A 72089-nucleotide genomic window follows, 5' to 3' on the forward strand; every position below is an offset into this window, starting at 1 on the left:
TGTTCACACAGCAGATGTATGAAAGGGAGGTAGCATGGCAAAGGCCAGTCCATGTTCCTAAAATAACAACTGCTACTGTGATTTGGTGAATTCTATCCAATTAAGAATGAAATCAAGTTTAGATATCTGCAGCTGTGGGTTTCTAAATGCATTGAAAACCATTCAAAAGAGTCTTACTTTTCTCTTCTTACTTTCTGTCTCTTCCCTTCCCATTCTCTACCCTCACTTTGTTCCAAAAACATTTTAGGTGGCTTACATTTTTTACACTTCTATTTTCTTGCAGTCCTTCTGAAAAAATAAAGCAACTTGTACAAGGTGACCTTGTTTGAGAGAATCAAGGTTCATGTTTTCTTTCCCTCTCCTCTTACATTCTTTTCCTCTTTTATTTATATTGTTTTTTGATCAAATGTATTATTCATATCTCAGAAAATAGAAAGTAAAAAATTTCCTCTCATTCTTTCCTTTTTCTTCCCAATTCCTACCTCCATGCCTCATAAGTTGCCTCTGGTCTTAGTTTTTTGTGTTTTTTTTTTAAATTTTTATTTATTTATTCATTTTACAGGAGAGAGAGAGAGAGATTGAGAGAGAGAGAGATTGAGAGAGAGAGAGAGAGAGAGAGAGAGAGAGAGAGAGAGAGAGAGAAGGGGGGAGGAGCAGGAAGCTTCAACTCCCATTATGTGCCTTGACCGGGCAAACCCAGGGTTTTGAACCGGCAACCTCAGCATTCCAGGTCAACGCTTTATCCACTGCGCCACCACAGGTCAGGCTGGTCTTAGTTTTTTATTTAATCTTCCAAAGTTTCCTTATGCGTGTATAAGTAAATATGCACATAAATTCCCTTTTACACAAAAGGAATCAATTTTACATTCTTCTTGATACTACTTTTCCCACTTAAATTATCTTGGATGCTGTCCTATGTCAGTACCTAAAGAACTTCCCAGGTCTTTATAGCAGTATAATATTCTCTTTTGGATGTACCAGTCACCCACTGATGGACAGCTAGCTGGCTTATTTCCAATCCCTGACACATATCACTTCATGTGTATGCAAGTAAGTCAACAGGATTCATTTCTGAGGATGCAGTTTCTAGGTTCAAGCGTACATGTATTTGTCATTTCAATGAGTATTTCCAAATGCTCAGTGTGGATGTACTTTGGTCCAACCACTATGAACTCTTTGCATTCTAGAATTCCACATGTGATACAGAGAGATACTATGAAACAATAAGTGAAGAGACAGTTGTAAATTGGAAGTAAGAGTAGGAAAAGGGCAGGAGTGGGGCTGAACAAATGAGACACCATTTGAGATCCACACACTCACCCCTGAGCATCTTTTTTTTTGTGGCCCTCAAAGAAGATACAGCAAGAGTTGCAAGATGCGAGTTGCTATCTAACAGCATAGCTCTCACTGCTTTCCAAGCCAGGGCAAACTTCCCCCACGGAAATGGTGACCTCTTACCACACTGACTCTCAACAGAAATACAGCGGAGCTGCCCGTGCTCTCTCTTCTGTCTGGAGTGTTGAGGACGTGGGGCCAGGAGCCCGAGGTATATGCCTCCCTGCCATAGCAAGGCAGAAGCCTCAGGCTGGCCCCTGCTGACAGCACACAGGTGATTGACTTTTACTCAAATCAGGAAGAAACCCGAGTCTCCAACATGGGTGAACAGTTGCTTCTCAGCTCCCTGAAGTGTGACAGATGAATGACTTTTGTTTTGTAGAGGCTGATGTTTTCCTGGCACCTCTCCTATCTCCCTCTGATCTGCTGGTGCCTTCCATTGGCCAAGCCAACTAGAAGCCAGAGAGCCAGGAGCCCCGGTGATGCAGTCCACAGGGATCAGCCTCCCCGGGCACAGAGCAGTGCAAAAAACGGGTGGAGGATGCCTTAGAGGGGCCAACTGAGACTACCCAGCACATCGAAGACACCCAGAGCTCCCCAGACACCCTTTCAGGACAATGCATCCCATCCCTACTCCTCAGGGCAAGGATGCTCAACTGTCCCTTGGGCACTTGAAACCTCCGCTGATGTGGGCAATTCAAACTCGGGTCCAGCAGAGTCAAACAACACCCTTAGAGCAGGCGTCCCCAAACTACGGCCCGCTGAGGCCATTTATCCGGCCCCCACCGCACTTCCGGAAGGGGCACCTCTTTCATTGGTGGTCAGTGAGAGGGCACTGTATGTGGCGGCCCTCTAATGGTCTGAGGGACAGTGAACTGGCTCCCTGTGTAAAAAGTTTGGGGACCTCTGCCTTAGAGCTTTCCAGAGCTCTCTGCAGTTTATAACTCCTCTCTCTCTCTCTCTCTCTCTCTGTTTCGCTGGACCCAAACACTAGCCACTCTGATTTCAAAGCATGATCCCCCTGCTTCCTCCCTTGTTACTATGGGCCAAAAGCCAAGGCCATTTAAAAGCTGAGGATTCTTGGCCTTCATTTATGCCTGGCAAGGGGGAGGTGTCTGTAACAAGGAAAAGCCACATGTCCTCTAAGTCTGCAGGCCATCCCAACCTGTCTTTGGGATGAGCCAGGAAATGCACCCTCCCTGCCTGACAGCAGCGTCAAGGTCACTGTCATGCATCTGCCTGTCGAACTTCCACTATTACACCAGAGGGGTGACTAGGGGTCCACATAGCTGTGTGACCTTGGGTAAGTGGCTTAACAACTCTAAGTTTCATTACAAATCATTGAATAAATATTGAGAGCCTACTATGTGCCAGGGAGTAGAAACACAGTAGAGAATCAAATAGATAGGCTCCTGTTCTCAGGGAGCTTACTTACTGATGAAGAAAATAGATAACAAATAAATTAACAAGATAATTTTAAGAGTACTAACTGGTATATAGAAAATAAGAAAATAAGACCAGCAAAAATAGGGAAGAACCTACTTTAAGTAGTCAGTAAAGATGTCATTGAAATGGTGACATTTAAACAAAGACCAAAACAGTAAGAGTCAGTCATGCAAGGACCCATGGATGGTGGAGTGTTCTAGTAGTGGAAACAGCAAGTGCAAAGGCCCTGAGGCTGGAACAGGATGTAGTGTGATGATCTCACATAGAAAAGAGTGGTGGCAGTGGTGGTAGAGAGAAGTTGGCAGATTCAGAATAAACTCTAGAACTGTTCCAGCTAAAAATATGAATTTTCTTAACCTGTATATTAAGGGAACTAATGACTATCTTTTTTTTTTTTTTGTATTTTTCCAAAGTGAGAAGCAGGGGGGAGGCAGGCAGACAGACTCCCGCATGCACCTAACCGGGATCCACCCAGCATGCCCACCAGGGGGCGATGCTCTGCCCCTCTGGGGCGTTGCTCTGCTGCAATCAGAGCCATTCTAGTGCCTGAGGTGGAGGCCATGGAGCCAATCTCAGCACCAATCTCAAGGCCAACTTTGCTCCAATGAAGCCTTAGCTGCGGGAAGGGAAGAGAGAAAGAAAGGAGAGGGGGAAGGGTGGAGAAGCAGATGTGTCCTGGTCGGGAATTGAACCCAGGACTTCCACACGCCAGGCCGATGCTCTACCACTGAGCCAACCAGCCAGGGCCACTAATGACTATCTTGCAGGATAGTTGTGTGGATTAAAGTTGTGCAAAGCCTGGTGACTCTTAGCAGGCTCACCGTTTCTTTCACTTGAGCACTTATTTAACAAGGCACTCAGCTATACCCAATGAATCTTGACAATAACGTTTCCAGGTTGGTGTTTTAATCCCCACTTTAGAAATGAAAAGACTGAAGTTTATAGAGTTTAATCAACTTACCCAGGGACACAAAACTAGTTAGTAGTTGGAACAGGACTTGAAACTAAATCTGATTCTTAACCACTACACTGCCCTACTTTGCCACTATTAACAGTTATTTTTGGAGCACCCACTATGTGCTAACAGTTTCCTATCAATTCATCAGAAACCATTTCCTCTTCTTTCTGTACCTCTCTTAGACTACGTTTCCCAACCTCCCTTGCATGCATGTGCCACAATACTTCTAGCCAATAGAATGTGAGTGCAAATATGAATGCAAATTATTAGCCAATGCTTTTAAGAAGCAGCCAAGGCTCCTTTACCCTCTTTAGTCCCCTTCTGTAAGCTCTTTGAATAAAACAGAGACCCAAGTGGAAAGCAAAGCCACAAAGAGAAAGTGCCTGGGTTCCTGAGTCACTGTGTGAAGGTGTACTCTGCCAAGCAGGAACACCCACATTGGTTGATTACATGACTGAAAAGAGAAATCAGTGAAAATTTATGGTATTGTTATAGAGTTTGCCTTCAAGAATGGCTAGAATATGAATGGGTGGAAATCTTTGGGAATACAATTGGGTTCACAGTCTGAGTTCAGACAGCACTAAACTCAGCTCTGTCTTTTGCTGTCTATGTGACTTTGAACAAGTGACTTCACCTCTCTGAGCCTCTTGAGAGGATAATGAAATTTACCTTGCAAAGCTGCTGAGAGGGTTAAATAGGAGGATATGCATAAAGTGTTTGGGGCCAGACACAGCGAGAATGCTTAATAAATGGACACTGTTGTCACAACTGTCAATCAGAATTGCTCAAGAATGGATGAGGCATTGTGGAAAAAAAAGAGCCTCCTGGCCCCGTCTGTCCTCATGGCATCGGGTTCCTAGATGGATCCTAAGAGACCTGTCTCATAACAGCTGAGACACCTAATAGAGAGATACCAAAACTGGTGATTCATGCTTGGACTATTATAAGAGCCTCTTAATTATCCTCTTTCCTCCCAGTCCATCTTCACACCTCCAATAGACTTGTCATCTAAAAATGGTGATTATCCTATCATTTCCTGATGACAGCTATTCAGTGCCTTTACATGGGCAAGTCCTGGTGCCCCAGCTTAATGTTCACATCATGTTCTGTGGACATATAGGACTCACTCGTGCATTGAAATGACTAAGATATGCTGAAAACACAGTCAGATTGCCTGGCTTCAAATTCTGGCTCTGTCTTGGGGTTGACATTTACTGGGCACTTATTATGGGCTCAAAAATTTGGAGCAAATAACATCTTGAGCCTCTGTTCCCTCATCCCTAAAATAGGAATTTATCCATTCGACTGGGATGGAGTGAGCCCCTCCCATGTGGCAGGTACCGTTCTAGGCTGGAGATGACAATGCAGTAACTATATCATAAAGTTTGTGGTAGTGTTCAATGGTTTAACACAGAAGAGACCTGGCACTCACAAAGCTTTCAATTAATGCTATTTATTAAGAATTATTTAACGTTACTCTTAAATTTGGAAAAGACTTACCAACATATTGCCCAGTAAGGTCACCAGGTTCAAATCCTGCTGGCTGTATGTAGGCCTGCCTCTACAGCTGTTTTTGTAGATAAAGTTTTATTGGAACACAGTCATTGTAATTTGTTTACATACTATTTTTGGCTACTTTCTTGCTACAACGGTAGGGTTGAGTAGTTGTGACAGAGACTATCAGGCCCTCAAAGCATAAAATATTTACTACCTGGTCATCTGCAGAAAAAAACTGCAGACCCCTCAACTGATTCATTGAAGATATGGAGTGAGTTACTTACGTTCTTTCTGCTTATTGCTGCATTTGGTTTTTAACTTTTCTCCCGTCCTCCTCAAATATTGTGGATAGCAATAATATTTCCATGCAGGAATAATTTTAAGCTCTTTTCTATAGGAATAGTTGATGTACAGTGTGAATCCTACATGGATTAAATTTCCCCCAAGTGAATATCAGAGGATTGAAGGGCTTATTGTAGGGAGAAAGACCATGGATCATAGGTTAATTCCTATAAAATGAGAAATCTCTACACAACAGATTCTTTGAATTCCCTATGTTGCTCTGATTACATGATGAAAAACCCAGCCCCATTCTTTATTAACTATGGAGCTAAATATTCTTTAAGTATTTTATAACAAAAGAGATTAAATTTCTTTTTTTTCCCCTGGTATGTTAACCAGAAATTTTGAATAGCTAGAACTTGATTGTATATGTTAGTAGAGTATTTAAAATTAGATTTCGGAGTCAGGTTTCCAAGTTCAAACCCTGCCTCGGCAACTTGCTGGCTGTGTGCCCTTGGTCAAGTGACTTAACATCTCTGGGCCTTTGTTAGCTATAAAGTGGAGATGCTAAGCATCTACCTCATGAAGTTATTGTGAGAATTAAATGGATTAATGTGCATAAAACATTTAGCCCAGTGCCTGAGCCTTGGCAATAACTCAGAAATGTTTGCCACTATTTATGGATTTATTATTATTATTACTGGCAGAAATCCTGTATTCTGCGAACTAGTACCCAGCCTGTTGCTGTTAGTTGATGCCATCCCAAATATCAGACAGACCCAGCCAGAGGGTGGAGGTTCTCTATCAATGAGCTGTTTGTTGTTATGCCCTCAGGGCAGAGTCTGGGTTTCACAGAACTTTGTGTGCCTGATCCAGTGCCGGGCACTTAGTAAGACTCACTGACTGGCCTGACCCAACCGGGGCACGAGATCGGTCAGACAAATGGGACATGATCAGGCTGGAGTTAGAAACGTCTCCCCATCCCTGGCTTCTCCCTGTTAGAACAGAAGTTCCAGCTTTTGTAAATAGATGCTCCCTGCTGAGCCTCCAGCTGCATTACCCCAGTCCCTTCCTGCCACTGCCCATACCCCAATACCTCCTGTTCGGGGAACATCTGCTTCAGGTCCCCCAGGAGCCTGCTCCTTGCTGAGACTCAGTGAATCTGCATGTTTGTAGCCTGAAAAATATTGATTTCAGGCCTCCGTCAAACCACCAACCCCTCCCTATCTCCTCCCTCTGTCATCCCCCTCATCATGATGCACTGAGCACTTTCTAGAAGGTTCTGACGCAGACTTTTAACTTGGGCAGGAGCTGGGGCTCAGAGTAGTGGGGGGATGGGTATATGGGCAAAGAGGTGGTGGAAGAAAATAAATTCCTCTTCACAGAACAATCAGAGGAAGACAGTCCCAAACAATGGCCAGACCATCCTCGCGGGCCATGATGACAGCCATTTCGAACTTATCACACCCCAGCACTATATTAAGGCTCTGAGATTACAGTGTGGCTCATTAGAGGAACATCTGTTGGAAATCAGCACGGAGCAGCCAGATATGATTGCTAAAAAAGCAACCAGGGGGAGGCAGGGTGAGACCACGGCTCTGCTGCAGAAAACGTCTAAGAGACAACATGTTTTTGGCTTTTGTGGGGCCTACTTCACCCCTGCCATAAACCCAAGGATCCTATTTAAGCAGGGTCAGGAGCAGAGATCAAGAAGCAGGAGGTATTTTTAAGACTCAAAAGTCAAAGTCGTGGGAATAGTAAGAACTATACTAGGTGCTAACTTCCATGGCAAGTATTGAACACGTCCTATCTCATTTAATCTTCACAGTGCCTCCAGGAGGTACATATTATTGTTATTCCATCTATAACTGAGGGACATGAAGCTCAGAGAGGTCAAGGGACTCGCACAATGTCATGCATCTAATGATTAATGACAGGATGATCAACTGTCCTGTTTCATCCAAACTGAGGATTTTCCTGGGAGGCAGGATTTTCGGGTTTTCTGTTTCAGCCAAACCTAGGATGGTCTTGGGAAAACCAGGATGGAGCTGGAGTTGCGATCTCCCTCTGTCTGATGTAAAAACTGCTGTTCTTATTCATTCTGCTACACTGTTCCCTTCATGCTCTGTTCGTTCATTGTCATGCATTGATTGTCATTGCAAAAGTGTTTCCTGAGCACCTACTGTGTGCCAGGCACTGTTCTAAGCACCAGGGACACAAATATGAAGGAGGCAGGCCAAAACCCCTGCCATCAAGGAGCTGACATTGGAGTTGCTCCCTTGTTCTAAGTATTGTGGATCCAGCAAGGCTTTATGTCTTTCCAAGACTGGTTGAATTTGTTAATTATTAACAATAAGAGCAACAGAATGATCGCTCCTATGATTTTCTGCCCTGCACCCTTCCGAAAAGGACCTAGAACAACCTCAAGAAAGGGTACACACACACAGAAGGCTCATTAACTATATCACGTCGCCTCTTCAGTCTAGAAATAGGATGGCCAAAGGGGTGTTGTGATCAAAGAGTGCACAATCAAGAGAGTTATAAATAGGGGAAAGTTGGGCTTCGGCAAATTCCTGTGTGCCGGAACTGGGAGATGCCCTTGCACTTGAGAGTTTCAAGTTAAGTATGAACAAAATCGCATGCCTGGTAGTGGCATTTGAAAGAGTTACAGAATTTGGACCCAGTGAGACCCAAGTTCAAACCCAAACCTGTCACTTTCCTATTAGGTGATCTTGTGCACACCCCTGCACCCCTAAATTTTTATTTTCTGTAAAGTGGGATGTAGGTAATGGCAATTTCTCCAAAGTGTATACTGGAAGTGAGTTAAAGCATGGAATATGCCAGCTCATGGATGAATCTTAAATAGCAGTTCAGGTTCTCTTCTACGTCTCTTATTTTTAACCAACACTTCTATAGCACTTATTACATACCACATACTGTCCTGAAGACTTATAGATATTAACTCATTTAATACACGTAACATCCCTAGGTTTTGAGGATTATCCCCATTTTCAGATGGGTAAACTGAGGCAAGGAGAATTAAGAGGGAGGCTGGTTTGTTAGGGACGATTCTTGCCAGGCGTGGCAAAGCCAATTTCACAGCCGTGGCTTGTTCACAGGAGTTGGAGCAACCCCCAAATGCTCTCCTAACACCTCCTTCTCCACCTGCAAATGGATTTGTCCTTGATGCTGACCTCCTGGTGGGAGAGACTTTTTGCCAGGCTCAGATTAGGTATAGAAGGACACACGTCTTATTTGCCAAAATGAGAACACATGTGACAGTGGACGAGGGCACTGTTAATAATTATACCAAGATAGCAGGTCTACACTAGGAGCTTATGGTCACTCTTCTGATAAGCAGCACCTGGAATTAAATACTTCCAGGAGCTGCTCCCTGGGCCCAGGTGAAAGGCATTTGGGTGGAAAGCCGCCAGCTAACGGGTAGCGAGGGCGACACCAAGGGCAGAGTCAAAAGGACCCCCCTTGGCCCCTGCTCTGTTCTTTTCTTTTAAGTCTGCTGTCCTTTCCAGGGAGGGGGTCGGAAGATTACTTCTTTATTCTAAACTGACTACCTTCTGCTTCTGGGGGCTGGTTTCTCCCAAACTGTTCTAGGTTTTAGGCAAACCAAGAAGGGGCCTCAATGTTTTCTGACCTGGGGAAGGAAGAGAGACAAAGCAGTAAGGTTGCTTAGAGAGTCAAACAAGAGGGATATTTGGAAGCCGGGGGGCCCAGAGCCACTGTGGGGAGACCTGTCTTCCTAGAGGGAAGCCTCCGGAGGCTCTGGCCCCTTGCAAGCCTTGCCTCCCTGCTGGGCACTGCAGGCAGGAATCAAGAGGAAAGAGAGCCTGCCTGTCAGTCCAGGAACTCACTCGGCGACCCCAGTTTTCTTACTTTCTTAAAACTTTAAAGAAGCAAAAACTACTTTTCTGCCTTAGCTCTCGAAGTTCCTACTCATGGGCAGTACTCCAAGCCCTGATCTGCCTGTGGGCTCCCCACAGGGCATGTCAACTCCAACAGGGAGGGGGCCAGGTGACAAAAACGCGGTTTCTGTTAGCTGGGCTGTCTGGCAAAAGGTGGCATGCTGTGGCCCTGCAGACACCCCCAACTCTTGTGAGCCAGCTTTTCCAGTGGGGTGGGGCTTCCCTACTTTCAGCTGAACAGTGGCTGCCCTATAACCTCTCCAGAACGTGGCACTTTGCAAATCGACCTCCTGCAGAGTGGAAGGAGGTGGGTAAGAAGGCTAACTGCAATGCAGTGTCTGACAGCTGCGAGCAGACCCTGGCATGGGTTAAAAGCTATCTAGAAGCCCTGGCCAGTTAGCTCTCAGTCAATTTAAGAGTGTCGTCCTGCAACAAGGTTGTAGGTTTGATCCCTGGCCAGGGCACACATGGGAAGCAACCAAGGATTGCACAACTGAGTGGAACAACAAATGAATGCTTCCCTTACCCATCCCCTCTCTTACATCCTCTGTCTCTCTAAAAATCAATAAAAATCAAGCCCTAGCCAGATAGCTCAGTTAGTTGAGGCGTTATCCCAGGGCATGAAGGTTGCAGGTTCAATTCTCTTGTCAGGTCACATACAGGAACAGCTCAAATGTTCCTGTCTCTAAAAAAAAGTTATCTAGGTTTCTTCCTTTGATGGAAGGAAAGGTTTTAGTAGCCACTGCAACCACACTCTCATCAGTTCTCAATTCATGCTCTGCTTCACGGGTTCTCGATTCCTTCTCCCAAGTTCTACAACTAAAGCAAGTTAACTATGACGTAGGAAGCACAGCAGGGAGGGGGGGGGAGTTCAGAGTGGGGCTGCAATCCCCCTGAATTCTGAGCCCGGGCAATGCAGGGTGGGGTCAGGTGCCTGCACTCAGAGCCCGGGCTGCCATCTACTGTCGACCTTGGCTGTGCTACTTAACCTCTCTGTACTCCCATTTCCCTGCTGTTTGAGGATATGGCATGTCATCATGGGGTTAAGCCAATTAAATGGGTACACAGTTCAAGTGATCAAGTCTTTGTACTGGAACAAAGCAAGGGTTAGAAAGTGCTGATAGTGCTGTGGCCGGCTAGCCCAGCTGGTTAGAGCACTGACCCGAAGCACAGAGGTTGTCGGTTCGATCCCCGGGCACATACAGGAACAGCCTGATGTTCCTTTCTTTCACTCTCTCCCTTCCTCTCTAGCTGAAGTCAATTAAAAAACAAAAACAGTTAACTAGAGGGAAACTAACACTCTGAAAAACTTGAGCCTCAAGTCTGAAGGCAACTGTCTTACTCCTTCCTAGGCAGTTGCAAGCGGAGAAAGCTCAACCTAGCAGGCCCAGGCTACCCACCCACACTGCCTCTCCCCTTCGGAACCCAGTCTCTTGTGCAATAAGGGAGGAGGGGCACCTGGCTGCTCAGGCCTCCTTAGAGGCAGCAAGTGTTTGCCAAGACCCCTGCAGACCTTGTGGAGATCAAGAAAGCCTGGTGGGAGCTCACTCGTTCCGAAAATCACCCTCGTCCTGAGCAACACCCCTGGGTTACCCTCTGCACAGCTCTGCTTTAGCGTCTGTGCTGTGGGTAGCTAAGCCACGGCGCCTGGGCGAGAGGGTGCCCCTGGCCTTGCCTGGGGCTTCTCCGGCTTGGTTAACATCAAGCAGGAGGCTTACCCCAGTCAAGGTCCCAGCTGCTCTTGGGGAGTCTCATTTGCATTACAATAAGAGCGTCACAAATTGAGGCTTGATGACTTAACTAACTCTACCTGCAGTCAGGTTCTCTTAACCTTACTCAAGTATCATCAGGACCCTCTCAGGTTTTTCCTCTTCCGTCCGTCTGCCTGCCTTACTTTCTCTACCCATCCCCCATCACCAAACCTTCTAATACAGGGGTCCCCAAACTGCGGCCCCCTGAGGCCATTTATCCGGCCTCTGCCACACTTCCGGAAGGGGCACCTCTTTCATTGGTGGTCAGTGAGGGGAGCATAGTTCCCATTGAATACTGGTCAGTTTGTTGATTTAAATTTACTTGTTCTTTATTTTAAATATTGTATTTGTTCCCGTTTTGCTTTTTTACTTTAAAATAAGATATGTGCAGTGTGCATGGGGATTTGTTCATAGTTTTTTTTTATAGTCCGGCCCTCCGATGGTCTGAGGGACAGTGAACTGGCCCCCTATGTAAAAAGTTTGGGGACCCCTGCTCTAATACATCCTTTGAACTGGCCCCTTCCAAAAATCAATGCAGTGGCAGCACGTGGCACATGCTATGAAATACAGATGTGGTATATATACTGCTGCAGCCTCCACGTGGGTTCCACCCAGGGCTTGGCTGTGTTGCCGGGTGTTTGCCAGTCCATTGCTTTTACCTGCTGGGTGTGCCTAGTGAGTGTCTACCACATCTTACCTGTCCATTTCTCAGTGATGGACACCTAATTTGTCTCTAACTGTGCCCAGTTAGAGGGCGTGGAGCTTCTAATGCTGCACTGCTGGAATGTGAGATGGAAGAAGAGAGGGGCGGCCAGGGTGGTCAAGCTTTGAAGGACATGTGGGGCCAGGCTGGCTCCAGAATGCTTGACCAGGTTTGGGCTGATGAGAAAGAAGGCACACCTCCCTCACCTGCGCTGCCACTGGCTGGGAGGTGCCCGTGGGACTCCGACCTTGTGCCTCATAGGTTTGTCTTTGTACTGCAAAGCCGTGTTTTACCTTGGTGTAAAGCCAGTGGCCAAGGCCACTATCAAAGCAGCCTGGCCCATGCAGGTTCGCATTGGATTCGGACAGTCGGCAAAGAAACAACAGAGCCAAAAACTGGTGGGCCATAGTCTTTAATCCTAGCTTGCACCCGGCGGGCAAGCAAAAACACACACTGGGCTCCAAAACCCACTCACATTCAGTGCTCACAAAGCTACTGACTTATCTGAGTTTCCTAGAATCAAAGGTTTCTAGCTCACCAGACTTATTCACCTCTGTTCCCCATCTCCTTCCTTCGCCAGCGTCAAACTGCACAAACTGGCCTTTCACTCACTACTCCGCCATCTTGGCTGCTTCTCCTGGCCACATGGCCTCTTTCTGCTCTCTTCTCTCTGCTCTCTCCTCTAATGATAATCTCAGGAACCAAGAGCGCAAGCTCCTGTTCTGCCCCCATTTTATAGTATAGAAATCCAAACCTTTAATCCAATATACAAAATAGGGAAGTCTCTAATACAAAGTCACTTCTCTGAGGCATGATGGGATTGTACCGCCCCACATCAAAAAGGGTGGGAAAGGCTTAATCCCAAAACCAAGCCCAAGGCTACAACGATCCTGCCTGCCCCCAACACACATTAATATCACCTGGGCAACGGCCTCCACGTGGGCAGCGTCATCTTTTACAAAGTGAGCATAATACATTTTATCTGCCCAACACTTGGGCTCCCTGAAAAGTAGAGGCTGAGACAAGGTATCAGGACAGGCAGGTAGCATGTCAAGGAGGTAATCTTGGGAAGGGGCGGCTAGAATAAGAAAGGAAAAGGGAAACAAGAGTGTATGGGGGGAGACCTTGGCTGGATAGCTCAGCTGGCTGGAGCACTGCCCCAGCGTGGAGGTTGCCAGTTTGATTCCCCGGTCAGGGCACACGCAGGAGCAGCTCTATGTTCCTATCTCTCTCTCTCTCTCTGCTTCCACCCTCAAAAAAAAAAAAAAAAAGTATATTGAGGTGGCTTCTGGGAGTCACTGGGACCACCTGAGAGAAGCGTACAAATGCCTTACGAACTGCCCACCCAAGGTGTGGGAAGTAGGGAAGCCTCCTTCGGCTCTCCCCCCACCTCCATTGGTTTTACTTACTCAGTGGTTTCTGTCTTCCATCAGGCAAGGGTTGAATCTGGGCTTGAACTCGGCTACACTCATAAGCTGCACGTGTGCATCTGTGGTGAAAGATACATCTTTGGGCAGAAAGCAACGCTGTACTTGAAGCAAGACACCATCTCCGCCTAGAACGGCCCATCTTGGCCCCAGCTGAAACTGGGAAAGGCTAAAGGCAAACATCGGGATCCCATGTGTCTGCTACACGTGCTGACTTGGCTTCTGTCTCTGACACCCTTCCTTCTCCCCCTCCAGACTGAGTTCCTTAAAAGCAGGGATGATCCTATTGGGGTAAACGGCACATGATGGCTGGTACTTGGCCTGCGACAGGACTTCTTCCAACTGGCAGCCCTGAGGATGTTAAGCTTGGCTCAAGACCAGAGGTCACTGACCCATAAACTGGGGTGAAAGTCAAGACCACAAACCTTGCTGCCTAGTCACCTTGGTTCTTCCCACAACGAGAATGGACTATAAAGCAGATCCAAGCCTTTGTTCTTCCCGCATGGCCCTTAAGGAGCGTTTCTGTTCTTAATACTGTTTCTACTTATGGTGCCTCAAATGGTACTCATCTGAGTGCTCCTTAGAGCACCAATTCTCACTGAGCTGGGCCCTATGTAGGTTGGGCCCGGTGGTAGTTCTAGCTGTACAAACTAGTGCCCAGCCCTAACTTAAGGACTAGGCTGGGCACCCAGGGGGTGTCACGACTCTAGCTACAGCGGGACAGGGTGGACACATGACCAGGCAAAGAGGAGGCCATGCCAGACGGCACAGCTCAATATGACTGAGTAACCAGGCTAAGGTGGTGGGCAGTCTCTCTATAATCCTAAACTGCAGGTTACTTACAATGAATTTGAGAGCACTTAGTTGAAGCTGAAAGATGTACATGAAAGACAAGCAGTGAAACTTGTGTGGGTGACTGGGTGGCAGTTATGGGGAACTTTCCACTTTGGATAGGACAAGGACATGTAGGAAACCAGATGGTACCTAGGGACATGACCCCTAGAACTGCATCGATTCTTAGACTGAACTGTAGGCCACAAATAGCCCTTTAATTCTAGCTTCCTCTTTAAAGGGACTCAGAACTGCTGGGCTTAGAGTGAGCAAAAAACAGATGTGAGGACACATGAGTAGTCTGGGCTCGCTTCGCCAACTGTTCCCTACGTTCCTTCTGACCTATGATCCACATGGCTATAAACTGGAGGATACATTGATACATTCATAGGATACACTGGATGTTAACCCCAAAACCTGTGCTTATCAATGGTAACACAGCAGTCCCTTCATGGCTCTGGAATAATTTTCCCTCTCCTGACTCGACTGCTGATAGCTGCCACATGATGAGTGTTGCGCATGTGCTAAGTAGTGATCTGCCTCTGAATTGGCAGACTTCCTGTGAAATTGAAGGTTAAACTTGGCTTTGTATTCCTAATCTTGTACCTTAGACTTCAAAGTTCATTCAGGCTCCCCAAAACCTCGATCTTGCCTCATTAGGACTGCATTCTCAGTGGATACTTAGGATAACCTGACTGACTCGAAAACCTTCATCACCTTTGTTACATGAGAAAGCCTGCGGATGAAACCACTTGCCCTCGGTCCAATGACCTACAGCTAAGTCCAAACTTAGTTTAGCTCAGCTTGTTGGGGGTTATCAAAACTATCTCCTTGGCATCCTTTCAAATCCTGCATGCCCTTTACTCCTGAGACAGGTGGTAACTGACTACCAACATTGTAGGCCTGGCATTCATCACGCCTTTAACCACCTTTTGTATGTGGAACAATGGCTTCTCGTGAGCTACTAATGGTGCACCTAGAGATGCTGATGTGAGGATCTGGCTACCTCTTCTACACATTCTCACCTCCATTTCCTCCTCTCCTAAGCCCCAATGCCCTGGTCTTCCTCCAAACAACCTCTGGTGACGTCAGTCCTACATCTTAGTTTCACCCAGTTCCCACGGCTGTGACCTCTGTGCCAAACACCTTACAACCAGTACAACTTCAGGTTGTTGGGGCTCCCAGCAGCTAATGGCTTTGACCCTCCATAGCCTTGCATAAATCAAAGCAGGTGGATCAGAGGCAGGCCAGCTTTGTGATGTGGCCACAGCTTTTGCCCATCACTACTTTGTGTGGTAGCTGGAGGCTCTGGGGAAAAGGTCTCAACTTATGCATGAGAGAAACTTGTGGGAAGTTGGACCATTTGATATTCAGGAATCAAAACATTCACTGGCCTCACAGTATGGGCATCTAGGAAAGATAGAACACTATGAATCCCTACTAGAGCCAAGACTGAGCTGGAGGGACAGTGGGCCCGTCCCAGGAGCTGGTTTCTAAACCCAATTGGTCTTGCTTTGATTTAGGTCTTAAAGTGCTTGGCTTCTGAACACATCTCCCCAAGCCAATTTAAAAAAATAATAAATGGCATGTAGGGCTTAAATAAGGGGATAGAAAGCTATTCAAATTCTAAGTACCTGCTATATATCAGGCACGAAACCAAAAGCCAAGAGTTAAGGAATAATCAAGCTTTTCTGTAAAAGAAACTTCCAAGTCCGGGCTCAGACTGACCTCTGCCATCTGACTTATGTGCCATATCATATGAGAATCAGAACTCATTTGGCGAAGGGGGGGGGGGAGGTCAGCTCCTTTTTGTGTAACTAATTTCAGCATAAACGAAATTAAATGTCTAAAGAAAATGATTCTATTAGGAAAAGTGTCTAAGTGTTCCGAAATGTGCTGTCTGCCTAGTTTATTTTGAAAGATTTCCAAAAGGATCCCTCCCTGCTGCAAGGCTAGTCACATTCCTGAGGCTTTTCTAATCCTTCTGGATAAACCACTAAAAAAACAAATTTGGAGAATTCCCTATCCCAGTGTGACAATAATCCAACCATCCAGTATAACTCATGCCCCTGTGCCTGAATCCAGTATATGGGATTCACTGCAACTCTAGTCTCGGTAGTCAAGGCTTTTGAGAAATAACATCTGAGCAGGTGCCTGAATTAATGGAGCCAAGGCAAAAATCCCAAATCCACAAAGAAAGGAATAGCTAGTGCAAAGATCTTGAAGTAGGAATGGGTTCGAGACAAAGAACTAAAGGACAATGACTAGAAGGGGTGGTGGTGGCAGTTTTTAAAGGCTGAGGACCCAGCGGGGCAGGAGCTTAATTCTGTGGGACCTCGTTAATAATACAATGGAATTCAAGCTCTATCCCAAGGATGATGTGATGGCATCAGCAATCAGAGATTGTGAGTGTGTGCTTGGTGTTAACTTCTGGCAGCTGTGTGTCAAGTTGATTGCAAGCTCCAAGAAGTAAAGGTATCAGTTAGGAAGCTATTACCCTCACCCAGATTGAGAGATGAGACTTGGATCCAAGTGGTGACAAGCGGAATGGTAAGATGAAAATGGACTGGGGATTTCTGAGAAGTGGGAGCAGAATTTTCAGAAGGCACATGGATGTTAAGTATAAAAAGGGGAGCAAGGAATCAAAGCTATAGCTCCCAGTTGTGGGCTAAGTAGAGGGAGCAGCATTAGCAAACGGAGAAGCCATCTGTACACAGTATTGAGAGCAAGCTGTGGGATGCTTAAGATGCTACCAGGGCTGAGCCCCTGCCTGTGCTCATCTAACCAGTTCTTGTACAAGTTGCGGACCTCACGTAGTGACATTTTGCCTGTAGAAGAAACGAGGAACTGGGCACGAGACTTCGATGGCACAGTGGTCCACAGGAGTGAATAAGGGCGTCACCAGGGAAGACTTGGGAAAAAAAAAGGCAATGCCAACAATCCAAACCTCACCCTCTGAGTATTTGAAGCATGTTATGAAGAAAGATTTGTAATGGCAAAACTAAAAACCCAAATGCCTGTTAGGCACATGTTCAAAACTGTCGTTCAACTTACAGAAGCAAGCCCTAGAACTCAATTCCAAACCAATCTAAGCCTGATGCAGAGGGGGGAAAGGTTAGAAAGACTTGGGCCTTCGGGTGATACACTTCCCCTACTCTTCCCTTTCCAAACCATCTCTGACGAGCAGAGACTGCTTTCTTATAAATGAGATCAATCTTGAACCCTGGGCAGAAATGTCTGAGGAGCCATGTTGATCATGGAAAGCAGGATCTGGGCTCGGTTGCCTCCGGGTATGTGACTCATCGTTTATGTTGTAAAAATAATGGCTTTTCCAAAACTCGACTTCAGAAGGCGCCTGAGCTAGTTAAACTAGCTAGTTTCAACTGCTTTGGCCATTTCTAGCTGTTCTTGGGAACAGTCCCTGGAAACTTCCTCTTCGAGTCTTTTTTTTTTTTTTAATAGTTAAAAAGATGAGTGCTGAGTCCTTGGATCACATTAGCCTGACGGCCCCTTTGTACACACAGGGGAAACCAAGGTCTTTGTGGGGGAAATACCGTAGGCCCCTCTTAGCCGTAGTTTCACTGTTCGTGGTTTGTTACCTGTGGTCCCACAGGGTCGGAAAATATTAAATGGAAAATTCCAGAAAGAATACATACCTTCTAAATCGCGCGCATCTCTGCAGCTCGAGCAGCCTGCTGAGACCTCGCGTTGTTTCCTCTGCGTCCCGCCCAGGACGTGACTCCTCCCTTCTGCCCTGCGTCGCCACGCTGCGCATGCTCCCCGCCCATCTGTCACTCCAGTAGCTCGCTGGTCATCATACCCACCGTGGAGGTAACCCAGTGCTTGTGGTCGAATCACCCTTATTTTACTCAATAATGGCCTCGAAGTGCAGGACTAGTGACCCTGGCAATTCGGGTAGGCCAAAGAGAAGCCGAAAAGTGCTTGCTTTTAAGTGACAAGGTAAAAGTTCTCGACTTGGGGGGAGGGGAGGGAATCATACGCTGAGAAAGGGGGGAAATACACACACACACACAAACACACACAAACCCAGGCATGCTGAGGTTGCTAAGATTAAGGTAAGAATGACTCTTCTATCCAAAAAGTTGTGAAGGAAACGTTTGTGTTAGTTCTGCTGAGCCACCTCAAACTGCGAAAGTTCCGGCTGCAGTGCGTAAGTGCTTGGTTAAGATGTGAGAGGCATTAAATTTGTGAGTGCAACACGTGAGTAGAAAATGTTTCAATTGACGGCAACGTGTTAAGCCAGAAAGCATGGAGCCTGTAGGAGGCAGTCAGCAAGGAATCCCCTGAAACACCAGTGACCACATTCACATAACCCTCATGGTATATTGTTATAATCATCCTAGTTTACGTTACTGTCAGTTTTTGTCGGGCACATTCAAGTTAAATATCATAGGTATGTATGTATGTATGAATTGGGGAGAGGAATATACAAAGGGTTCACAGCATCCTCTGTGAACAGGAGGTACTTACTATACGTGATTAAGGTGTGAGCTAAGACTACAGCCCAGATCTTGACTTGGGTCAGTATTGGTCACCCTGAGTCTTCAGTCCTCTCTTCTCCTCCATCCCTTTGTTTAATCTGCCCTCCACCTATTGACTGAGGACCCTGTGGAAACATCTGCCTTCATTGATTCATCGATGTGCTGAGTACCTGTACTCCCACTAGAGATGAATAATGCACACCCGACGCTGAGTTCTGGCATGGCATTGATTGAGAACCAGGAGGAGGATGGGGTAGCTGTCAGTACAATGTGCAGTGTGGTCTCAGAACGGGAATGATTCTCCCATAGACAGAACAAAAGCCTGTGCCACCTGGTTTCAGCAAAGGCGGTCTGCAGGGTCTAGTCAAGTCCAATCCAACTTCCTTTGAGCCCCAACCTCTGGCCCTTCACCCTAGTCTTTCTCTCACATCTTCTATAACTCAGTACCTGCTTTCATATCCTTCCAGAACTGAGCACAGGCCATGTGCCAGCTGCTGGGAAAGAGTCCCCAGCCTGATCTCACTGGAGTAGGGGGAGGTTAGAGGGACAAACACTGTTACCTTTTCATGCAACAAGTCTTTTCTAGGAGACCTTCCTAGGTAGTGTGTACTATGGGCTTTCTCATTATACCGAGTCCCAGAAAGTTCAGTGAGTTTGGCAAGCCTTCTAAACAGTGGGAAGGGTCTTTGCACAGACCTAGGGGCCAAATAGCAGAGCCTGAAGCAAGTCTAAGTGAACTGAACACTGAAGGGTGGCCCCTCTTGGTTTGTCTTCCCAGCATTTAACACAGAGGAGGAACACATTGATGGAAACAATGAGGTCAAGCATAAAATCCTGGAGTGTTCTAAAATGGAGGAGAGACGCACAGGTGGCTGAGCCTCCAAGTGAGGCAAGCACATGCTTCAGGTTCTCTGTAGAGTGGAAGGAATGTTGCCATGGTGCGGCCTCTTAAAGTCCTGTGCATCCACTCTGTTAGTTTTGGAGTCAAACTTTTGAATTAGACAAACCCAGTCTTTAGCAGGCTCAGCTGATCTTAGTTTAGGCTCAGGATAGCCCTAAAATTTCACAAAACCGGGAGCCCTTAGTTTACTCCCTGAATATGGTGTTAGTTGGTCTCTTTCTAGAAGGTATCTTTTGCCTCAGTGCTAGGCTTGTGTGGTTTATATGTCTTACTATATACACCCACAAGGGCCCTTCTTTCCAAGTCTAAGTAAGGAACACCAAAGATGAGGTGTGAAGTGAAGCTTAACTATACCAAACTCTTTCCTCCCTCAGTCTTTCCCCATCCTTAGAAGGGATACCCTTTCCTAAGGACAAACTAACTTAAAGCTCATGGCCTACTGTGGCCACTCGAACATATCCTTAAATATTACATTCTTTTCCCAGGTTAACTTATTGGACCATCCCTTCTCAGGAACAATTTTAAAGATAGACTGAGAGGCTCAGATTTGTTTTTAATGGGAGGAACTGGCATGGTGGGGGAGGGGGTGAGTTTGGCTCAGGCAGGGGAGTTGTCAACTATGCCTTTCCCAAAAAGCCCTGTTCACAACCCAATGACTTGGGCTTCGATTAACAGATGGATAATGGGATAACAGAGATGAATGTTCTGCTTGGATGTTGGTTAACTGAAGCCCTCCAAATGTATGCTCTGACCATTTCTGACCTTAGCTGAAATGGGTTGACCCAACTCATCCTTAGTCTGAGTGTCTTGTTAACCATCATTTTAAGCCTCTAGGGGTGGCTGGCTTTCCGTAACAGTGTGATAGAGATTGAACATGATGTAGCATCCCAAGAGTATTAACTTGAACGAGGCTGCCTTAAATCCCCACAGGCCACCTTTGGTTTCCTTGTAATGCTGTGTATCTGTGTTCTTTTTCCAAAGTATTTACTGTGGTTACACAAGAAATATATTAACTTTCTATTTATTGGTGCATAATGAATATGCACCAATGAACTTGGCAGTTTAAAATACATCTACCCAATCCTGGCTGGGTAACTCAGTTGGTTAGAGCATCATTCCAGTACACCAAGGTTACAGGTTCAATCCCCAGTCAGGGCATGTACAAGACTCACCTAATGGATGTATAATGTGGAACAATAAAATCTTTTTTCTCTCTTCCTCTCTAAAAATCAAATAAAAGATATATCTACCCTAACCGGAGGGTCAATTCATGCCATGCTTGGATTCCTGACCCATGAAGACTGTAAGATAATAAATGCATTTTCAGCTCAAGAAATACATCTACTAGTTCACTGTTCCACAGTTGCTGACCCAGGCACCTGGTGGCTGGATTCTCTCTTCTATCCCAAAGCTGAAGTTAGGGTCAGCTGGCCTGGGTTCTCATCTGGAGACTAGGGGCACACTGGCTTCCAAGCTCATTCTTGGTGTAATTCAGTTCCTTGCAGGGTGAGACTTAAGGTTTCTTCCTTTGATAGCTTTCAATTCTGCTCCAAGAGGCCTCCTGCCTCTCTTGCCACGTGGTTCCTCTCTATCTTCAGGCTGGTATGTTGTGAATCCTTTCTTGTGCTTGGAGTTTCTGACTTGGTATGTCTGCAATATCTAAAGAGACTCAGATGTCTGCGGGCTCCTGTGATTAGGTTAGGCCCACCCAGGACAGTCTCCCTTTTGCCAATAATCACAGGAGTAATATCGTACGTGCACGGGTTCACTCACACCCAGGGGCTGATGTGGGGCTTATATATGGCATGGAAGTCTTGGGAGAGGTAAAGGAAGGTGCTGCCTGTCATACCTGTAGCTTATGATACTTGCTCGACTCACTTGAGGACAGGGGTCTTATCTCCCTTACTGTTCTCAGAACCTATGATGAGAGTGGGACACAGGAGATGATGGTGCTTCTGGGACTGCAGAGTCTCCTAATTGGGAGCTAGGGATGTACTACTGGGTTGATCAAGCCTTTTTGTAGATGCAGCCTCCAAAGCCAAGGGACGGAAGTGACACAAACCAGACCTCCCCATTCACCAAGAGGGCTGCCTTCTGAGACTTTTTCTTTCTTTTTTTTTTAAATTTTACAAAGGCTGCATTTTCCCCTTCAGTTTAATGCTGTGCCAAGTATTTGTAAAACTCCCACTTCCATTGGTGTCCCTGTCATTACCCACAATTTATTCTACGGGCAGTAAGGGACCAACCTTTTCTGATGTCCATCCACTGACATCCGTCTACTTGGCAGATTGTGGCCATGAGAATAGTTCAACTTAAATGCCACTAATAAGGGAATGAGCAAAGGCTTTTTTCCCTCTTGGAATGGCTTTAGGGAATTTCACAAGAGAAAGTACTATGTTGGGTGAGTGCTGCCCCCTATGGGTCAGAAGAAGTAGTTCTTGACATATATCAATAAAACTGTAAAAAGTCAATAAAACAGTAAAAAAAAAGATCAAAGCCAAGTGCCAATACCTCCTTTCCTTCTTCCCTCATGAGGGGAGACACTGCTTGGTTGTTGCTGATCCTTTCCCCTTTGTGCTCTTAAAGGATTATTTTGGAGATGGGGGCAGAGCTATACCAAAGGTCAGGACATCAGCCCTAATTTCAGTCCTGAGCCCTGTTTGCCCGATGTGTAAAACAGACTGAGACAGTGCTGTCTGATGCACTCAGGAAACCTGCTTCTGTCCCTTGGGGAGGACAGCTATTGCAGACCCAACACAGTGCTTGTCCTCGGTGAGCTTTTGAATGAGAATCTGTCTCAACACCATGGTCTGGAGCAGCTTCAAGCGAAACTGCAAGGGTATTGCTCATAAGCCTCAGTCCTCAATTCTCCACCCAGGTGACATTTGCTGGCAGAGTGGCTCTGCTGGATTCGCCTGGGGAGGAGGGGGGCTTCATGGTTAGTCTCTTCTGAAAATCTCCAGCGTAGTGAACGGGAGCCAGGCTGTGTAACTTCCTATCCTTACCCAAGCTCAATGTGGACAAGAGGCTGGAGCGGAGGAAGCTGAGAACAAGGGCATGGTGGTCTCAGGTTCATAGATCAAAGTTTTGGGAAAGTCTAAGCTTCTGCATCTTCTGACGTGAAGTCAAGTTGTTCCTAGTCCTTTAGAGCAATTGTATTCTGGGAAGTAGACCTGGCCTGATCCTCCAACTGGAGCGCTGATTTCTGAGTTTTTTTGACAACTCTGTCTTAGCCTAAGTCAACCTCTCAGGACTTGCCTTCCAATAAAAGTAATAAATGTATGTATCTTCAGGTTTTTGAAAATTTTGCATCTTGGTGACAATGGTTAGCTGCCAGGTAGATCTAGTCTGAGTCAGGCAGATCTAACTTCTTTCCTGAAGGCTGTGAACAGCCTTAATTTCTTCCATGGGGCTTCAGTCTTCTTCCTTGTCATGTCTGCATGTACGGATGGATCTTCACTCAGCCCTCTGAGGACACTGCTCTCTGAAACTGAAAGTCACCGTGCTCCATGGGGTGGTGATAACTCTGGTGGGTGACTGTGTGGATGCTTGTGAGATAGAGCATCAAAGCACATACCACGGCCCTGGCCAGGATAGCTCAGTTGGTTAGAGCATTGTCCTGATGCACAGAGGTTGCCAGTTCGATCCCTGGTCAGGGCACAAACAGGAGAGATTGATGTTTGTCTCTCTCTCTCGCTCTCTCTCCTGTACTCTTTCTCTAAAATCAATAAAAAATAAAAAAAAACATACCACATTCTTAAGCCTCCAACAATCAGAAATTCATGAAAGCTGTTGCTGAGAGCAACAACTAAGCCTGGTCCTTAGGGCAGGCAGTGTTCTAGATGGGCACGCAGAATAAATCGTAATGATCCAGTCTCTGCAGGAAAAAGGGAACATAGAGGAATTCTGCGCTTGGTCTGGCCTGGGTCTGAAGCTGCCCTGGTTGTGGGTAAACTGCTTAACCATTCCTGTCCTGCCTTTTTTTTTTTTTTTTGAGTCAATATATACAATTTTTATTTTTTTATATAGAAATTAAATAATGGGGTGACACTGATCAATAACAGTACATAGGTTTCAGATGAACATCTCCATGGCATTTGAACTGTGTTGTGTGCCCATCACCTAAAGTCAGCTCATTTTCCATCACCATATATTTGTCCCCCTTGACTTCCCTGCCCCCCAGTCCCTTCCCCTGGTAATTGCTTTGGTTTTACCTTTGTCTATGAGTCTGTTTTCTATCTCACCTAGGTGTGAAATCATAGTTCTTAACTTTTTGATTTACTTATTTCACTTTAGTGTAATGTTCTCAAGGTCCATTCATGTTGTTGTAAATGGCAATGTGTCATCATTTCTTAAGGCTGAGTAGTACTCCATTGTATAAATGTATCACACCTTCTTTATCCAGTCCTCTGTTGAGGAAAACTTTGGTTGTTTCCACATCTTGGCCACTGTGAATAATGCTGCAGTGAACATGGGGGTGCATGTGTCTTTGTGTACCCATGTTTTCGAGTTTTGGGGGTAGATACCTAGTAAAGGGATTGCTGGGTCATATGGTAATTCTAGTCTTAGTTTTTTGAGGTACCACCACACTATCTTCTACAATGGCTGTACCAGTTTACACTGTCCTGGCTTTTTGATCTGCAAAACAATTGTTGATTTTCTCTTGTTCAGAGGAGTACACGGAGTCCTGGAACTGAGCTGCTCTGCAGCCTGAGAAAAGGTTTCAGATGCCAGGTGAGTTTGAGGAGATGCTGTACATCATATTCCTCTGAGGTTTATGTTCATGTTCGCATACTAAAGGTTCTGACGTGTCCTGCAAAGGAATGTTTTATGCTGTGTAAACCAGGGTTTTGGCAGCCAGAAACTACTTCTGGGTCAAGTGGAACCAGGGTCCTGGGGACAAATTTGTGACATGAGAAAAAGTTAAACCCCTGGGACAAGGTAGGCACGCAGAGTTAACTCGTGTTCCATTTGAGTCCTTGGCCAAGATCAGTCTTCTCCCAGTGAAATCTTTGAAGATGTGCCTGACTGCAGACTGTGTCGTAAGACGGTGGTTTTCAACCTTTTTACACTTGGGGACCGTGAAAATAGAATTATTCCAGGGACCACTGAGGCAGAAGTAAAAACCATTATTAGCATCTTGTGCGTTATCTTTTAATGATACTATAAAATCTTTAAAACAACAAGACAAACAACAACAAAAAAAGAATACAACTGAAATTTCTAGAGAGCAATATTTAATTCAGGTAAATAGTACAAAATCTGCCATTGCTTCTTTGCAAGAATACTTGATAACTAAGGTTGCAGTTTTGTATCAGAGAGACAAGTGCTGCATTGACATCCGTTCGGTTTCTGTTTGGTTTTTATTAGTGATGGGGCTGAAAAAGTCTCCTCACTCAAGTAGGTAGTAGAAAATACGATTAAAAATGTAATAGCTTTGTACCTAAGAGATAGATATTCTTCTAGTGATACCCAAAATTGTGACAATGATTGTATTTTATGTTTGGACACCAGAGTGACATCAGAAAATAAATCTGTTTTTCTCTGTGGATTCCCTGTCACTTTAAGGTGATCACTTCAGAATGAGAAACCCATCCCCTTTACTAAAAGAAACTCAGCTCTGGCTGGATAGCTTGGTTGGTTAGAGCATTGTCCCAATGTGCAGCAGTTGCCGGTTCGATCCCCGGTCAGGGCACATACAGGAAGAGGTAGATGTTCCTGTCTCTCTCTTTCCTCCTTCCTCTCTTGCTAAAATCAATAAAAAAAAAATTAAAAACCCTCAGACAGCAGAACCATGTGACTTACTCTCTGTGAAGGAATCATGGCATCTGAAAGGGCAACTTCAAACACTTCAAGTTCTCGCTTTTGTTGAGATTCAACTATACACTTGTTCTCAGATTCTGGGTAAAAATGTCCATATTTTCACACCCATGGAGACTTTGTTAGAAATCCTCATTGGACAGGAAGACATTAAATAGGGTGGTGAATAATTGGATTTAAGGGCAGTGGGGTCTTCTCTGTTCCTTTTGTCCCCACTTTGGGGACCTGCCAATCACAGTGAGTGAAGAAAATGTGAGATTTGATACTTTGGAGGGTTTTTTCTTTCCCTGGATATTCTGGTTGATACTGGAAGCACTCCCTGGTGGCACCCAGAGCCCTGCAGACCTTAGGTTCATCAAACGGAAAGGCAGTGCTTCTGAGGGGTCCTCGGAGGCAGACAGACCATGGCAACCGGGAGTCAAATACCGTTCACTTGATGGGTCTTTAAGGACTTCATTCACTTTCTTCTTCCCTTGCAGCTCCCGGGGAGGCGCGGTGTGATTCTCATTCTTCATTCTTCCTCCTCTTCGTTTTTATGACCTTCTGGTCCGAGCCTGTGGGCCAGGATTTCTCCCAGCCTGTGACCCTCAGCCAGTTGCTCTCCAAAGCACTGCCCATGGTAGTCATCAAGGTCACCGTGGGTGAGGTGGTCCTTGAAGTTGCTTATTAAATAGGACAGATACTATCTCTCCCTTCCTGTAACTTCTCACATCCCTGAGTCAGCTCTCATGTCTGAACTTTAATTAGAAAATTGAGTTCCCTGTCCTTTATCCATCACTGATCATTCATTCTGGACACTGATTCTTTTTCTTCTTTAGCCTCAAACATCTTCATGATTTCTTGCTTTGGAGGGGTTTTTTTTATTGTTTTTTGTTTTGTTTTTTAGCTTTTGGTGAGCCTCCTAGACTCATAGTGTGAAATATGCATGGTAGGCTTTGGGTTTCTAGACACAGGTTTGCAGAAATAGGAGCAAGGATTCCATATGGCCCCAGCAATGCTTGTTGGGTTAATGTTTGATTTAGCTCCTGACGCCGCTTGGTGTTTGGGGGGAAGAACTCTTTGCTCATTGGTGAAAGGGCTGGAGTGAGTACAGTAAAGTGTCCCGGGTCGTAACTTGGAGGCTAACAATCAGGACATAAAAGTACACAGACTATAAAAAAAAAAGAATCCAATATGGAATGTTCATATAGTCTGTGTATGTGGAAAAGATTAAAAACCCATAAACCTGTGCAAGTTAATGAGGACAGATGGTCTGCACAATGGATAGGAGAATAAATCAGGGCCTTCCCTTACCTGTCAGCCCCATCTTGGGCTCCAGGCTAACCTGAGTCTCTCCTCGCCCCCTCTCTGCCTCTCCCTCACTTCTGAGGCCAGCTGGAGAGGAAATGGAACAGTTCCCAAACTGAAAAGGAAGTTCACCTTGGAGTCCCAGCTCCCCCGGAGGGGGGTGGGGGGTGGGGGAAGATGGCACAGAAGGAACTTGGATAAAGATGTAGCTAATTGCAGAAATCACCTTGCTGTGAGTTTGAATTTTGCTGTAAAACCCAAACATACTGCTTAAGGGTTGACATGGGTGACTCCTCAAAGCTCAACTTGTTGCCATTTGTGTCTGGGATTAGCTTTAGGTGGAAGCCCTGGCGCTTAAATCAACAACTTCTTGCTCTTGGGGGAGCACTTTCTCCTCCGTGTGTACTTGCTTGGAGCACCTAGTGGTGCATGTGTGTCAATTCATAACCTAAGTAAGAAACAGTAAACTTAAAGACATATAATGAAGTTTTCTCATCTCAAAGACTGACACCCTTTGCCTCCCAGTTTCATCAGATGTGGGCGTAATGAGCAGGTATGTTTTCCAGCAGTTCTTCTACCCATCCTTGCAGCAGAGATGGTCTTTTCAGTGAGGGCTTGGGTGCTGCGTTATGAAATCACTGTCAACCTCTCCTTCCTTCCTGGAGGGGAGGTGGGGAGTGGCCAGCAAACAAGCCCACTGAGTCTTTTAACTGATGTCCCTGAGGCTTGGTCACCCTCGGAGATGGAGGATGCCTGTTTTCTTATTATTCTGCTACCCTGTATGTGACTGGAGCATTTAAACCATTTACATTAGAAGTGGTTATTGCCATTTTATTCTTTTAACTATGTGCCTCTGTTTTTTGTTTTGTTAGTCTGGGTTTTAAAGCAGGCCCCTTAACATTGCTTGTAGTACTGGTTTGGTGGTAACGAACTCCTTTAGCTTTTTCTTGTCTGGGAGGTTCTTTATTTCTCCTTCAATTTTAAATGATAGCCTTGCTGGCTAAGTCGTCTTAGTTGTTAGGTCCTTGCTTTTCATCCCTTTGAATATTTTATGCCAATGCCTTCTGGCCTGAAATGTTTGTTGGGAAATCTGTAGACTTTAAGTGGGTGGAAGACACATCCATATCCCATAGAAGCATATACTTTACTAGTATGTACTATGTACTGAGCACTTATATGCAGGGCACTGTAGTAGTCATGGGTGGGCATACTGGGACAGATAGGATGCTCTTTGCATATAGCGAGCTATATCCTGACATGGAACTGAATAAATGTGACCTTATAAATGACCCGAGGTCCTGTGGAAGCTTATATCATGAATATTTAAAGGTCTTTCTTGAACCACCACTGTTAGGTTCTTCATATGATCTGTCTCTGCATCTCATAATAACCCTAGGGTCTGTACTACATGCCCATTTTTAATGTGAAGGACTAAGGCTCAGAAGCTATATAATTCTGAGTTATAAATGACCACATACTAATTTTAAATCCAGTAATGATGCTTAGTTTGGAGAAGTGCTTGCGTTTCTTTCCAGCATGAACTTACAGGTCACTGCAGAAATGCAACTTATTTGCCCATCGATTGCATGTGAGCTTTATTTTCTGTACGAGTTCTTTTCCTTACAGTGCAGTCCAAGTCATGTTGGACTCTTCTGCCCTGCTCAGCAGGGTGGAAGGCAGTTATGTAGTCTGTGTTCCCATCATGCTGGCTTTCCATGAGCTGCCCCAGACCCCAGTCCTGGGTGGCTTATGTATAAGCTGCTAAGGGAAATGATTAATTTCTACTGATTTAAAAATGGCTGGAGGAGAACTGAGTCCAGACATCAACTGAGTGTAGGAGCACAGAAGTGGGCTAGTGTGCCCTTCCTGTCTAAGGGCCTCCCTCAAGGGATTCCAGATCAAAGGGTTATATGCTGAAAAGTTAGAGGGGGTGAGGTGACTGAGTTACAAAACAAATGGCTTTTGGAGGCTTGACTTCCTGGAACTTTCTAGGCTTTATCCAAGTCTATTCTGACCTTAGTTTGGTACCAAAACAATCTTTCAGCAACTGTCCTTATATCGGACTGGCTTGTTTCCTCTTATTTTCATATATACCTCCAACTTGGCCCAGCCTCTCCCTTTATACCAGGTTCTCAGGAGTCAGCAGCTAGCCCAGGCATGGCCACATACGGCCCGCAGGCTGGATTCGCCCGCACAATGAGTTTATGCAGCCCATGATTAAATTTTTAGTATTCTCTGCTACTTTAAAATCTCAGCTACTAAGAAGCGGAAGCATCTTTGATTATTGGAAATCGAGATATTTAAGAAGATAGATACCCGGAAAAGAATTCCGTGTGTGACTAATCTAGGGTTAACTTCCAATAATTGGTCAAATGAATTCACGATACTTCTTTATTTTTTAAAAAAAATTCCATTATAAAGATTTACAATGTTTGTACTCATCTGTACTCGATATGAACTGTTTGACGTTTAGCGGTGATGTGAAACCCACATTCTTTTAGGCGGAGTTTGCCAGTACTCATCCAAGGTCAAACAATTCGTTATTTTTTGGTCAAGTGTGCTGAATCAAGTGGCATTGTAGCATAGACAATAGCTGCAGTTGATAACTGAAAATGTGTCCAGGCTGTTTGTAAAACGAAATAATTGTTTTATTTGCGATATAACCTCTTCAAGCTCATTCTATTGTATTAATTAAACATTGTTTCGATTGATTACAATACAGTTAGGATATTTATACGGTATGTAATTACATTTTTATTAAAATATATTTTTATTAAAATAATGTATATTAAAATTTTTTTCACTCACATTTATTCATAAACAAATTACATAATAAAATTTTGTTTACTTAAACGAATCATTTTTGTATTTAACATTTTTTAATTTTAATATTTCATCTGGCCCGTGAAAAAAGTTTTTTTTCTAATCTGGCCCGGGGGCAAAAACTGTTGGCCACGCCTGAGCTAACCCATAGGCAGCCTGCTCCGAGATGGCAACCTAGGTCCAACCAGTTGAGCCCTAGATAGCAAAGTCACATGGAATGAAAACATGGCACCTTGACCCGTAGGAGCTGGGGTCTGGGTAGTTTTCAGTTCCCTGGGCTGTGAGTAGGCTAGGTGATTACTCTCTAGTACCTTATAAAAAGAATAGTGTGTGTGGTCTAGAACAGTGGTCCCCAAACTTTTTTGGGCCACGGACCGGTTTAATGTCAGAAAATATTTTCACGAACCGGCCTTTAGGGTGGGATGGATAAATGCACAAAATAAAATTATGCAACTGGCATAAAAACTGTGGTATTTTTAAATATAATTGTTGAACTTACAATATTTATTGGGCTAAGTTAAAGGAGGAACGAGCATGTCCTCATTATTCAGGCTGTATTTAAATTTGTTATTCTGACAACATTTCACGTCTGACATCAATATGTAATATGATAGGTTCAGGCTTGCTATCAATCATGAACCTACGACAATAAAAATAAACATGAATCCACTGTGTACTTGTATGCAACTTTATTAGAAGCGTCCTCTTAACATCGCACCAACAACATAACATGAGTAACATCCTCTCTGCCTCCAAACACTTTCCAGTTGCTATAGTAACATTTAAACATGCCTCAAAAATAAGATACAAGGCCCTGGCCAGTTGGCTCAGTGGTAGAGCATCGGCCTGGCATGCGGAAGTCCTGGGTTCGATCCCCGATCAGGGCACACAGGAGAAGCGCCCATCTGCTTCTCCACCCCTCCCTCTCTCCTTCCTCTCTGTCTTTCGCTTCCCCTCCGGCAGCCAAGGCTCCATTGGAGCAAAGATGGCTCGGGCACTGAGGATGGCTTTGTGGCCTCTGCCTCAGGTGCTAGAATGGCTCTAGTTACAACAGAGCAATGCCCCAGATGGGCAGAGCATCGCCCCCTGGTGGGCATGCCAGGTGGATCCTGGTCGGGCACATGCGGGAGTCTGTCTGACTGCCTCCCTGTTTCCAACTTCAGAAAAATACAAAAAAAAAAAAAAAAAGATACAACACAAAAACAAATATAAAGTACATGAAAAATACAACTCACCATTGTTATGAATATTGTAAGTTAAGGGTTATTTATTATAATGTTTATATAGAATGAGAGATAGTAGCCTATCTCTCAACAGCCATAACACTAAATCAGTGGGAGCCCTGAGCTTGTTTCTCTGCAACGAGACGGTCCCATCTAGGGGTAATGGAAGACAATGACACCCGAAGTGTGTTGCTTATGTCCAGTCTATTCCGTAACTTTGTTTTGGTTGCTGTCACTGCAGAAAATCCCACTTCACACAAATAGGATGTCGGAAATGGCAACAGGGTTTTTAGTGCTTTTGTGGCGATCCCGGGGTTATTCTGCCATGACTTTAATCCAGAACACCGGCAGAGTTGTAGTCTCAAACATATTTTTAAGGCCGCTGTCATTTGCAATCTCCAGTAGTTGATCCTCTTCTTGCATAGACACGCTGGATTCACCTGGTTTGTTGACAAATGGATCACGGATCTATTCCTTGGCAATTTGTGGGTCTTTTGTGTTTGGGAAGTAGCATTCAAACTCTTTTAAAAGCAAATACAGGTGATCATGCACCAGCTGGGACAATGAAGGCTTGGGCTCAGTCTCTTCCAAAATTCCCGCGAATGTTTGAAACATGTCAAATATACCCCTGTTCACATGTCGTCCCCACAAATCCAGTTTGGCTTTAAATGCAGCTACTTTATCTGCCAACTTGAAGACAGTTGTCATTTTCCCCTGAAGTGACCGATTGAGTTCATTGAGGTTAAATATGTCGCACAAGTAAGCGAGTTTTGTGACCCATTCCTTGTCACTGAAATGTGCTGCTAGTGGTGACTTTTTTCTGAAAGAAATCTCTGCAGCGGCTCTCATAATTCAAACACTCTGGCCAGGGACCTCCCTCGGGATAACCATCTTATTTCTGTGTATAAGAGAAGGTATCTGTGCTCCGCATTCATTTCCTCACAAAGCTGCTCGAACAGGCACGAGTGAAGGGCGTGTGCTTTGATGTGGTTAATAACTTTAACGACATCATTCAATACGCTGTTAAGTTCCGGTGGTATATTTCGGCTAGCCAGCATTTCCCTGTGAATGACACAATGCATAGACTCGCATTCAGGTGCAACCTCCTTAATCTGAGTAGTTAAACCAGACATCTTTCTGGTCATGGCAGCAGCTCCATCTGTGCATATGCCGACACAAAAAGACCATTTCAGTTTTCCTGATATATAGTCATCCAGTGATTTAAATAGTTTTGTGGCTGTGGTTTTGGTTGGCAATGATGGTGCACATAACATATCCTCATGCACACCCTCTTGATAAAGATAACGCACGTAAACAAGTAGCATTGCTTTGTTGTCAATATCTGTAAATTCGTCAACCTGGAGAGCATACCACGGTGATTTATTAATCCTTTCCAACAATTGTGATTCATTGTCCTCTGCTATTTCCTCAATGCGCCATGTGATGGTGGTAGCCGAAAGAGGCATCTGTGCTATCTTTTTAACCGCAGCCTCTCCTAGACGTTCACAACAGATGTCTTTAGTGGCTGGAAGGATCAATTCTTCACCAATGGTGAATGGCTTCTTAGCCTTAGCAATACGATTAGCCACCAAGTATGATGCTCTCAGTGCACTCGCATTTATTGATGTAGTGGCCACCAGTAATTGTTTCTGTACTTCTTGTTCATGCTTTTTTCTTTCAAAATACTCAGAAGGCTTGTCTTTTAAAGTAGGGTGCTTGGTCTCCAAGTGGCAAAGCAGTTTTGAAGGCTTCATTGCCTCATTACTTAGCCGGTCACCACATATTATGCAGAGCGGCCTTGGTGCGCGAGGATCACCAGTTACGATAAATCCATACTTCAAGTAGATCTCCTGGTATTGTCTGTTAAATGAAGCCTTCTTTTTCTTCAGGTCGTAGGTTGTTCTTCTGTCTCCTCACTGGCCCTTTTCCACTTCGCAAAAAAACTTTCGATGGAATTTTGTTTTTCACTCATTTTGCTAGTTTATGGGTTTAATTTTAGCGGCAATGTATCACGTGACCAAGACAAGCATCAAGAGTGAGTCTTAGACGGATGTAACAGAGGCCATTTTTTAAAAATAAAACATCGTTCAGACTTAAATATAAATAAAACGGAAATAATGTAAGTTATTTATTCTTTCTCTGCAGACTGGTACCAAATGGCCCACAGACCGGTACTGGTCCATGGCCCACGGGTTGGGGACCACTGGTCTAGAAAACTCCTTAAGGCTACTTTGTCATTCTAGTACCTGATGAAAGAGCAAAACTCCAACCCTGTAACTGATCCTCGTTCCTCCAACTCGGGAGGCAATGGCTTAGCCTTGTCCTCATCTCTCAGACCTCTGACTTAGGTCTTTATATGCATGGGGAACCCAACAGTGGACCTCTAAGATGTTCCACATGGACATATAATCTTGTCTCTTTTTATCTACCTGCCCCTAGGATACACCTTCAAACTTCTTTGCATGTTCATAATATATGCAACCAAATACATGCCTCCATAATCTTGGAAAAGAGAGCCTGTCACCTTTTCTGGGTCTGGCTCTCTGTGACCTATAATGTGGCCAATCTTGGTCAACATTACACGTGAGCTCAAATGTGTATTATGGTGTCGAGTGACATACTCTACAAATGCTCATTAGATTTACTTGATTGGTCCTGCTTAGTTTAAGAATCTCTACCAAACTTCCTCTCTGCCAGGCCTGTCAATCACTGAGAGAGGGGGTGTTGAAGTCTCCAACTGTAATGGAACTGTGAGGTGAAAGGCATAGATGGTTACCAGTTTTTGCCTCATCTGACACTGTTACACGCATATGCAGTAAGGATTATGTTCTTAGAGTTGACCCTTTCATTTTGTAATGCTCCTCTTCACCCCTGATAACTCTCTCTGAATTGTATCTGAAATGTACCTACTGCTGCTTCTAATCAGTGTCAGCATAATGTTTTTCTCCATCCCATTACTTCTAATCTACCTGTCTTTAATTAAAGTGGGTTTCTTGTTGCCAACAAAAAGTTGGGTGGCTCTTTTAACTTAGTAAGAACTTGTGAAAAAAACCCAAACTTATGACTTGGTCACTTCAGTGATGTGTAATACTCCATAAGTAACTCACCCATTGGCCACTAAACAATGCCGAGTAAAAACTGGTGCATATGTGTCTTTGTGAACCCGTGCTGTTACTACTGCGGAAGAGGATCCCAAGAGCAAGGTTGCTAGTCTGAAGAGTATTTATAAGTAATTAGGTCTTACTAGCTGTTGCCAAATTGCTTTGTAAAAAGGACAACGTACACCCCACTGCAAATAGTAGCCTTTTTACTGGAGCCAAAGGCAGAATGTAACCGGGCAATTGTCCAGGGAGTTGGAATCCTTTTGATAAGGTATCTGGAACATTCAAACCCCAATCCCGTCTTCTTGTTGGCAAGCTCTTAAAATTTCAGTTAATTGTTCCAACACAAAACCTTCTGCCCTGCCTATTGATGTATCCTGAGCCAATTGCGAAATACTTCCTAAGTCACAAATATGCAAATGTGCCAAGTCCATTTCCAAGCAGCCTTCCTTGCAAGGTACAGTATGCCAGGATGAACGTTTTGTTAAGAGAAACAAACAAACAAACAAACAAAAACTTGAATATGATCGAGTATTTCTTAGACTCATAAAGTTTGAATCTTGAGCCATCACCAGACCTGGAAGAGTTCAGCAAATGGTTAATGATTCTTTTGCCCACTCTCTCCCCTGCCCCTTTCAATAGATGGGCATTTAGAAACTGCAACTTACTAATAGGGGTGTTATTTGGATGGGATATAATGAGGGTGTTAAAACCAAATTGTTTGTGGCTTTGGAATGTGGGGCAGGATTTTGCACACGGCTTTATCTCTATCCCCGCTTGCCACTAATAGGTCATTAACTTATCTGGGCTATGAATGCATCCCATTGCATATGTCCATCAAACCATAAGTCCGCAGCCACCCTGGCAAACTGCATATGCGATGCTGCAGGGGCCTCTGTTTTGGAGCCAAGTGCTTTATATAACTCCACGGTGGTGGCCCCAGCCAGCTTGCTTTTCAACAACTCTGTGTGGCACCCTTGCCTGTCTCTTGGTGACAAGCCCGGACCTTCTTCAGGCATTTTCTCAGCGGGTTAATCAAATGGCATCGGTGGGAATGTTTACAGCTTGCTGCCACTTAGGGAGCTTTATCAGAGCCCTTTTAATATCAGCCCCCACCCCAAGGCTGATAACAGAGCCGGAGGGGAGGGAGGGATGGACAGCTTTGGGAGAGCTGGTAAAGACCAGAAAATAAGATGTCAATCTAATCTGAAAGACCTCCCATGGGGTCTCTGCCGTGGGGTAGCAGTTTGGTCTGGAAGTCCTTGAGATGAAACATCCCTAGTGCCAGACATCTAGAATTGGTCCATTCGACACTAGAGTGCCAACCATGTACCAAGCTCTGTTTCTATGGAGATAAGATGCTGTTCTTTACCTGTTCAAAACTGTGTTGGGCTCAGGCTTAAGCCTGAGTCCTATTCATGCCTCTTGTGTACGACTTTGAACAGCTTCTTCCTTGGCCATCCTTAACCCTAGTTTTTAGTGAACATTTTCTGAATGCTATGTGTGTATTTATATTGACGCCAAGGAATTGATTGTTAATCCAGACTTAGAAATAACTGAGCTTTACCAGACATCTTTGGGAAGAATGGGATAAAGACATCAAGGCAAGAAACTTAAAGACAAAGATCCCTTGATGGGCTCCAGTGAAAGATACCAAGAGGGGGCCTTTTCGAAAGTCCAAACTTTCTGCCTTTATCTTTTCTGGAAAACATATTATTGGTATCACTTATCTTTCAAAGAGTAACACTTTTCATCCCCTACCAACCTATTATGGACATGTTAGAGGTATTTTGTGCTAAAATAGGCAACATGCAATTATCTGACTCAAGATTAACCACAATTTTAATACCAGGTAGACTTCTTGCCTTCTTATCCAGAGTTCCTCCCAATTCAGCAAGGGTGGGCACCCAGTGACAGAGGTAGCCTAGGTACCTTAAGCAAACTGAATATCGTTGCTGTTGGCCCTTTAAAACTACATTATGCATTGAAATTGTACTCTGAAGTCTTGGGTTGGATCATCTACCAGTGACTGTGAATCTGACATTGACTGTAGGCTACACACCTGAGGATGAAATGAAAAGCATAGTAGGCACTCAGATTGGCCGCCTTTGCCCTGTGCACCTATGTACTTTTCTGAAATGAGGGTGGTTCATTGAACTTCTGTGATGGCATCTCCAGGTGCTTACACAATCAGCTAACCTGCCTCAATCCCGCGAAGTGAGTGGTGGAATCCCCGTTGTGCAAATGAAGTTCCCAAGGTTGCCCAGCCAGTTAAAAGAAAGAGATTCGATCTCAAGTTGAAAGGCTGTTCTAGGTACAAACTAATGCCAGCTCCCCACTGGGAGTGTCTGCTGTCCAAATGGAGTCAAGAGTTAACAATAAGATCCAGGAGGCGGATGAATTAGTGGGGATTAGACTACAAACTGGATGAGGGTTCTGGTAGGGGGAAGGCTGAGCTGGGTTTAGTTTAGGATCCACTTCTTGCTTCAGCTTTGAGCTCTTCACTGTGCCCTGTGTTCAGGCACATGGTCAAAATCCACCTAGAAAACAAACAGACTTGGAACCTTCAATGGGCGTAGGTCTGTGTGTTGGGTTGGGGACTGAGTATGTAACTGCCCTACTCAGACTTGGCCATTTTGCCTCCTCTCCCACCAACCTTCCCAGGCTCTGGGGCTGCAGCCCCTGTTAAGTGGATCAGTCCATTTTGTATGTCTCCTCTTTGCAAGCATTAGTTTTGGCTCTCTCCACTCCTTTAAAAAGGCAGACATGTTATTCCCTCATCTCTTTTTTTTTTTTTTTTTTTTTTATTGATTTTTTTTTTAGAGAGAGAGGAGTGAGAGAGAGAGACAGAGAGAGAGAGAAGGGGGAGGAGCAGGAAGCATCAACTCCCATATGTGCCTTGACCAGGCAAGCCCAAGGTTTCGAACCGGCGACCTCAGTGTACCAGGTCGACGCTTTATCCCACTGCGCCACCACAGGTCAGGCCTCTTTTTTTTTTAATTATTTTATTTTATTTTATTTTTTTTTTATTCATTTTAGAGGGGGGAGAGGGAGAGAGAGAGAGAAGGGGGGGAGGAGCATGAAGCTTCAACTCCCATACGTGCCTTGACCGGGCAAGCCCAGGGTTTTGAACCGGCGACCTCAGCATTCCAGGTCGACGCTTTATCCACTGCGCCACCACAGGTCAGGCTCCCTCATCTCCTTTTCTTCCAGAAACTTCTAATTCTCCACTGAATTGTTTGTCCTTATGAACAAATACCGTCTAATTCCTTGGAGTGGGATTCAGGGATGGACAAGAGAAACATATCATCAGTTTGCTGTGTTTACCTGGATGTTCAAACAACATCTTATTTGAATTTTTTCAAATGCCCTACCCAACCAGACCACAACTTCAGATCCATCACCTTTATAGTTACAGCATTTATAGTAAGTGTTGCTGTTTGTAGTTCTTGAGGACCTTGCAAAGAGGATGCTCACACTGCCCAGTAAAGTGTCTGTATCTCTTGGGGTGATCAGATAAGGCGAGAAGACAGACAAGTCGCAAAGATAACTAGGACTCGGATGGAGGAGTTATCGGAGCTGTGGGGGTGTAATGTGATCATTCCCTTTCTGATCTGGTGGACTGTCATACTGAGGAGCTGAATTGGTTATCACCCGGTATTTGTGGGTTACGTTTCAGTGTAGTTGGACTTGACTCATCCAGGACAGACACTAGGAATGGTCTCTTGCCAGGCTGATATTTTCAGTGGCATCTATGACATCTGTTTTAACCTGGTTTTACCAGAGCGTATCGAGGTACGTTTCCTGCCAAGGGACTGCCATAACTCTCATGGTTCTGAAATGCCAGCAGAGCCGCCTGCTTGAAATGGGTACCTGGTCACAGGGAAAGCTGTGGACAGACACAGTGAGGCTTTGCCTATGGCTGGTGACGGTCATGGTTAACCTTCCTCTTACCTGTGCGTCCCTCACTGTGGCTTTGAGATTGAGCTTTAATCAAACCAGTGAATGCATTCTAGGTGACTTCATGATGTTTTGCGTTTGATTTCCCCTTGTCCATACCAAATGTTGAGGCTGATGGTCTGAGCCATGCAGACATCACTTCCAGCCTTCCAAGGAAGTAGGTAACCCGCATCCTTGGCTCACTTCCTTTGAGGCGCTCGGTGTCTCTCAAGGCAGCAGTTTCCATCATGAAATCTGCCTGTAACTTCTCTTGGCTAGTCTTAGTTTTGACCTCTAAAATGACAGGTTCCCTGAAGAGCTGGTTGGGTTTTTCCAGGAAACAGACTGAGATGGAATTAGGAGTGCAAAACATTATTGGAATGAGATGTATGAAGGGAAAATGGAAGGAGGATTGAATGGAGGCAACCATTGGGCCGTGATGTCCATGTGGTGAAGTCTTTGGCAGAATGGTGAGGGGCTCTAGAACTAAGACTGCCCACTAGAGGAGACATGCTTGCATTTATTTATTTACTTACTTACTGTACTTATTATTATTATTATTATTATTTGTATTTTTCCGAAGTGAGAAGCGGGGAGGCAGACAGACAGACACCCATATGCACCTGACTGGGATCCACCCAGCATGCCCACCAGGGGCAATGCTCTGCCCATCTGGGGCGTTGCTCTGCTGTAACCGGAGCCATTCTAGCACCTGAGGCGGAGGTCATGGAGCCGTTCTAAGCACCTGGGCCAACTTTTACTCCAATGGAGCCTTGGCTGTGGGAGGGGAAGAGAGAAATAGAGAGAAGGGAGAGGGGAAGGGAGAAGCAGATGAGCGCTTCTCCTGTGTGCCCTGACTGGCAATCGAACCTGGGACTTCCACACGCCAGGCTGATGCTCTATCACTGAGCCAACCAGCCAGGGCGAGGAGCCTTGCATTAAACTGGCTCTTGCCCCTCATCTCTGCATCTCCATGGGACAGCACACTTCCCCTGTGGTGTGGAGAAGAGATACTGTGTCTAACAGTCCTTCCTCCAACACCTGTCTTCAAATGACAAATGCAACTGCACATCCACTCTTCCGATGCTGCCTCAATGATACCAGCGTTGCTAGACTCAGCAAAAATTCAAAATTCCCAGTGAAGCTTAAATTTCAGAAACAAATGTCTTCGGCCCTGGCCGGTTAGCTCAGTGGTAGAGCGTCAGCCTGGCGTGCGGGAGTCCCGGGTTCGATTCCCGGCCAGGGCACACAGGAGAAGCGCCCATCTGCTTCTCCACCCCTCCCCCTCTCCTTCCTCTCTGTCTCTCTCTTCCCCTCCTGCAGCCAAGGCTCCATTGGACCAAAGTTTGCCCGGGCGCTGGGGATGGCTTTGTGGCCTCTGCCTTAGGCGCTAGAATGGCTCTGATTGCAGCAGAGCAATGCCCCAGATGGGCAGAGCATCACCCCCTGGTGGGCATGCCGGGTGGATCCCGGTCCCGCGCATGTGGGAGTCTGTTTGACTTGCCTCCCCATTTCCAACTTCAGAAAAATACAAAAAAAAAAAAAAAAAAAAAAAAAAAAGAAAGAAACAAATGTCTTCTAGTATAAGTATGTCCCAATTATCGCGTGAGAGACTATTTTTATCTAACAACCAGTTAGGGAAGTAAACATTCTAGAAGCTACAGTAATGTTAAGAGAACCCACATTTGAACTAATAGTGGCAGTAATATGGTTGATGTCTGACGTTAAAGGCTTTAAGTCTCTTTAACCTACATGCTAAGAAAGCTTTTCTTTATTTTTAAATTTGCTCTGTTATCCTACCTATTGGTAACAACTCTGTTCTGCACCGGTCTGATCCACTCTGCCCTGCTCCTCCTGATCTTCTCCCCTCTGGTCTGGTGAGATGTCCTTCGTGTTTCATCTTTTGGTGTTCAAGTTAAGTTGTGGAAAAGTGGTCTTTAGTATTTGATGGAAAGATGCAGAGAACTCTGGAAGCCAGGGGGAGTGACTTACATAGACGTCCTCATTCCTGGTCCCTGATTGGTCTGTCCTCATGTTAATTCCAAATCCTCCCAGCCTGATTGGTCCAAAAGGCACTGTCCTGATTGGTCAGAATGAGGCTACTAGTTCTTTAGTGAAGATGCTGATGAGGATATAGCTGTGTGACTCTGATTGGATGGGGAAAGCATCAATCCTATTGGTTGGAATGCAATTCCAGAAACGCCTCTATAAGGGCTGACTGAGATGTCAGGAAAACAGTTGGGGCAGGCAGTTCAATGCAGGCTTCTCCCCAAAGTATGATTTGCATGAGAGGTTCCCCTTTAGAAATGGCTGCTAGGCTCCACTTTTAAATTTGAGCCCAGTTAGCCACAGCCACCAGGAGCCCTTCTTAGCAAGTATCTTCTTTCTTGGGGTTCATATATCCTTAAGTGAATCTTGATAAATTTTAAGACTAACAGACTAGAATGAAACTACAATTAGCCATGTAAGTATTCTCTGCTTTATTAACTATACCATTACTAATTAGACCTGTGTCTTTAAGTCACTGATTAAAATATTAAACAGGGTATATCAGTTCTGTGTTCATTAAAATCCTCTCCCAGTTGGTGTGAATCCATCAATCTATGTTCAGGTATTCACCTCATCCAAACTTATTTTAACAACTTTCTTCATCAGCAAAGATACTGTTTTTGGTTTGTGTTACCAGGAACTAATATGGTTGCTTAGTGTTCTGCATCAGGGATCTTCTTAGAATCCTACTAGGACATGATGAAGTTTATTGATAATCTTAGTCTTCTTAAAATTGGTGTCATTTTTTTCCATTTCTAGCCTTGAAGTCATAAAGCGTCTGAAGATGACACTGCAGGGTTGTGTTAGTTGTTAATACCCAGAGGCTTAAAACATTAAAGCAAAAAATTCCTCCAGCCTTATCTTTATCTCTGTCCACATTGGTGGCTAAGTAATCAGAGTTTGATAACTAAATCAAAAGAGCATAATCCTGTAGCTTACCATGGTACTGAGGTTAACTTAGTTTTGATATATGGTTTTATTAAATAGTAAGGGAAAACTTAGGTCATGGGTATGCAGGAACACGATCATTTTTTTGACTTTTCAGTTCATGTTAACACCCCCCGTTAGCTTTCAGATAATATAAGGACTCTGAAAAAAATAAAAAATTTCCCTAACTTGGGTCTCTGTTCTCAGAAGAGCACTGTCCTGGAAAGCTGGCCTGTGTTCCTTCTGACACACAGATACTCACTGAGCAAAGACTTAAGCAGAAACAGAATATTTGCATAGTATCAAAGTATCTCTCCCCCCAAGTCTTGAGTAATTACAAAGGGGTATTTACAATAGGGGATCCAAGACACTGCTTTACCCAACTACTCATGATGTCATGTGCCTCCTGATGTGTATTGAGAAGGGAATACCATACCACTTCTCTAGTGTTTCCGCCAAAATGAATAACCTTAATCATGAGACATCAGACAAGCCCATATGGAGCGACATTCTACAAAATAAGTGACCAGATCTCTCTAAAAAGCCAAGTCAGAAGACAAAGACTGAGAAGCAATCAGATTGGAGGAGCTGGAGGCCATGACAGTTATATGCAACATAGTATCCTGGACTGGATCTTGGAACCATAAAAATAACATTAGTAAAGCATCATGATGGTGGATCCTGAGCCAACTAGTTAGCTCCGAGGATGGGAAACAAGATGTCCTTGTGCTGGAATGTGAAGGGCTTTCCTTTGATAAGGAAAACTATGCAAGAATGTTTCCATTGCGACAGGAAGCAGTTTTTACAGAGTCCAAGCTAGGATGGTTCCAAGCAACCTTCTTGTCGAGCACTCTGAATCCTACAACTGAACAAAACCAGGGTCCAAGTGCTAGCCCAGGTCTGCTGGAGTCTTCCTTCTATAGACATGACTCTGTCTTCCTCTGTCGATTGTCACACCTTGGCCCCTGTAATCATCCCACGGTTTTGAAGATTGACTTTTGAAATATTTGCCTTTCTAAGGACAGGCTTGCTCTCAGTTCTTTATTCAATGCTCACAGTCTCCTCCACAGGCATTCATTTCATTCCTCCCAGTCAGTCCACTTCCAGGATCCCAGGCCTCTGACCTTGGTACATAAAGCTTTGTGAGGATATTAAACCTCCCTGGTAAGATCTTAGCTTCCATCTTTACCAGTGCAAGGAGTTTTGCATTAGCTCATCCTAGCTCTCAACATAGAAATATGATCACCGACTCTGAATGTCAGTTAGCTACTATGGTCTCAAGCTCATGTAAGGAAGATGGCATTTAGCACTCCAACTCCATATCAAAGTTGTATAACTAAGCTTTTGACTGATGGCTCTTCTTGTATTGCTTTGCCTTGTATCATCTGTTTGAGGCACCTGACTTCCTTTGGGCCCTTGTGGGAGTAAGTAGGACAGATGGCAATATTTGGTTATTCCTAAATCCCTGGTCGAATATGCTAATTCTCATAAGAGACTTTTTATAGGTAGGAAATCAAATCCTGGACATAAGAGGCCTCCCTGGAATCACAGTTGTGTATGTATGGGAAGATACTCAATTGGACCACCCAGCGGGAACTGTCCTGGTTTAAAAAAATATTGTTACTGACAGAAGACTTAAGTTCTAGTGTCAACTCTCTTTTTTCATGACAATTGTTTGTTCAATTTGAGCATCACTTATGTGCCAGGATCATGGATACAGATAGTTGCCTGTTTGACACATTTACTCATGGGAAACATATCTGTCAAACACATCTCAAGCTTATAACTTTGAAAATTTGTATAAAGAACAGGCGTGTAGTTCTAAGGGACTCATATACAGGAGATATGACTTGTGTGCAAGTTCATGAAATAATTATGGGGATGTACGCTTGAGCTGAAAATGGAAAGGTGGTGGTAGGCTTAACCACAAGATGGGAAGAAGGGAGTGTTTTGTCATTTGCAAATAATGTTTTATTCCTTTCCAATCTGGCTGCCTTCTCTTTCTTTTTTTTTTCTTTTTTCTTTTTTTCTTTTTTTTTTTTTTTTTACAGAGACAGAGAGTCAGAGAGAGGGACAGACAGGAACAGACAGACATGAACAAAGAGAGATGAGAAGCATCAATCATCAGTTTTTTGTTGCAACACCCTAGTTGTTCATTGATTGCTTTCTCATATGTGCCTTGACGGCGAGCATTCAGCAGACCGAGTAACCCCTTGCTCAAGCCAGAGACCTTGGGTCCAACCTGGTGAGCTTTGCTCAAACCAGATGAGCCCGTGCTCAAGCTGGCAACCTCGGGGTCTTGAACCTGGGTCCTCTGCATCCCAGTCCGACGGTCTATCCATTGCGCCACCACCTGGTCAGGCTCTATCTTTCTTGATTGCTATAGCTGGAACTTCCAATATTATGTTGAATAAAAATGGGAAGAATGGGAAGAGTCCTTGTCTTGTTCCTGATCTTAGAGGAAAAGATTTCAGATTTTCACCATGGCGTATGTTAGCTATATGTTTGTCATACATGCTTATTATGTTGAGGTACACAGTCCCTCTATACCCACTTTGAGATTTTTTATCATAAAGCATTTGACAAAATTTGTTCTTTTTCTGCATCTATTCTATGATTGTATGATTTTTATTCTTCATTTATGTTAATGTGGTATATCACCTTGACTGATCATAGATTTTGAACCATTCTTGCATTTCTGAACTAAATCTGGCTTGATCATGGTGTGTGACCCTTTTACTGTATTGGTGAATTTGGTTTGGTAATACTTTGAAAATATTTTGCATCTATGTTTCTTCTTCAAACTTTTGGAAGAGTTTGAAACAGACTGGTATTGATTCTATGTATACTTGGTAGAATGCACCTGTGACATTGTCGTGTCCTGGACTTCTGTTTGTAGAGAGTTCTTTTAAGTTACTGATTCAATCTTTACTAGTAACTGGTCTGTTCCAACTTCCTAATTCATGAGTAAGTCTTGGATTATTGCATGTTTATAGAAACTTACCCATTTCTTCATAGCTTATCCAATTTGTTGGCCAGGGAAAGGAGAGTTTTAGACTGAGTAAGACCGGAGCAGGCTTGTGTGGCCTAAGCGGAGAGTGGGTGGGAGGAACTACATAATGAGGCTGGAAAAATAGATGACAGTGGTGGGTGGCAGAAGTGGAGTGTAGACAGCAGACAACATCTGGGGCTGAGTCATTGGAACCAGCTCGGGGGTCAATGAATTTCTCTGAAATTGACAACTCAAATCGGGAAGTCTTGCTAATAAGGAAACTTCTTGAGTGATATCCAGATTTCAGGCTGAAAACTGAAGTGTTGACCCCCTCAATGCTTCAGTTCAGTTTGGCTCTGAGTTTTGGTCTGCACTTTGATATTATTTATTTCCCCTGCGGGATGACTGTGGGTATAGTTCTTGGCATAGACTAGACTGGTATAGCTCTCAAAATTTTCCTATAACTCCTTTGAGATTCATGATAACCTTAGGCTGGGGTCAAGTGTATTAGTGATGTTTTTATAGATGAGAAACATGCTCAGAAACTAAGTCACTCTTCCAGGGTCATGCATGATAGGAATGCATCTCATATCTCTGGACTTCTAGTTGGGTTATCTACCCACATGCCCCTAAATTTTACCAGTTTGACAGTGTCAACTGTGTGTTGGCTAGATTTACTTTTCTAGCAGTAATTAACTGTTCTACCAAACCCTTTGTCTGTTGAGGGCAAAGTTTTCAAACATTTGATTTTTTTTTTCTTATAAAGCCAAACTCTGAAGATAAGTTCTTATGACTTATGAAATGAAAGAAAGCTATAGAAGGACGCACACCAAGCTGCTGTCACTGATCAAACCTGCAGAGCTTTGGGAATGGTGAAGTGTGGGAGATGGCCAACTATTTCTTCATACTTCTTTTCATCGATGCATTGCAAGTGCATGTCACTCTGCTGTTCTTGAAAAACATAACCATTTAAAATGATTAAATCCTTAGAGTTAGGGTAAGGCATAAATAAAACTAGAGTCCCCGGATAAGTTGAACACATATAAACATCCCATGAGCAAGGGCTACAAACTTGGTTCTAAGCTCCCTGTTTGCCAAAAACAAAGCATAGTCTGTGGAGACTAACAGAACTTGGACATTAAACTCAAGCTGAAACTGGATCATCCTGATGGCAAGAGCAAGACCCATAAGACGTACCAATACCAGTAATAATCACCACTGAGGTAGGCGTGGAGCAGCGTCATCATATCTTTGTAATTCACAAGACATGAGTTAGGTAGGTCTTGTGTCTCCATTTTATAGGGGAGAAAACCAGCTCAAGCTTAAGTATTCCTGAGAGCCCTCAGCAAAGAAATGGCAGGATTAATGCCCGATTCCAGGTCTGGCTGGCTTTGAAGCTCATGCCCTTATTCAACCAAGAAGTCACCTGATACAAGAATGCATGAAACTAATGTCATCTCAGTTCATTACTAAGGAGGAAGGAGTGGGGAGTGGCTGAAGTCGTTGCTGAGAGCACTGGCTATAGTCAAATCAGTGTTTCAATCTTAGCTTTGCCTTTATTAGCTATGTGATGCAGAGTGACTGTCATGTCCTTTGAGCTACATCTCACTTCCCTCTTCCTGAGCTTTAAAAAGGAGAACTAATAATACCCCTTGCAGAGCTGTTAGGAATGAACAAGTATGAATGCAAAGAAACTAGTCGGCTGCCTGGACAAGCAGTAGCTATTGAAATAAAAGTAGATGACCCCTCCCAAGGACCTTTGGGAGTTTGAGAAGCACAAGTGTTCATGTTGCTAGGCAACAGGTTTCCATTTTGAAGCTCAATTGCCAAGTGCTCTCAGCTGGACCAATCCAAAGCCTTGCTGATGGAGGGCAGAAGCCCCTGAGTGGGGCAGGGGCTGTGCAGAGGGGAAGTGGCGGGGTGGGAGGCTGAGTGCTTGGCCCTGCAGCTGTGTGCCATTACCCACAGCAGTCCTGGGTAAGAACAGTCCTAATGCTGGCCATTTGTCCATAGTTTTATTGCTTTAATCTCACCATACTGGCTGAGGCCAGGCCATGATAATATATTTAAGTAATGAGGCATGACAGCCAGGGCCTGCCATGGTGATTAGAACACACCTAGAAGGGTGTGAGAAGGTCTAAAGGTGAGGATCCTAATCCCTTAAACGCCTGCAATCATGAGATGGCAAACGAACGCACAGAACTGCGCAGAACGTTTAGACCCAGAGCAGAGCCGATAGCCAGCTGCTAACCCCCACTGGGCTCAGGTAAACACGTGCATCCAAGAGCGTGAGAGTGAAGGGCTCTTTCAGGGTCAGATGGGTGACAGTGTTTGGTAGATTACAGCCAGTTTTAGATCCTCGGCGATCACATGCTAGAAAATGCTTGGAGGTTCAGCTGTACTAAGGCCTCCTAGTATTTATTAGAAAAGGGTTAAGTATAATTCCTTAAGTTCTTTTGTAATAAAGTAATACTGCACACATGCACAGTCAAGTTCCAAAAGCACTATCACATGACAAAATTCTCCTCTTAGCCTGCACAGCTGAGATAGAAATATCTCCAAATCCTCCTTGTACAGAAAGATCCCTTCCTACATATAAATAGGAGCAAGCTACGAATTTCCAGCCATGCCTTCCTTTCTCCATCCAATTATTTCTGGCGATTATTCCACATTGGTGCCTATAAATGTACCTTGCTCCCTTTTCAGTGGAATCTCATTTGGACTTTCCATCAGTTGGTTAGATGATGGTCCTGCAGGCTATGATTTTTTTAGCTGAATTTATTGGGGTGACAGTGGTTAACATATGCATAAGAGATGTATGACTTCTTTTGGTTCTTACTCTTTCTGGAACACAAGAGGGGGAAACCCCTCACTTAAAGGGTTTGAGCTAGAAAGATCTAGTATGGAGGGTCTGAGTGTTAAGGTTGCACCTGGCTTAAAAAGATTTGCAGTTACACCTGTGACCACGGACAACCTATATGGAGGCAGAAGGCTGGGCTACGCATTGTTTCTTCCTATACTAACTTCATAGTTTCGTAATAGAATGAGGGTGAACCTCTGCTGATGGTTACTAAGCAGGCTTTCTAACAATGAAGAGGCATATGCCTCCTTGGGCAGGACAGTTTATCCGAACATGCCTGATAACCCAGTAGGGGGCACCTGGTGACCTTTGTAGGAGGGTCCTTTGGGTTATCACTCTTGGTAAACAAAGAATCAGAAAGCCCTAAATTCTAAAAGTTGCCTCACTAGCTTCCCAATATCCAGCAGACTGAGCAATCTCATCAGTTATAGCAAAGAATTTTGCCTAGACATCATCAGAGTTTGAAGCCAAATCAAAATGGCTTTGACTGCAGCGATTCAAACCACAGGCTCTCAGTGAAATTATTGTATTGCTGCATGGCCTTGGGCAAATGCTTCACTTCCCTGAGCTTTTCCCCTCATCCTTTAAATGGAGATAGATTCTTGTGTTAATCTAGAAAGATCCTCTGAGAAGCAGATGCTAAAGTAGAATTAGACTCGCAAGGAACTTGTTCAGGGAGATGACTGTGAGGAACAGTAGGGACGGAGCCGGATAGCCGCAGATGTCAATGCTAGTCTGACCCCTGCATGGAGAGAGAAAGGAAATAAAAGTCAACTGCTGGGCAGCCTAAGAAAGTTCAGCAAGGCACACTGGAGCCCAGTGACAGGAGAGGTCCTGTGAGAAGACGAGTGTCCTCCCTGACGGGGGAGGAATGCATTCATTCCCAACCTGTTGGCAACACACTGACAGTGAGGAAACTCACTGTCACATTCTTCACAACTGCCTGAACTAAGTTCCTTGTAAACAAACACTGTTCCTGTAGGGATCTCATCATCTCATGATCTAGTATGGCTTGGGTGCCTTCACTTCTGGGCCATTTCATCTGCAAATGGGGAGCATAACCTATGTCACAGGTTTGCCAGGATGAAATGAGGATGTGGGGGGAGGAGCATGTTTTCCTCTACCCTTAAGGTCCTTTTGGGTAGTCTAATCAAATAGACAAGAGACATTAGCAAGGGAAAGTAATCAAATTTAAGACATACGTACGTATGGGAAGCCTGCATTCCTGGGTCAGGGATCCTGCATGCAGGAGAGCTCCAGAGGCAGAAACAGGACATGGATGCATAAGACATTTTGAGCTCAGGATGACAGAAAGTGCCTTGGGGGCTCCAAAGAGTAACTGCAGAATTTAAAAAACCAAAGTTTAAGTAAATAGAAGTTTGTCTGTTTACTCTATAGACAAGTCAAAAGAGGTTATCTTTGATAATCTCCCGCTATAAGATAGGTCTCTAATTCAAGTTCTTCCAGATTCAAGGGAAGGGCAGAAGTTTCTCCTGAGCCTGCAGCTAAAGTTGCCCTTAATTCAAAACAATCTGTATGCCACAGAAGCACATCTTGGAGGTGACTAGCTCTGAGCCCTGTGACAGGAGAGGTCCTGTGAGACACAAAGGCCTTCCCACAGTTCCTGGTATACGGCACGACGCATGTAAAGGGCCAAGCAGCCACTGTGACCTCGCCACCGTGAAGTTCAGTCTATTGGAAATCAGATGTCTATATATTTTTTTTTATTTATTCATTTTTAGAGAGGAGAGGGAGAGACAGAGAGAAAGAGAGAGAGAGAGAGAGGAGAGACAGAGAGAGAGAAGGGGGGGAGGAGCTGGAAGCATCAACTCCCATATGTGCCTTGACCAGGCAAGCCCAGGGTTTTTTGAACCGGTGACCTCAGCATTTCCAGGTCGACGCTTTATCCACTGCGCCACCACAGGTCAGGCCCAGATGACTATATTGTAGTCGAATGAATGCTTTGGGGGAAGGTCAAGAACAAAATGTCATGGGAGCTCTAAGAAGAGGTCCCTGAAACTTAGTGACAGGATGTCAGCAAGGGCCTCCAAGAGCACATAATGCCAGAACAGAACTTGCGGAGGGTAGGATTTGGACTAGGGGAATGAAGGACGCATCGGGTAGGAAAGACACATCGTGGTCTGTTTGGGCCCAGTGGAAGTTGACTAGGTCGCTTCACTTCCAATTGCTTGAGACCTTCTGGAAGTACCATTGGACAGAGGAATAAACCTGGGGAAGAACTGTCTCCCACCCCTTCTACCTTGCAACACCCAACCCATGCAAGAGTGGAAGGAAGAATAAAGGAAACAGAAGCAACCTCAGACAGGGTAGGGAGTCATAGCCAAGAGGTGTGCCATTATCTCCTCTCTCCACACACCCTCAGGGCAAAGGGACACCTACAAATAGGGTGATCCAAGCCTCTCCCCCGGTGCCCCTGTCCAGAGTCTCAGCGCTTTCTGCCACGGCTGATGAGACAGAGGGGCTCAGTGGAGGTCAACCAGACTTACCTTCTATTTCCCTTTCACTGTCACCAGAAACCCTAGACAATCAGAGAGCAGACAGTACCTAGTGTCCGCCCCGAGCCTGTCGCAGACCGGTGACAGGAGAGTCCTGAGCACACAGTGAGAACATGTGTGTCTTCTCTGAGAGCTGTCTGCAGGAAATGCATTCATTTCCAACCTGTTGGCAACACACTTGACAGTGAGGGGAGCCACAGCTGTGGGCTCTGAAAGGCTGCAAGGGAGAAACAATTTCCCAGCCCCAAGGCCCTGCGGAAGGAGAAATTGAACACTTACTTGTAATTTCCCCCTGAGGTCTGTCAGGGACTAATCTAAGTAGGCACTTGGGCTAAAGGGCAAGGACACTGGGAGCTGGGACTTTCTCCAGTGGCCACGTTCAATCTTAGCCCCCCCCCCCCACCAGCACCACCCTAGCCCTATTTCTGAGGACTATAAAGACTTACATTAATAACCTCTCAGAGTTGATTCCTCTCTTCTGTTAAAGAAAAAAACCATGGACCCAAAATGGCATCACTCATGCTAACAGCCAATCATACCACACCTAGATTTAGTATCTGATCTAATTGCAGTGTCCGTGTCTCACAGAAACAAATCGACCAGGCTGGAATTTTCTCATCAAGCACCAGTAATCTGTCAGATGGGCTCTCTCTATCCTTCATAGAAAGATGAGGCAATCTATGTAATAACCCTTCCCCTTCTCGTCTCCCAAGAAAAAGTGTCAGTGCCCCCAAATAACCCTTTTCTTTCTCTGATAGCTCTCTCACCCCACCCTTCGTCCTATAAAATCCTTTCATTTTGTACAGTTACCTCGACCATCTTTCTAGTTGCTAGGCAAGATGCTGTCCAAGTCATGAATCATTTAGTAGAGTCAGTCAGACTTACTGTTTAATTTTGCTGAACACTTCCGTGGAAGTTTTTTTTTTTTTTTTTTTCTTAAAAGCCAAAAACTTAAATCTGTGTTTGACTCTTGCTCTGTGACCTTGGACAGTTCTTAACTGCTTTAAACTTCAGTCTCCTATAAAATAAGATTGCTGCACAGATAAAATGATAATGCACAGACAGGCCTAGCATATGTCACCTAAGAGCTTGTGTAGCTATTTGGGGTTTGTCACTTGAGATTTGCAATGCCCCTTCCTTCCCCTGGGAACCCCTAACAATGGAAGGGGAAGCAGGGTCCATGAGAGCTGGTTGGGTGTTAGCAACTAACACCCAACAAAGAACTGGATCTAAGTTGGTCTAGGTTCTGAAGGAGGGCTGATGGTCCCCAGGGTGACTCTGGAGAAATGCTGACTTTATGACAGCATATTGGAGAGCACTCAGTGTAGTGCCGGGTATACCCGTGATCTGAGCTATTATGGCCTTTTCAGTTTGTCTGCAAGAGGTTCAGACCACAGAGACTTGGGGAACCAGGAACTGCAGGAGCTTGACTCCTAACTTGACCTTGTTCCTTGTAAAGCAGCCTTCTGCCCCATATTGTTCCCTGAAGTGAAATTCTACAGCCAAGAAACCTTCTGTGACTCATTTCAATACTTTCTTCCCCCCAAACCTTGACTTCTTCACAAAAGGACTTCAGAAACAATACAGTCCCAACGGTACTCTCCCCACCTAGGACTTGGATGTGTAGAAGGAAAGACTTACCCGCTGGAGACAAGCAGATTTAGTCAGTAGCTGGGTGGGTGGGATGGCAGTTGAACTAGGTACAGGCTGTGCCATGGCTAAAAGCACGACTTAGCAGTTAAAGTTGGCTGTGGGCATCCAGCTCTACCATGAGCTGGGTGGCCTTGGGCAACGTCACAGCTCTCTCTGAGCCTCAGGTTCATCGGGCCGGAACGCCGACCTCACAGGACTTTGGGGAGTCTAGAGAAGCTCTATGAAAGTACTTGACACAATAGTTACTCATTTTTGAGCACTCTGAGGACTGCCAAGACCCATCCAGCTTCTAAAAGATCTAAAATCTCAGTCTTTTCAGATAGACTAGAACATGAACGTTTGGTAGCTAAACTCATTTTTTTTTGTAAGCCCTATGTGCCCAGAACGATTGCTAAGACCCCATCCTTAGCCTCCTGTTAGACACCTCCTCACCCAGCATTGGTAGCAGATGGTCAGCAAGGGCACAGAGGACCTCTACTGCCCAGGCACTCTTGTTTCTATCAGTGCTTTGAGAGTGAGAGGCATGTTACTTTGTATGAGCTTTGCCTAAACCTAATAGAAGAGTGACTTAAACTGCTTTCTAATCTTACAAGGAGAAAGTGTTTATCTAGGGTTGGCATGATGTTCCATAATGCAAGGATCCAGGTTCCATCAATCTGTGTGCAAGCACACATTCCTAAAGTTGCCTCATGCTCCAAGATGGCTGCCAGAGCTCTGGCCATTGTCTCTGGAGTCAAGCCTGGAAGAAGGCGAAAGGGGCTCCTTAACTCTAAGAACACTTCCTGAAACCTAAAGTCACTGATTCTATCCACATCTTATTTGCTAGAATTTTAGTGACATAGCCAAAACCGGCTGCAAAAAAACCTGGTCCTATTCTGGGCAATCAGGTCTACCCAACTAAAAATGGGAAGTTTCGTTAGTGGGAAAAGGTAGGAATTGCTATTTGGGGCTAACTAGAAGTCTCTAGTTATTGCCTTTGGAGTTCTAAAACCAGTACCAGTGTCCTCAAACAATTTCTTAGCATGCCCATTTTACAGATACGAAAAGTAGCTGTTGACGTCATAGGCTGGTGAGTATTGACTTAACTGATGGAAGTGTTTTTCTAGTTCTGGTATCCAGCTGCTATTTAGATCCTTCCCTTCAGAGCTGTGCACATGGGCTTGCACATTCCCCTGCGTGTACCTTAGTGGGAAACCTACTTCTCCAGGAAGAGGAGTCTTCACGGAGAAGCACAAGTTGCATGTAGACATCTGGGCCTGATTTAGGAAGCCTCTGCGAGATGGATGCCTTGCAAAGAACAATGCTTTTGTCAGTGGCCGCCAGCATCGCAGGGACACTTAACGGCTAAGTACAAACAGCTGTCCCACATCTGCAGGATCCATTTTCAACAACGGACTACAGTAGACATTGCTGATAATGAACTTGGGTCCGGCAAGGCTCAGTTCACACAGTGCAGACTGAAGGGCGCTGCCAGAGTTGCAAGGTGCAAGTGTTGATCACAGATAGCGGGGAAGCTTGGGGAGGCTGTTCTGCCAGCAGACACGCTTTCTGAGCTGAGCCAAGTGAAACCTGGGCCACCCTCTCAAACTATCTTTATTTGTACAACAGGATGAGACGGCCCTATGGCTGCCTGGTGGGTTTGAACACTACCCCTCCCTCACCCTAAAGGACTTGGGCATAACAAAGATCAGTATCATGAAACATTAGAGCAGGGAGAATCTATAAAGCCACCTGGTCCATTTCCCTGTCTGGGCAGGAAGATGCACTTGAGAAGTGTAAGAAGTGGCCATCAGTTTCATGGAAGAAGCTCACATTCTGTTTAGGTATCTGTTCTTGTCCTATTGGTGACCCCAATAATAGAAAGTGCTTCTTAAGTCTCTGTCTATAAGGTCTCAGGGGATGGGAGAGATATACTGGGTTGCCTCAACGTTAAATCTAGGAGGGTTACTGGGACCTTCTTTCGGGCAGTCCACGGGCTCCCACCCCATGGGCAGCCCCGCCCACCACAGCCATCTGCACACAGATTATTAACTCAACTTTCTAAAAGAAGAGGCATAGAAACTATTTCCACCACTGCAAACAAGGAGGCTTCCTAGTTTATCAAGAACTTGAGTGGCTGTCCTCCAGTAGGAAATTGGAACCTGACCTTTGTTTTAAGAAGCGTTTAAACGTGCCTTGACATAAAAAGAACAACCAGAGAGCACTCAGAGTGGCGCCTGACACACCCTTGATCTGAGCTGTTATAGCCTTTTCTGTTTGTCCTCAAGAGGCTCAGACCACAGAGACTTGGAGAACCAGGAACTGCAGGAGCTTGACTCCTAACTTGACCTTGTTGCTTGTAAAGCAGCCTTCTGCCCAATGTAGTTCCCTGAAGTGAAATCCTGCAGCCAGGAAACCTTCAACGACTATTCAAATGGTTTTCTAATTGTTCAGCAATAAACACCTCCTTTTGATTACGAATGTTTTTGAATCTTACATACATCAGCCTTTAGGAAGCTGTCTGATTCGTGTCCATGAGAGAGGGAGGATGAGCTAGTTGATGAGTTTATAGGCAGGGACCAGACAGTGACTGAGAATCCCACCTGACCACCGGTTTTCTGTGACTTGGAGGCGTGGAACTGTTCATAACTCAGCCAGGGACCTCAGATGTAGATGAGGTAACAAAAGCACAATTTGTTCAATCCTCAGAACATGTTGAAGTGAAACAGATAAAGTGCTTAATCTGACATGTAGTAAGCAGAGTATTAAATGTTTGCCTATAAAACCTGGGAGTATCCTGCCTGGCCCTGTAACTCATTGCCATGAGGAGTGGTTTAAAACCCACCTGTGCAGGAGATATGAATAGTGAGAACATATGTATTTGGCATTTAGAGCAGAGTTCGTGATGACTTTTCTTTCAGGAGTTATTCCTGTACTTCTCACCGCGGGATTCTTGAACCATCAGTTCTTGAAGTTTCCATGTAAAACATAGAATTCATTTTTACCTTAGAGCAGAGAAATCAGTTGCAGGTTGCTTTAATGGTGGGAGGGGGAAAAGATGAAGAAAGCATCTGTAGATTTTTCTGGAAAAATCTGGGGTTAAGAGTCCAGAAACGTTTCTCTGATCCCTCCGCTGAAAGTGCGCGTGCGTGCACATGCGTGTGGACAAGGGGACCGGAGGTGTGGTTTCCCAGCCCCCTTTTCTCTCCCTCATTCCTCTCGAAGCTCTGCCCTCACAGTACCCTTCCGAAGGCAGTACCCTTCCGAAGGCGAGAGAACAGTGACAAAACTCCCAGCAGCAGTCCTGAACGGAGCTCTGGTTGGGGATTGCCAAGTGCTGACGGCTGAGGGCCTCAGTCCTGGATTACATGAAGGAGTCACTGTGGCTAAGGGGATGGGACTCCTGGCTAGTCTCCGGCAACTGGGACACATTTCTCAGATAGAGGGAGGGGTTTGTGCCTCTCAGTTGCAAGTCAGCCCAAGCTGAATGCCATTACTTGCAGGTAAAAGCAGGGTGACCCTGAGGGTGCCTGTGGCTCTGAAGTCCTTCCCCTGGCCACGCGGATAGTCTGGTCTTTGAGTCCCCCCGAGGTACGTTCAGGCACAGGGGTGTAAAGTTGCCTATAGGTAAGAACAATTGTCCTCTTGTTGTATTGGTTATTCACACTTGTCCAAAATGCATCTTCAGTGCCAGCGGCTCTCTCTGTAGGGGGATTGCTCTCGGTGTACCCCACATGGTGTGAAGCCAGAGGCTCCTGGGTCAGGAATCTGAGGGACAGGGACAGACACCTCACTGTTGCTGTAGACACTTCACTGCTCCTCTTGAGGCTCTTCCTCTGACCTGGCACTGGGGCTAGAGTAATCATGCCAACTATATATATCAGCCTCTGGGGGTGTACTAACCCCTCAGCTTGCCACCTTTTGGTTTCTGGAGAAAACTGTCATCTTGGCCAGCACAGTGCCTTTCTCTGAACCTCACTCTCTTGGATTGTCCTGTAGTTGAACTTACTTGAGGGGAAATAACCATCTGTAGACTGTGGAAGCCCACATGCAGTCCCACTGGAATGTATTATTATGGAACTTGTGCCTTATCCCCTCTGCCCCCAAATGAAATTATAGTCTAGTGTGACCTGGAGACAGGATTGAAGGGCCGTTGGTTCTTTCTTCTTAGAGATTGGAAGTTGTTCATCATGAACTTGTTTTGCTTGGTCGATAGCTGCCCAGCTGGTGGGGATGATGGATCTGGTTCATTGTGAACCTCCCTCCTGGAATCTTCTGTCCTTGGAAATGTTTATTGGTGTCCTCCCTGCCTTCTCTGGACCCCTTTCCTGGCCACTGTACTAGTGGAACTGTGCCCTTTAACCTCCAGCTTCCCCTCAGCTAACCTTACTTTCTTACTTAACATCTCTGACCTTAAATGAACATCTTCTCAAAATGACCAAACTAGAAGCTCAAACATCTCCAAGCCTGTTGCAATTGAGTTAATAAGGACCTACCCCCTGAGGAGTAATGCCCAAAATATGATGCATTTTAGGAGAAACCACTTTGGAGAAATTCCAAAGACTTCTTTAGTTTTGTTTTCTAAGCCACTTATCTGTTTGTGTGATGCCTCTGCCTTCACCAAGATGGAGCCTCCAGGTTCAGGGTCAATTAGTTTCTGGGCCACGACAAGGGACCTGAACAAAGCTAGTCATAATTGCTCAGTGCAGGGGGACAAGTAGCATCTCCTGGATCGGGCTTTAATGAGCTTGAATACTTAGCCCGGAGTGTCCACCCCCAGCCCAACTCCCTGTGGAGGTGATTACCCCATCTCCGCCATTTCAAGAATGGAAGCAAGGACACTCCGCTCCCCTAATGAGACCTGACAGTGGCTCCAGCCCCTGGCTTCAGGAATGAGGGGAGGGCAGGGGCTTGGGAGCACGCTATCTTTTGAGTGTCTCCTTCCTGACCCAGAGAGCAAGAGTCAGTTTCCCTGCTGCTAGGGGGCACGGAGGGGATCTCTATCTCTAAAGAAGAAAGGGCGCATGGTGCTTGTTTTGCATCAGCTCAAAAAGAAGGGATTAAACTCAAATGCCAAAGCAATCAGACACAGAGGAGGTACCCAGATCAGGGGAGCATTGCCTCTTAGACTGATCTGAGATGACAAGTTGTCTCAGATTCCAAACCTGCTCCCCGCTCTCAGGGGCCTGAAGACCCGAGGAACAGGGACTAGTGGGAATCCTGGAATCCTTGCCTGGAGCCTCTTCCTGCCTATTAGTTCCTGTTAACATCCTTCCCCACCTTAGAGCTCCGGGACCTGAAATACCAGGTGTCCCCTAATGAGCAGCACCTAGCTCTAGCCTTTGGTCATTTCTTCTCCTTACCCTTCCCTCTTCCATTGTACATACTTGAGATGGAAGGAGCTCAAGCTAAATCCTTGCTTTCTGATACTTTTCTTTTTAAATACTGGAAAGGTTAAGGTTTGTCATGAACTTGTTTTGACTTGACTATAGCTGCCTAGCTGGTAGGGCTGGTCCATTTGGTTCCCTGTGACCCTTTTCTCTGGAGTCTTCTGCTCTTAGAAAACGAGTATATCACTTCCTTTCTATTCATATTTATCTCTACATGTCTGTCTGAAGTTTGATTTCTAGATTTGTCTGTGGACTTCTTTTACCCCCTGATACATATATAAATATGTACATCACAAACTCCTCTGTATCTCTCCATCTTAATAGAAACTTACTTCTTTTCCCTTGCAGTTCTGTGTATCCATGTATGGTCAGGGAGCATGTGCAGACCTCAGTTAGGAATCCACTTGGCCTATTCTGTGGCCATTTCTATTATTTCTGACGAGATCGGGCGTGTTCAGGGTGTTATGGCCGTAGACAATTTCTATTATTTCTGTACAGACTTATGCTCTTTGTCCAGTGGGAGCCGGATACCCTTCCAGCTGGCTTGAATACTTTGTTACCCAGTGGTCTTTGGATACTTCCTTGGTTTTAAAACATGATCTTTTATATGCTCATCTTGAACTTTCCCTGCTCTCTACCCATGATTGGCCTTTCTCCACGTGGCTTTTGTTCTGTTCGTGTGGAATATTTGGAAATTATTGAGTGGGTGCATTGGTTGCCCCAGGATCTGTTTTTTCAATACACCCCAAAGTACGTGAAACTTGTGATGACAATAATACCTATCTGGTTAAATCAGAAATAATGATTCGTGTGTGTGTGTGTGTCTCTGTAGTTAAACTTTTATTTATTTCAGAAATAATGATTCTTAACGAGTGGTAAGTCAACCCAGAAGAATTTTTCTGTCACTTCCCTGCATAAGCATCTGTTTCTGTCATTTCCCAGGGAACCTTAAGCACTGTTGGCCAATGATGAGGAGTCTGGCTGTCATTTTACTCCAGTTTTTTAAAACCATTTTTTATTTTTCAATTACAGTTGACATATATTATTATATTAGTTTCAGGTGTACACTCCAGTGATTAGGCATGTAACTTACTAAGTGACCATTCTGATAAACCTTGTGCCCATCTGACACCATCCATGGTTATTAGAATATTGTTGACTGTATTCCCTGTGCTGTACTTGACATCCCGGTGACTATGCTGTGACAACCTGTTTGTCCTTCTTAATCCCTTCACCTTTTACACCCATTATCTCAACCCTCCTCCCATCTGGCAACCCCCAAAATGTTCTCTCTATCTATGAGTCTCTCCTGTTCTGCTTGTTTTTGTGTCTTAGATTCAACTGCTGATATGTATGTATTGCCATTTTGCCGAGACCAGCTCAGCCATGGGCGTGCATGAAAGGAAGGCTCTGCAAGACTTAAGAAAAAACATACACAAGATACAACATACAGGAAAAGATGGGTACAGGGGACTCCCAGCCTCTAGGGTTGAGAGCTCAGATCATTGCAGCCTCATTGTATTTATTGGTCTCTTTGCTCATTAAGCAAATTAGCAGAGCCTGGATTCAGGTGCAGAGAAGGGCAATTAACTAATGTCTTTCAGGTATGTAAGGAAAAGGCCATAGGGATCAACCGTTTTCCTTTAAACAATTTTACCAGTGCTTGCAAGGGCAGCGTTCTGCCCCGCAGGACCTGGCATTCCAAAGTCCGCACAAAAGACTTGTCTCAGGACCATAGTCTAATTCCCAGCCACTTTCCCACAACATTTTATTCACATTTTTCTCTTTTTTTTCTTCTTAAAGAAGACCCTTGAACATTTCTTTAATACCAGTTTGGTGTTGATGAACTCCTTTAGCTTTTTCTTATCTGGGAAGCTCTTTATCTGTACTTTGATGCTAACTGATAGTTTTGCTGGATAGAGTAGTCTTGGTTGTATGCCCTTGCTTTTCATCACTTTGAATATTTCTTGCCACTCTTCTGGCCTGCAAAATTTCTGCTGAGAAATCAGCTGACAGTCTTATGGGAGCTTCCTTGTAGGTAACTAACTGCTTTTCTCTTGCTGCTGTTCTCTTGCTGCTTTTAAGATTCTCTTTGTTGTTAACCTTTTGCATCGTAACTATGATGTCTTAGTGTGGACTTCTTTGGAATCATCTTATTTGGGATTCTCTGGGCTCCTGGACTTGTATGTCTGTTTCCTTCATCAGGTTAGGGAAGTTTTGGGTCATTTTTTTCAAATAGGTTTCAATTTCATGCTTTTCTCCTTACTGTTGATTTCCTGTAAATTATTCTTCATTTCAGTTAGTGTATCCCTCATTTCTGACATTTTTATGCTGTTGAAGTTCTTACCAAGTTCATTGAACATCCTTATAACCAGTGTTTTCATTTTGCATGTAATAGATTGCTTGTCTCCATTTTGTTCTTTTTATGTAATTTTGTTCTATTCTTTTCATTTTGGGCAAATTTCTTTGTCTCCTCATTTTGGCAGCCTCTCTGTGTTCATTTCTATGTATTAGGTAGAGCTGCTATATCCCCCAGGCTTGGTAGAGTGACCTTAAATAGTAGGTGTTCTGTAGGATCCAGTGATTCAGCCTCTCCAATCACCCAAGCTGTGTACACCCTCCTTTGTAGTTGAGCCTTGATTGCTGTTGGCGTATCAATAGAAGGGATTTACCCCCAGGCCAATTGGCTCCAATGACTGGCTGTGACCACTGACCACTGCTGAAGATCAGCTGTGTAGGAGCACACCCCACAGAGCAGGTCTTATTTCAGTGGGATTGTGGTGCCCTCTGAATATGCCCCTTGAGAGTGTCGCTTATGGAGGTGGTTGGGTTGTGCTTCGACATGGGTTTTAACATGGCTCCTTTATAATTCTATGCAGTGTGTAATAACTGAAAACCAAGTCTGTTTTCCCTTCCCTTTTGAATATCTCTAAGCTGATTGTCTTACTGTTGTAAATCCTTTCTATTATTTCTGTTCAAATGATCTTGTATTTAGCAAGTGGGAGACATTTCAAGCTAATTGCAAGTATCTCCTATGACCCAGTGGTCTTGCTTTGTGTACCTTCTAGCTTTCTGACACAATATCATCAATGCTCACTGTACTTTCTTTGCCACAGACTCATAACTGATCCTTTATCTTAAGCACCTCGGGTCAGCTGTACTGGCAGTTTCCATGTCCATGGAGAGAGATGAGCCAAGGGAACATGGCACAAGTCCCCCTGAAGATCTATTACAGTCCACCCCTTGAGCTGCTTACATTCTCATGTTCCACATTGTGGAAAAGCTGTGTCAACAGAAGGTATAATGTCAACCTAGAGGATCCAAAATTATCTTTGTATATTAAGTTATGATTGAGATTTCACACACACACACACACACACACACACACACGTGTGTGTATACACATTATATTTTCTTATTTGCTCAAGTTAAAGTGTTTATGTTGTTTTTACTTTTTATTAATGCTCCCTGTGATGTCTCTCTACAAAGCAAATAAAATGTTTCCACTTTAAACTTAAAAATAGATTCAAGCTGTAATCCAAGAAATCTTTTAAACAATAAAACAACAACCACAAAAAAAGAGTTGGTTCCTGTTGTACGTCCTCTTAGAGCCTGCACACTATAGTCATCAAATCCTGAAAACTAAATACCCTTTCTCTGCATTGGGGTCCTCACTGAAGATGGAATCCCTGTCAGATGGCTGCTCGCAGGCATAGGCAGGGTTGAGGGGACCAATGAGAGTTGTCAGCATCCCTCTGCTCGAGTCTGAGGACTTTGTTCCCACCCCTCCCCCTCCTGTCACTGAAAGGGCAGTGAAATAACTTGTGCCCATGGGGCCTGATTGTGAGCTACAGCCACGAGGCTGAGATACTAAAGGGATACAGCCATGGCTGGAAGAGGGGACTGAATACCCCAACCTCTCTCCTCTTGTCTTTCTGTCACCTGTTGGGGCCTCTCATTATCTAGGCCTACTGGTGTTTTTTAGCCCTCGCCCTTCCAAATACAAATAGATATTCCTCTTGGAGCACAGAATAGGGTGGAGGAAGATGAATAGAGCGGGTTTTTGGAGGCAGAGCCAATAATCAGCACATAGCTCTCATCAGTATCCTGCTGTCGACCTATTTCTTGGCCCGTGCTCACCTGTGATAAGAATTAATAGTTTCTGGTACCTGGAACAGTGTATGGCCCTCTCTGCCATTGGGGACCTCTGTGCCAGGGTGGCACCTGAATATCTAGAGCCTTTTCTCTTTTTTAGTGTGGTCCTCCTGCCCGACCTAGTCCCGGGCAGTTGCCTCCCTGCAGATCCCAATCCATCTGTCCTTTCTGGTCTTGTCATCCTGGCTGTTCTGGTGGCCGCTGCTGCTCGGCATGCTCCTCTCAGGTCCTCGTCAACACTGCGCTTGCCGCTGCTGTCACCATTAATTCCACACCTGCGGTCCCTGCCAACAGTAGGGAATTAGAGATTTTAAGTGCATAGTAAGTTTTGCAGCGAGATATTCCTGGTTCTGAATTTTCACTGGAACATGGCACTTTGGCGGGGGTTCTCTGTACAATGAAAGCCACATGGAATAGGGCGAAATGAATCTATGGCTCAGAAAAGGCTGGTGAGGTCCAGGGATCTGGGCTCTCCGCCCTGAAGTGGCCTCTTCATGAACCTAACAGGAATTATCTAGCGTCTTGGAAATATTCTCAGTTGCACATTCTAGTGGGGGTGACGCAGATGCTCGGTGATGTCTCTATCCTGGGCTCGCTTCGTCCTTGTTCTGCCCACTGGCTCCTGAAGCCCTCTCGCTCCTGAAAACACCTGAGTCTTGTCATTGGTGGCCAGAGCTCAGGCTGCTTTGGGTGCACACATGGAAAACAAGAAAATGTCTCTACCAATGACTGATGTTGGCAGAGGGATATAAATTGTCCAGCTTTCTCAATTCCATGAGGCCACCTTTACAGCGGAAGTCTGCAGCCTTGGGAGCTGGCCTGTTGCATTGAGCCAAGTATCCTCTAGGACAGGGCTTGATTGGAAGGCCTCGTGTGCTTTCTTGCCTTCCTGGTTCTACTGGTTCCTTCAGTAGATCCTGAGACCGCTTCCTAATAACTGTTACCTGACTCCCAGAGGGAAACCCTATGACAGGAGGAGACCCAGGTTGCCCACATGGTCTTTTTTGCGTGCTGTTCAACACTGTGGAAATTAAGTCAGGGGTAAATGTAACTGTGAAGCTCTGTTTCCTGAACTTTAAAATGAACCCCACGTATGTAAGGTAGAGGCAGTGATGGGATTCCGACCTGGGCTTCTCTAGAATCATCGTCAGGACCACAGCACGGGCGATGGGGCTGAGATGAAACTGGCAGTGAAGACAGCAAGGAGAGATGGCAGGTTTGCTGACGAGACTGCCAAACAATCCTAATTCCAGATGGCCCTGGATGGTAACCGGCTCCTTATGCTGAGATCACCCCCAACAGGTGGCTTAAAACCCGCAAAATAAGTCCAATGAACCGGTCGAGTCCTCTTGCATGTAGAAAGGAAGCCTGTGGTTAATCTTCCTGGAATCAGATCTTTAAAAAGAACAACACTAATCTCAGCATGTAAGGATGACTTGCGTGATTATGGCTCTGGACGAGTGCACTCGCCTTGTGAATGTATTCCCAGCCCTGTGCTTACGATCTGTGCACTTTCTGTGTGGATGCAATAATGGTTTACAGAGAAGCAAAAAATATGGGTATAACAATACTCTGCCTCAGAAGCTCCACCCACAATTCTATCATGTTGCTAAAATTAAAATCAGATCCAGGACTCATCAAAAGCACAGGGAAATAGGCCCTGGCCGGTTGGCTCAGCGGTAGAGCATTGGCCTGGTGTGCGGAAGTTCCAGGTTCGATTCCCAGCCAGGGCACACAGGAGAAGTACCCACCTGCTTCTCTACCCTTCTCCCTCTCCTTCTTCTCTGTCTCTCTCTTCCTCTCCCACAGCCAAGGCTCCATTGGAGCAAAATTGGCCTGGGCACTGAGGATGGCTCCATGGCCTCCACCTCAGGCGCAACAATGGCTCTGGTTGCAGCAGAGCAACACTCAAGATGGGCAGAGTATCACCCCCTGGTGGGCATGCGGTGGATCCCAGTTGAGTGCATGCGGGAATCTCTCTGCCTCCCTCCTCCTCACTTCAGAAAAACACACAAAAACAAAACAAAACAAAAAAAGGCACGGGGAAATATACAAGGGTGAAGGGAGTAAGACCTCACATACCTGCTTCTGCTGCTGATCCAGGCTTCCAGTTGCTTCTTCCTCTCTTCTTGGATCAGCTGACTGAGAAAAAGTCTACTTTCTCCCCTCAGTTTCTGCCCTAAATAGACAGCTTGGCCCCTTTCCTTTCCCATTCGCTCAGCAAAGCCCCCAACTTCTTAAATCTCCTCCCTGCAGAAGGCTGCAGCCTGCCGGCTAAGGCGGGAGGCTGACATTTCTCAGGGTCCTCCCTCCTCCTAGGTACCCAGGTGCCCAGCTCAGCTCTCAGCTGACTGCATCTGTTAGTGAGGCCATAAATCAGGGGGCCCCCGATGGGGTCAGGCCTGCTCCGCTTGCTGATGGCATTAGGGTAACAAATGGGGAGTGGGTGTTTATATTAGTTTTGGCTCTCGAGTTGAAGGAAGAATGCCAGCGTTTAGCTTCATGATAAACTCAGCACCAGCACATCCCGGGTCAGCAATTATGTTTTAAAGACCCCTCGGGAGGAGCCGGGGTGGAACCTCCCCTGGAGAGTGCGGCCACCTGAGCAGGCCCTCCCTGATGTGGGAGGTGGAGGAGGCATGACCCCGGTGGGGGCAGTCAGCGCTGAACAGGGGACCAGAGCTAAGACAGGGCAGGGCACTGGGCTTGTACTGGACCCAAAAAGCAAGAGAGAACGTGGGAAGGCGCCACTACGGGTGCCCAGTGGTTGAGGTTGCCTTCAGGAGGGTCAGCGCCACAGCCTTTCCAGGCCAGTGCTGAGTCCTACGCTCCTCATCTGATTATTCCCGGCTGTCATGAGCGTCAACCAAAAATACAAGTCCATCAACCCCACATTCAGCAACAGTGAGGCCTCTTGAGCAAGGATACCTAGAACACACGAGAGGAAAAACATTCTTCCCCCATGCAGGTTGCACATTGCCGCGAGGGGGCACCATCTTTAGAATTGCTTGGCCTCAGTTACAGGTAGATACAGGGTTGTGGAGAAAACCACGTGTGCTTCATAAAAGCTGTAAGTCAGAGGTACCTCTCGTGACAGCTAGGAGACGGGCAGGAACTGCTTGGTAGCCCAGACATATTTCGTCAGCTGTGAAATGGAGATGAGCAGCGTGCCTAAGTCTGCACATCCTGGAAGACCAGTGATTCAAATCCTGACCTTGATCTTTTGCTCTCCCTACCGTGCCGGGGCTGCCCCCACCGCCAAGTGGGAGGGAGGGACATGCTGGTGGTATGAAATTGACCTCTACCCGGTCCTGAAGTGCTCTCTGCTTGGTGGCAAAACCTGGGAGCCTTTGTGTTGGCTTAGATCCCACCCAGAGCAGGTCCCCCTTCTCTTGTGTGCTAGAGTCCCTGCAAGCACAGGCACCGGACTGTCCTTGAGACAGAAGTTAACCCTCCCCGATGCTGTGTGATTGGGAGCCAACCACACCCCCTGCCTAGGATTTTAGGTCTCATCTGAAAAATGTGCACTGGTCCATCAAGGGGCAGGTCCTTTGGCTGATAACAGGACATGGTGGTCAGTGGCTCTGCACTGAGAACTACATCCACCATCCAGACAGACTTGTAATAGTGGGAAAGGAGGGGACACAGAGGAAAGTGGGTAATGGGAGGGGCTGATGATGTCCATCCCAGGCCCGTTGGGACCTTTGAGAGATGCAGACTGGAACCGTGGACATGAGAGGCCGGTCAGTGACTGATTCCAGTGACTGGAATCAGGAATGAGGTGGAGAAAGACAAGACTAGAGGTTGGAACCGTGCTGATTCCCACCTGAGGGCACAACTTGGCGTCAGACTGCAGCTGTGCCTGCTGCTAGGAAACCCTGGGCAAGCCACGTCTCTCGGAGCCTGTTTTCCTGATCTGTAAAATGGGGATGAGGTCACCCACCTCTGAGCACCTCATGAGGAACGATGGAATTGCACCAGATCTTTATTAGAATGACTGGCATGCTAGACGTTGAGTCAGTTGTCTCAACAAGACTGCAACTATCTCTGTGTTTGTGGTTGCTGCTATAATGGACTGTGTAAATGTTACTGGGACTGCTCCAGGCTGTTTCCTGGGAGACAGGCTGAGGGGGAGTTAAGAGTAAGAGGGTGCCCTTGGGATCAACCCTGGGGAAGGGGGGAGAAATGGAGCTGCAGTGTCAGTCTAATGAGAGCCTGGGCTGACACCATGGAGCACCCTGGAGCTAGAATTACCCTGCAGAGGCGACCACCATGGTCTGGCCAGGTCTTTGTCCCCCTGCATGGGTAGGTCATGGCTGTGGGCCACCCAAGGGAGGGTATAGACGTGGGACAGGCAGCTGTCTGTAGCTGAGGCAGTCTGTGAAGCGGGATCTAGGCGGTGTACCCCAAGGAAATACGTGGGGGTGGGGCTGGGGTGGGAAGGACTTTTGAAGGACGTGACATCAGAGCTGACACGTAAAGGTCCCGTGAGGAAGACTTGGCTAGGTGAAAGGTATCAGGAGAGGGACAATCTAGACAGAGGATACATCACAGGTGTAGAGTGGGGAGGGTGGGGAAGAGAGCAGATACTCGTCCCATTGCTGTCCTTGTCCATACTAAGCACGTGCCTGTTTCAAGCCTCTGCCCTGAGAACACACGGCCCCTAGCACCTGCATGGCTCACTTCCTTTGTGCTTCCGGGTTCTGGGAAGCCTTCCTGAGGAGGTGACATTTGAACTGATGGCTTGCTGAAAGAGCAGCCCATGCTGTGCTCACCCCACTCCTTGCCCTGCTGGGCTTCTACGCTCTCACCACTGCCTGATAGAGCTGCCTTAGCAACTGCCCTCTGGTATGCACTCTCCCCAGGGACGGTGGCTTTGAGCCCCTACTCTGTGCTCTCGGCCTCCTCCACCCCCGAGTGCCACACACATCTGACTTCATTCAAAGCCTTCATCCTGAGTGAAGAGATTGGCAGAAAGCGAGCGCCAGGTGGCAAAATGTCGGACGACGTGTGTTAGGATCTTGGTCAAGAAGCTTGTTGAGGGAACTTAGTACACCCTGATGCTTTGCCAGGTGCACCGACGCCTGGAATGGGTGTCCTGGCACGGACAGCATGGTCTTCCTCCTGGAGCCCTGGGGAGACAGGGACCTGCACTGCAGCTGGCAAGTTCCACTCGTCCATCTCCAGGCCAGATGGCACCTTAAGCCATCCCAGGTGTGGACCCTATCAGACCCCACCCCCCACACACAGAGAAGCCCCTTTCAGAAGGGTCCCATCAGCTTGCCTTGAAGTCTCACACCTTCCTGGGCAGGATGTTCCTTTATTGCAAAATCCCCAACTGATTGTTCTCAGGACCGAGCCCTTTGATGGTTTTATTGTTCCTAAATTCACACCAGGCCCCAATAACTTCAGAGCAGGTAGAGAATGCAAGGCTGGGAGGCTCCGGGAAGTGAGTGAACCAGGATCAAGGCAGGAGACTGCAGCCTCTCTATCTGCTGGACCAGGCTTGCCTCTGAAGGCTTCCACGTGTGGGGTGGGGGCGGGCCCTGCAATCTCCGGCCCAGAATGCCAGGGCTAAGTGGATCAAGGTGGTCCTCCACCTTCCAGAGCTCCCAAGCACACCTGCCTTTGCTGCATGAGAGATGGTTGGTCCGTGCAGCTGGTTGCTGCGCTGCCCTGAGGTGTCCAATTCTAGGACCAAGTGTCATTGGAGATGAACTGATGAGGCTTCTCATTGGGTTCCACACATACTGGCCTCTACTCGGACCAGCCGAGCTGATTTGCTGTGCTGGGTTAGGGTCTGTTGGAGAAATCTCAAACTGAGACAAGAATGTGGGTACAATTAAGTTCATTAGTCTCTTTCTCCTCCTCTGTCACATTTCCCCATTCTTCATGCTTTCTGGGATGACCTCCCAACTAAAGGGGCTGTTAATGAGGCAGCCACATGGAGCAACGTGGGAATCTCATGAGAGACTGCCTAGAATAAGTATCAAGATTGTTCTCTGAAGACCAATCCCTGGGTCTCTTATCAGCCTGGAGGGTCATTCTGGGTGTTACCTTCTCAGCACTTCTGGATTGCTGTATGTGATTACAGCATGCTTCTGTGGCCAGAGAAAGCCCACAGGCAAGGAGGCAGGTGCTTTTGAGGTGGAAGGCCCTGCGAGAAGAACTATTCACTGGAACTGCAGGTGAACTTCAGGGCAGGCCAAGAGGATGGGGGCGACATGTCCTGCACTTGGAAACTTGCACTGAGGAGGGCTTGCTTAGGGCTCCAGCTATGCACACACACCAGCTTGTGCTTGGACCAGGGTGACCTTCAGCTATTCAGCCAATAAATATTGAAGCAACAACTACATTCCAGGTACTATTCTAAGTACTGATGATATAGACCTAAAGACTATCACTGAGATGTCTTGTTTTCCAGAAAGAGCCATAATTTTCCTAACCCAATAGCAACACGTAGTCATCCTTCATCACCGTGCCATACTTGGCATCAACACTCAGACAAATAAGACAATCCAAGGTGTGCTCCGCTGACTGAGATACAGAGAACCTGAGGCCAGCTAAGTCAATAGCAGGAGCGAAGGAAACAACTCAAGGAGGTGGGGTGAGGGGCAGGGAAGGTGCAACTGAGTTTGGTGTCAAACTGCAGGATGGACAAACATGGCTGGGGGAGTGTGGTTGGGATGCCTTGGGAAAGCACGTCTCCTGTGTAGGACAGTATGTAGGACTGTGTGGTCTATTTAGGGAAATTCCCAGTGATACACTGGAGCCAGCATCACTTCCCAACTGTGCATTCCATGAGGCCAGATGGGTAGGTTGAAACTGGTTGGGGTAGAAGTATTTACACCATAGAAATTGGCAGACACTATAAATCAGAGTCAACTGTTAACCATTTTTTTCTGCTCACCACCGATAATGCCTGTGAAAGATAAGACCGAGAAGAAGCAGAATCGGGCAGGGAGAGACTCAGCTATCAGCAGACCTGAAAAAGGTATCAGTTAACCTACCAATCAAGAGCTCAAAAGCAAAGACTGGCTTCTAGAGAAGTCCTGCACTGAGAAGAAATGGCCAGACCCAAGTGTCCCTGCCCCTGGGAAGAACATGATCTCGGCTGGGAAGCTGAGGCTGACCCTGAGTTTGTCAGCTAACCCACTTCTGCAGCTGAGAGTCAAGTTCCCTTTTGAAGAGAGACCCGAGAGGTGCACCTCCATGGCTGCTCCCCTCTGTGTATGCGGGAGGGGAAGCCGGTTACTCTGAGAGAGACGCTCAGGCATACTCACTAGGTCCTGCTGTAAGACAAATGGGTGTCAAGCCGCATTTCCGCATCCCCCCATCCTGTCTGGACCAAACTGTTTCTCTTGTCCATTTTTGCTTTCTGGAGGCCGGTTGGGGTTAGCCAGTGGAGGCAGAAGCAGGTCAATGTAAGAGGAGGGAGGTTGGGTTCCTTATTGATTCCAACCGCAAACCTCACACCCGCTATCCCCTCTGCAGAGACATTGGTCCTGGACGTCGGCACGGTTTACTGCTGCTTCCTTCATGTCTTTACTCATGCTCCCTTCTTCGCGAGACCCTTTCTGGCATATTTTGAATTGCCACCCCACCCTCCCTTTGTCCTGCTTCATTTTTCTCCGTAGCACTTATCACCCACTGAAACTGTTTAGCTTACCTGTCTCTCCCACATGAGCCAGGAACGTGAGCTCCACAAGGACTGGAGTTTCATTACTCGTTTCCACAGCCATATCCCCAGCACCTAGAGGGAGACATGGTGTGGAATGGTCGCGCCATATAGTTCAAAGGAGACTCTGCGTGAGATGTGCCCTGGCTTTGTGCAGCGTGCATGCGCATGGCCCAATACGGTGGCTCCATCAGGAAGGTCCCAGGCAGGAGGAAAGTGCCAGGAAATTCAATCAGGGGAATTTAATCTAGAGACTCCATTTCAAAGGCCTGTGAGCATTGCTAGATCAAACGGGGTAAGGTGAGACGGCCCAGAGATTAGCTGCAGCTGGGAGGCTCCGCTGCAGAGGATGGGGGGCACAAGGAAGGGGTGGCATCGCCTTCTCCTCTGGTTGGAGACATCAGGATGCATCTGGAAAGACTTTCCCCAGTGGTAGTTGGTGACCAGGGAGGCTTGGAGCTGGCAACAGAACCTAGAAGTAAGGATGGAATGATACGTGGAGAAGAAAGGGGAGAAATAGCCAGGTTGTCCTGCTCACCTATCTCCAAACCAATGGCAGCTGGCGAGAAGGTAGGATGCAGTTGGCCGTGGTCCTTATATGAAGAGCTGAGCAGAGGGAAGAGTGAGAAGTTGACGTGAAGGCCAACAGGTCCTGACTTCCAAAGCAGTTCTGGCCTTGAACGCGGTAGGTATTCAAATATTTAAAGACCGGCATCTTTTCTCTCCTTCGAGGAGAAACAGAAGCAGCAGACTTTCGGGGATATAGGAGAGGTTGTTCCAGAAAGATGGGAAGGAGCCTCTGTTACTGACAGTCTTCCGACTCCTAGCAGGCCCAGACAGTTCATTTCCACAGATTTTTGTGATCTACATCCTTAGAATAACTGTTCTCCCCTCTTTTAAGTTGTTAACTGGGTTGAGTGTGAGTGGATCTGTTTCTAACAGCCAAAAAGAGTCTTGACTGGAACAGTCTCTGATTTCAGAAAGGCATGGCTTCGGGTGGGATACTCTCTTGCTCAATAGCCTTCCATGGCTCATTATTACCTTTAGAATCAAGTCCATTCTTTTTCTCTAAAAAGCCTTAAATACAGATTATAGAGGTTCAACTAGACAGTTACATCCTTCTCATTCTCTCTACTCAGTGTGGCTCCAGCCAGGATAATTTACAGTATATAACTATTACTGTGTAAAATTACTCCAGAACTCAGTAGCTTAAAAGAATAAGCATGCGTTATTACTACTGAGTCTAGGACTGAGCGGGGTGGGTGTTCTGGCCTAAGCTGGGCTCATTCATATGTCTCCAGTCATCTGGGGTTGGGTAGGTAGCTTTGGGATTTCTCATGTATTAGGGGATCAACTGGTCTAGAACGGCCTAGGCTGAGACCACTGTGCTGCATGGTCTATCATTCCCTAGCAGGCTAGCTTGGGTTCAGGCACCTGGGGGTTGCATGGCTTCTGCCTTCTTGATATTGTGCTTTAGACTCTAGCTAGAGGGAAGTAGTAGATGCCGCAGTGTGCCACCCAGATCCTTCTGCGCCCAAACTTCACTCCCCCAGTGGCTGTGAGTTTGGGCTGCTCTCTGCTGAAGGTAACCACTTCCCCCAACGTCATGCTTCCTTCTCGGAGCAACCTGCATTCAATGGCTGGTCTACAAAGGGTGTGAAGCTCATTTCTCCTCACTCCACTGTGGAGCTGGGATGGCCTGGGAGAGTCGTCCCGAGGCTCTCTGTGGGGTCAGCTGCATTGCAGTTCAACTTCTCCCGGAAGCCCTATCTTCCTTCCCCAGATCCCACATGTGCTGTTTCTGAAGACCCTCCCTAGTAAATCCACATGCATACAAATCCTGGGAAACTGATTTTATTACTCTGGGTCAAAAGAGTTTGACTGACATCTTGAACATTCACCAGCATACCACAAGTGACATGTCAACAACCAGCTCTGCCCGGGAAAAGGTTTCATTTTTGTTTGCCAATTTCCATTGTGTAAATACTCCCACTATCATTTTGAAGTCATTGAATGTGGAAGTGGGAAAAAATATGCCAAATGGGCTCACACATCAGTTGAAGTGAGCTCAAAGACAACACTGACCCAACCCAGCCTACCCATCGTGTGCATATATAACTGAAACAAAATTACAGCACAGCAGTACCTGCTCTTGCTGTATATAGTGAACTCTGGTTTTCTTTTCCTCAAAGCTCATCTCCAGTCACTAAATTTAAGACCTTTAACAAATGACCTGCAGTTTGAAGTTTGTGCTTTATGAGTGGGTTCTGCTTGGCAGAGCAAATGGCAGCTAAATGCAGGAAAGAGGGCATTTGAGGCAGAACCTTCCCGCCCGGGTGATCCAACATCGAAGTCAGTGGGTGGGAGAGAAGGGTGAGTGGAAGGTATTTTTTGTTGTTGTTAACATTTAAAAGTTTGCAAAGCCTCTTTGGAGATTAAGTTCTCTAAAAGTACTTCATTTAAGTTTTCTTGCAATGCCCTGGGAAGTGGGGAGAATTAGGTTGTTCAAAAGGAACTTGGCCCTGGCTGGTTGCTCAGTGGTAGAGTGTCGGCCTGGCGTGCAGGAGTCCCGGGTTTGATTCCCAGCCAGGGCACACAGGAGAAGCACTCACCTGCTTCTCCACCCCCCCCCCCTCCTTCCTCTCTGTCTCTCTCTTCCCCTCCCACAGCCAAGGCCCCATTGGAGCAAAGTTGGCCCGGGCGCTGAGGATGGCTCTATGGCCTCTGCCTCAGGCACTACAATGGCTCTGGTTGCAACAGAGCAACGCCCCAGATGGGCAGAGCATCGCCCCCTGGTGGGCATGCCAGGTAGATCCTGGTTGGGTGCATATGGGAGTCTGTCTGACTGCCTCCCCATTTCCAACTTCAGAAAAATACAAAAAAAAAAAAAAAAAAAAAAGGAACCAGATTTCGACTGGGGTGTATACCAAGGAAAGCAAAATCTGTCCCTTATCCAGTAGCCTCCCCCACTGCCACCCTCCCCCTCACCAAACCAGATAAAACTGGTGGGTCCTCCTGACACCATAGGTCATACAATCAAACCAGGAGTTCATTGGATAAATAAGGCTGTATTCAGCACTGAACACCCTGACGTTAATTTTTTTTTTTTGTATTTTTCTGAATTTGGAAACGGGGAGGCAGACAGACTCCCGCATGCGCCCAACTGGGATCCACCTGGCATGCCCTCCAGGGGCAATGCTTTGCCCATCTGGGGCATTGCTCCGCTGCAACCAGAGCCATTCTAGCTCCTGAGGTAGAGGCCATAGAGCCATCCTCAGCACCCGGGCCAACTTTGCTCCAATGGAGCCTTGGCTGCAGGAGAGGAAGAGAGAGACAGAGAGAAAGGAGAGGGGAAGGGGTGGAGAAGCAGATGGGCACTTCTCCTGTGTGCCCTGGCTGGGAATCGAACCCGGGACTCCTGCATGCCAGGCCGACGCTCTACCACTAAGCCAACCAGCCAGGGCTCACCCTGACGTTAATTGATGTCACTTTCCTTAAGATGGTCTAAGGCTTTCAGTATCTTCAACGTTTGGCCAACTGGCTGCTGCAGGGCTCAACTCAGCTGCAGGCGTGTCATTTGGCTTGTGCAAACAGGAAAACTGGACATACCATCCTGGACTTGAGGCTTCTTGTGACTGAAGTCTACTAACAACTGGCCCCTCATTCTCGCAAGGCAATGATCCGATGGAGTTAAACCAAAACTCTGCCCTGAAGATGCAGGGTGCCTATGGGCAGCAGGAGCTTGAGACTCCAATAGTGCAGTGCTGGGTATTGGGCATCATGGGCCTGGGTCGATTTGGAAGCCAGTACCATCCCCACTGCATTGGTTTGTTCTTAGGAGCACCTAAGGGGCAGAGTGACCCTAGGTAGGCAGGAACAGAACTCGTTTCCGGCCCAGCATGTTCCTGCAAGGACCATGGCCCTCACCTTGGCTGTTTGCAATTGGTTGGAAGCGGTGGTCTCTTGGTGCTGTTTCTCTGTTCCTGGGCAGCTGAGCCTCCCCTATCTCTTTGAAGATTACAGGGCTTTAGCATGCCTTTAAAGTGAAATTTTCCCCCTGCGTTTTATTATAATTAATGACCAGAAAACTCTTCTCTTTTTTTCCCTCCTTTATCTCTTAAATATGTTTCTTTCCTCTTTAAAA

The sequence above is a fragment of the Saccopteryx leptura genome, chromosome 2 (assembly GCF_036850995.1).
Source record: "Saccopteryx leptura isolate mSacLep1 chromosome 2, mSacLep1_pri_phased_curated, whole genome shotgun sequence".
Lineage (NCBI taxonomy): Eukaryota > Metazoa > Chordata > Mammalia > Chiroptera > Emballonuridae > Saccopteryx > Saccopteryx leptura.